This window comes from Cryptomeria japonica, chromosome 7 (genome assembly GCF_030272615.1).
Source record: "Cryptomeria japonica chromosome 7, Sugi_1.0, whole genome shotgun sequence".
In the NCBI taxonomy this organism is placed as follows: domain Eukaryota; kingdom Viridiplantae; phylum Streptophyta; class Pinopsida; order Cupressales; family Cupressaceae; genus Cryptomeria; species Cryptomeria japonica.
Genome location: NC_081411.1, coordinates 194,894,352 through 194,966,440, shown reverse-complemented (window position 1 = coordinate 194,966,440; position 72,089 = coordinate 194,894,352).

Sequence of the window (72,089 nt, the reverse complement as noted above, 5' to 3'; positions counted from 1 at the left end):
ATGTTGGATTTTGAATTTTTCACATAGTTCTTGGACATATTGATTCTTGAAAGGCCGTCCATTATCTGTGATGATTAAACTTGGAATACCATATCTGTAGATCAGATAATTGAGGATAAAAGAGGCAATTTGTTTCCCGGTCACTGTGGTCATGGGAACTGCTTCTATCCATTTGGTAAAGTATTCTGTTGCTGTTATAATGAACTTGTGTCCATTTGAAGATGAAGGATGAATTTTGCCTACTAAGTCTAGTCCCCACTGACAAAAGGGCCAGGATGTTGTAAATGGCTGCAGTTCCTGTGTTGGTGCATGTATGAGATTGCCATGGATCTGGCATTTAGGACATTTCTTGGCGAAATGATATGAGTCTTTCTCCATGGTAGGCCAGTAGTATCCCATTCGTAGAAGCTTTTTAGGAAGAGTAGTACCACTTGAATGTGTGCCACAAATACCTTCATGAAGCTCGTGTAAAGCAGAATCGAAATCATTACGATCAAGGCAACAAAGAAGAGTACCATCTAGACCTCGATGATATAAAGTGTCAGCGGTAAGGGTATAACGGGCAGCTTGTCAGATAAAGTTACGTTTTTGGTTATGGGATTGGTCAATTGGTAAGATATTATGCTTGAGGTAGTCGTATATTGGTCCATATAACAAAGAATCTGAACCAGTCAAGGCATAGATGACCTGGGATTCAGAGTGGTCATAGGCGGGGGAGAATAGTTGCTCTACTAGGAACTCGTAATGACTCGGTTGCTCTGGAATTTGTAGTAATGAAGTGATAGTAGCCATTGCATCGGCTGCTTTGTTGTTCAATCTTGATATTTGCTCGAAGGTGATGTGCACAAAATATTGTTTGAAGTCATCCACCATTCGCTTGTAGGGTAGTGGCTTGTCATCCTTTGTTTGATAGTCGTTGTTGATTTGATTGATGACTAGTTGTGAGTCACCATAGACTTTTAACTCTGTGACTTTCCATTCGACGACTGTTTTGATGCCTATGACCAGTGCCTCATATTCAGCCACATTATTTGTGCATGGAAACATAAACCTATGTAATTTTGGGATAGTGTGTCCTTCAAGAGTGATGAACAAAATGCCAGCACCGGAACCATGTTGTGTATAGGATCCGTCAAAGTATAGGGTCCATTTTTTAGTAGAAAGAGCCAGAACGTCCCTGTCTAGAAATTTGATCTCCATGATGTGTTTGCCTGGTAGGGGTGCTTCAGCCAACTGATCTGCAATTGCTTGTCCCTTGATGGCTCATCTTTTTGTGTATTGGATGTCAAATTCATTGAGAATCATGACCCATTTAGCCAATCGGCCTGTAAGAGCAGCCTTGCTGAGTAGATATTTGAGAGGATCAATTTTTGCTACTAGCTTGATGGTGTGTGCTAGCATATAATGTCAAAACTTCTGAGATGCGAAGACCACTATTAGGCAAGCCTTTTCAATGAATGTATAGTTGAGTTCATAGCGATTTAATGTCCGACTGATGTAATATATGGCTCTTTCCTTTCCTTGTTGATCTTCCTGTGCCAATAGTGCCCCCAACGATATATCTGTTGTTGAGATATATAAGATAAGAGGTTTTCTTGCCACTGGTGGTACTAGAACTGGTGGATTCATCAGGTACTGTTTGATTTGGTAAAAGGATTCTGCACACTTGGCCTCCCATTTGAATGGTACATTTTGTGTAGTAAATGGTTAAATGGTAGACTTTTATCTGCTAGCTGAGCGATGAATCGCCTGATGGATTGAAGTCGTCCTTGTAGAGATCTGAGTTGACTGATATTCTTTGGTGGTGGCATATCCATAATGGCTTGTACCTTTGCTGGATCTACTTCAATACCTTTAGCTGAGACAATGTAGCCTAGTAACTTGCCTAATGTAACCCCGAAGACACATTTCTTAGGGTTGAGCCTGACCTAGAATTTTGCCAATCGATCAAAAATCTTGTTAGGATGCCAAGATGTTCAGCTCTAGTGAAGGATTTAGCTAATAAATCATCCACATAGTCTTCCATAAATGTATGCATCATGGCATGGAATATTGTAGTCATTGCTCTTTGATAAGTGGCCCTTGCATTCTTTAAGCCAAAAGGCATAACATTCCAACAGTATGTTCCCTAAGGATAGGTGAACGCTGTTTTATCTTGATCTTCAGGAGCTATTTTGATTTGATTACAGCCTGAGAAACCGTCCATTAGTGAGAGCATTGCATGACCTGCTGTAAGATCTACAATTATGTCGATACTAGGCAGAGGAAAGTCGTCCTTTGGACAAGATTTGTTGACGTCTCTGAAGTCAGTGCATATTTTGATACTACCATATGGTTTTGATATTGGAACGATGTTGGAAATCCATTCTGCATAGTCAATGGGTCGGATGAATCCGACGTCTAATAATTTTTTTAGTTCAGTTTTGACCATGAGTGCCACCTGTGGATTCATCTTTCGTAGCTTTTGCTTGACTGGCTTAACTCCTGTAGAAATGGATAAGTGATGCATGATTAAGTGTGGATCCACTCTAGGCATATCAGCATAGGACCAAACAAAGTTAATTTGCTGTTCTTTAAAGAAGATGATGAATGCTGATCTTTCTGCCTCTGTTAGAGATTTTGTAAGGTGTATGTTTTTGGCTGCTTCCGTGGTACCAATGTTGATTGATTGAGTGGGCTCAATCAATATGGGTGATCGTTCATGAAAGTGCTCAGGAAGAGTGTCAAGTCTCCCATCGTTAGGTGCCTTAAAAAGGTTTTCACCCTCAGATGCATCCTTTATTTTTACTTTTTTGTTATCTAGAGCTGCCATTGACTGGTTTTCAGCATCAGATCCTTTATTTGGTTCATTTTTGCGACTGAGAGACTTGGCACTCCCTGGTTTGTAGACATCGTTATTTTGTTCACTGGTAGAGCCTGTTTCTGGATTTACGGTACATAGGTAATGGATAATAGATTCATCATTTGGAAAAATTGGTATATCATGGATTTCAGGTTCTTCCCAGTCAATGAGGTTAGGAAAGACAAGTGGTAAGGAATCATTAGGTGGATCAAGTTTGGCTACTGTGAGTGTGAGGACAAAGTTTTCATCGTGAGTGTTCTTGGTTTTAAAGAAGTCTCGGATTTCGTCGAGGTCTTCGATGGTATTATCTTCCACATAGACTTGTTCATAATGTTCTTGTTCGCTTTCCTCCGTGTCAGAGATATTCTGCGGTCCAAATTCAAGAGGTCTATCTTCTGTGTTATGTTCTTCTTGAGAGAGAGATATAGAATCAGTATCTTTAGGGATATCTGTAGTAGCATTAGAGCAGGTACCCCATTCATATTCATTGGAATCTGTCTCATAGGCATCATCCCAGATTCTATCTGTGCTGTAAACTGGTATGTTGTATGATGAAAACAAATCTTTGATGATAGATACCATTTTGATAGTTTTTGTTGATTTTATATTAGATCCGTCTTCTACTTTCTAGATTTGTTCATAGACTATGCTTCTTCGGGGAGGAATAACGGTATCTGGAGATGACATGATTTGTTCTTGAGATATTGGTGTCTGAATGTGAGCTATTGCTTCAGATAGGGCCTTCTTATGACTTAGAAGCTTGCTCTAATGCAACTTCTGATCTTGACGTTCCCGTGCCTTGCGGATTGTTTCTGCGGATTCAAAGAGTGCTTCTTGCCAGGATTCTTCTTTGTACTTCTTCTTTACCTTCCATTGAGGTTTTGTAGTTAGGTGTGGTGGCCGTTTCAATAGGAACGTGAGTTTAGAACCCAATCCTGCTTTGTTTCTACTAGGTTTTGAAGGAAGATCTATAGGTTCAGTGACTCCTTCTTTGCGTTTCCCAATAGGTCCTTTACCGCCATATCCCATTTGCTTCATGATTAAGTAGCCTTTTCCATACAGGTGTGTTGGTAGAACAATGTCCAGAGCGGCTGCTCTATGATCTTCTTCCTCATCTTTGTATAATCAGCTAAGAATGTCCTTGTCTTCTGATTCATGTGCTCGAGTACCCAATTGGATGAAGGTACCATCAAATTTGGTGATGGGCTGAGTGACCAGATGTGTTGATGTAGTTGGCAATCCATGAGATCTAGGTGATGTTGGCAATTTAGCCAAACATAAAGGCTCCAAAGAGTATTCTCCCATACCTTGGTCTTTAATTTGCATTTTCTATTTGAAGTCTCCCCATAAGGAGTTGGATTTTGCTGTGTGTGGATCTGATGTTGAAGATCGCTGCTTTTCTCTATTATGAGGAACCAAACTGTCTTGGGTTGCCCCCATTGCGTTGCAATGTTGAAATGGATTGTGATCAGTAGATATGGATATTTCTTGTCCATCATAAGGAAACTTGACACACTGGTGATACGTAGAAGGTACTGCTTGCATTTCATGTATCCAGGGTCGTCCTAACAAGATATTATAGGTTAGATCTATGTCTAAGACTTGACATATAGTATCCTTTTGTACTGGTCCTACTTGAATAGGTAATATCACTGTTCCTTTAGAGGACCTTTCCTCATCATCATATGCTTTTATGGTAATCTTCTTGCAAGGATCAATAGATTCTTCTGAGAAACCCAGTGCACAAATAAGCTTTAAAGTACATATATTAAGTCCGACTCCTCCATCTATTAGGACTCTTTATGCGGTGTTTGCAAACAATGACTTCGATATGGAGAGGAGTATTATGTGGATGACTCAAGGAAGTATTGTCATGTTCTGAGAAGGTGAGGTTATGAGGTCCTGTCATATGGGCGACCATGGCTTGAAATCTGTCTGTATCCAGATTTTGAGGTACATTTGTTTCCAATAGCGCTTGCTCCAATATGTCTTTGTGCCTTGGTGATAGTTTCAATAATTCCAGGATAGATATCTGAGCTGGAGTCTTGCGTAGTTGGCTAACCATGTCATATTGGATTTTTGGTGTGGTAGTTGTAGGTGCAGTATGTCCCTTCAAGACATTTCTGAGTTCGGGTTGTTACATTGATAGATTCATGATCATGCCGATCTTGAATGGTGATGACATTGACTTGATGATCTTCAACTGATATGTGGTTGATGGTGTTGTTGTAGATGTGATTAATACGAGCTCTGCGTGTATCATCCGAAGTTGATGCTCCATCTTTGTTGTAATTTGGGAGAGGATTTTTGAAGGCTCCGTGATCACCATTTGTTTTGAGACCATCCACCGTTAAGTCACCTCGATCAATCATGTCCTATACTATGTGTTTCAATCTCATGCACTCGTTTGTTCTATGACCCTTGTTGCAATGGAAATCACAATAGTGTGAATCATTCCACCAAGGTGGTTTGATTGGGGGTTCATAGTTGCTGATTGGAGGCAAAGAAAGAATCTTGTTTGCCAAAATTTCTCTGAATGCGGATTCTAATGATTGTCCCAGTGGTGTGAAGATACGCTTTTGGAAATTGTTCATGTTGTTGCGTGAATTGTTGTTAGGTCCTGGATTCATGTTTTTGTTTTGAGTATCATTGGTGTTGTTTGTGTTGAGTTGTCCTTGATTAGTGTTTTGCGCATATGTGTTAGCATTTGGACTAGCATTTTTAGGATTTTTCGTGTTTTGAGGATTTCTAGATAATGCAAGTACTGGTTGTTTAGATTTGAGCTCATGTGTTTCATTGTTACCTTCGTTTTTGTTTCGAGTCCAAAATCGAGATTTGTCAAGGTTGGTGTTGTTCTGGTTATTGTAGTTTGATGAGTTTGTTCCTTCCTTGTAAAATTTGAGTGTTCCCTTTTTGACATAGGCTTCCTCTACTTGAATGCCATTTTCAATCAATTTAGCGAAAGATGGTATGCATTGAAGTTTTAGTCTGTAACTCATTTCATTATTCAAGTTATCGATGAAGATTTCCATTTTCTCCTTTTCGGGAATATCTCGAGGATATCTGGAGACCATGCATTGCCAGCGTTGAAGGAATACCATGAATGTTTCGTTGTTCTTTTGTTTGGTGTTGCAAACATCTAGCATGGTTATGGCATGTTGGATGTTGTAGGAATAGTGGGTTATGAATTTATTAACCAACTCATCAAATGATCTCATAGGCAGTGTAATTTTGGATAACCATTCCATAGTTTTCCCTCCCAAGCTTCTGGGGAATAACCTCATCAAATAGGTGTCATCATGAGCAAATTCAAGGCTCAGTGTGCAAAATTCCCGAACATGATCTCGGGGATCACTTTTCCCATCATATTTATCAAATTTGGGAACGCCTGAGTTTGGAGGAAAAGGCACCATGTTCAATCTTCTGTCAAATGGATAAGGACAGATTTTGTTTAAAGAGTACTGTACGGTTGTCCTTTGTTGCATATCCTGTATTTGCCTTTGCAACATTTGCATTTGTTGAGTAAGGGTAGCTAAAGGTATATTGTCTTGTCGAGGGAAAAGTTCTTCCCTTGTATTTGTTCTCAGCTGAAAAGGTGTGGTAAATGGTATATTTTGCTCTGGTGTTTCTAGCTCAGGTATATGCATTTCTGGTATGCGTTGTTCTGGAATGTGTTGCTCAGGTATATGTTGTTCAAAATTACAGGTTTCTTCTTCTCTTTGTTGTTCTTGATATGCATATTGTCGAGATCCACTTTTAAAGATGTTTGGGTCTAAATCTTCGGGAAGTTTAACACCTTTACTTGTAAGCATGAGCAGATATTTTCCTTTGTCATTTTCCATGAGCTTTTCTACAAGCTTTTGGAATGAAGGGTTTTCTTGACATTCCCGAAGAAGTGCTTCAGTAATTTCAGGTTCTTCTACGGGTGGAACTTCAAAAGGATTTGATAATCTGCGATTCATACTTGATTCTGCGTGTGTCTCGCTTTGTTGGTTCTTTTGAGAGTGAGTAACAGGCATTTTAGTAGAAACTCTCAGTGATGAAAGGGACAAAAGCCTCGTTGATATGTTGTTCGGGGGTGGGTGGCTCTGGTCGAGATGCATTATAAGTGATACAATCGTCAGGCAAGAATGCTGAATTGATTCTTCCGCTGCGGTTTATGGTTTGATTAAAAGCAGACTTTTGACAGTATGCTCTTGTCTTCAAGGGTTCTTTGTCAAATTCGCTAGATTTGTTTTGGATATAACGTTTGACATGATGAAGGAATACCCGATGAGATTTGAAGAGTTGACGATTGATGTATAAACACTTATTTCTCTTGATGAATTTGGAAAAACTAGGTTGTTGTTTCTTTAACGCGATGTTACGATAAAGGTTCTTTCTTCTCAGAATAAGGGGATTAGTCATGCATGAGTGATCAATGATTTCCTTTGATTGGTTTGGATTCAGTTGATTCTTGTTTTTGAAAATTTCAAATCTTACTCTATCAAAGTGAAGGTTTAGATGCCCCTTCATGACAAAGCCTGTCAAATGATATGGATAGAAGCCTCCTGATCTGGAAATTTGATTTGACAATTTGAAAATTTTAACAAGTGGTGTTTGTGAGATAAAATCTGTAAGATGGTAAAGGATTCTGTTGATACTGATGATGAAGTTTCCGGATTATGATAGGAGAGACATCCTCTATCACGCGATTCGTTTAGGATTCTGACAACTTTTGTTTTGACACAAATTGAGCTTGAGAAATAGTTTTAATGGTTTGTTTGTCACTCTGGTTTGATGAAAAATGATGTTGTTGAAAAAAAGGCTTCTAAAAATATTTTTGAAAATTTTAAAATTTTCTTCGGTTTTGCTCTCTGTTTTCTATTTTGGATCACGTGCTAGAACAGAGTCTACATGCGCTACTGAATTTTCTCCATGCGCTAAAATAATAACCCCATGTGCTAGGTTGCCCCCAGACACGTGCTAAAGTTGTGACTATTTAAAAAATTGTTGTCTAACTGTTGAAAAACCTATGCGCTATCCTAGGTCTGTCACGCGCTAACTGTTGGACTTTATGCGCTAATTTTTGGTTTCCATGTGCTAAGCTGTTGCTTCCACGCGCTAGACTGTTGTTTTGATGCGCTAAAACGTTTCAACACTGATTTGTCTTGGAATAAAACGCTACTGTTTGCAACCGACGCGCTAACTTGAGGTTTGGATGCGCTAACAAAAGTACTCCACGCGCTAATATGTTGCTTTTATGTGCTAAACTGCCTTGATTTTTTTTTTGGTTTGGTATTTGTGAATTTTGAATTTTTGTTGCAAATTTTTCAAGTTTGATGGATGATTTCCTGAAGTAATAAATGTAAGTACGACACAAAAAGTACAACCATTTTGCCTAATCTAACAAAAAGTATATGTTCTGCGAGGATGTGTTCAAATCCCCAATGTTTTAACAGGTTTGGATACGAATAATACACTTCAGAAAGACTCTTTAGTCAAGGGTCATAAATAACATCATAGCTCACTAGTCTCGATACTCCATCAACTCAAACAGCCGTATCACCCCCTAGAGGGCGCCCATTTTTTTGCCTTTTGCCAGAAATTAACTCAAAGTGAATTGCTTCACAGTTGAGTAGTTATCTTGGGAGATATATGGTGAGTAATCTTGGGGGCGGATTCTTCCCCACCCTTGCACTATGATGTTATAAATGTCTGGTTACTGACTCGGTTCAAAGCTTCTATTTCTATTATTCATAATCAGGCTTCCTGTTCGGCCGTCAGTGATAAACTCCCTCAGGAGGCTTCCCAACCTTTAGAAAAAAGGCTTTATGTATCTCAAGGATACTGAGGGAAGGCTAATCGCTGCACGCAACAGTTGAAAAGGACTTTCGTCACTTTTCACATTTGATTATAGTGGGTTGGAATTCTTGGCGTCAAAGCCATTCCCCACTTAGGTCGTTCCCTTCACACCGGCCATAAATGGCTTTAAGAGTTGATTCCAACTCCTCGGGAAGGCAGGTCTGCTAAAGGTTGTAAATGCTTGAAGTACAGAAAGTTGTAAGAGTGATCTAGATTTTTGATCACCCAATTAAGGGGAGAGCATATTCCTTCCACTTTCGAGACAAAGCAATCAAGTTGGTTCTTTTTATCCTTTCAATTCAGTGATTTGCTAAAATCTATATGGAGATGTTGCTCCACGAAAACATGGTGTTCTTTTTAACCCTTCATAGCAAAGTGTGTATTTCCAAAACTTTTGAAAAATAAGCCTGGTTAACAAAGTAAATCGTGATTTTGGTCAACAAAATTAAAGTCGATAGGAGAAAGTTTTTCCCTCTTTGCTTTGTACAAAATGAAGATGAGGTTCTTTTACTTTGCAAAATGAAGTGAATCCTTTTAAACACCAAAGGATGGTGAGGTTCCTTTTAAAACTTTTGCCAAAGTAAAGATTGTTAGTTCTTTTTATAGCTTCCAAAATTAAGTGTTTTTCTCCTATAAAAGCAAGAAGATTTCGGATAGTAGTTCGTTTTATAGCCCAAAAGAAATAAGTGAGGTCAATTTTAAGAATAAAAGATGCTTTAAAATTTTAAACTAACTTAACTAAGTTAGAGAAAATCTTAACCATCTAAAAATTCTAAGATTACGCTCCTTTCTGCAACAAATTTGGTAAGCATCCTGCAAGCAAATCAGAAAAAAAAAATGTTAGCTGATTTGGTGGACTTCCACAAGTCTAAAATTTCATTTTCGGTTACAATTTTTTGTTTCTGTCTTCGACGCGCTACATAAGAGACTGTATGCACTACAATATACCCTTAATGCGCTAAAATTAATTCTCAACGTGCTACCCCATTGGTTGGATGTGCTACTCTGTGCGCCGAAGGCGCTACTCTAGTTTTCTCCCGCGCTGAGACCTACAGGAAAGCTAGTGATTTGATGCGCTAATGTATAAACTTCACGCGCTGGATTATGGACTGTACGCACTAAACAGTGGACCGGATGTGCTACACTGTTTACTGGATGTGCTAAACAGTGAACTTAACGCGCTAATTAATTTTTCCCGCGTGCCTGCAAAAGTGGTTAAATTTAAAAACCGATTTGATATATGGGGTCGGGCCCCACGATGGGCGCCAAAAATGTATGCGGGAAAAGTGGATTGATAAATCTCAATATGTGAAAATATTACAAAAACTTGTCCACACACACACACAGGACTTCTTGGTGCAAGCTATGGAGTAACGAAGTATTACTCAGCTTCCCAAGGTGGGTCCCATGGTTCTCTATCTCACAATGTCCCTCAAACCAATGTTTTTGCTCTCAGATCATCGAGCAAAACGGTTTAGGGATGGCAAATGCAAGAACGAGGGATGCTTTGATAGATTTTAGTATGAAAGGTGTGCTAAACTATGTATGATTCTAGAAATGCAATAAACTAGATGATAAGATGACAAGGTTAGTATAAATACTATCCTAACATGATATATTAGTCTATGATTGAGATAAAATGATAAAGAAAGTATTCTAAACATGCATATTTAGACTAATTTCTATTCTAAAGAGAGGCTAAATGATGAGCATAAAATGATATATGAGAGCTTAAATGTATTTGAGCATAAGTGTGATACTACAAATTTGGAGGATGATCTAAAATGGAGGAATGAGAGCTCTATTTATAGCAAAAATAGGGCAATGGATGGTCAGGATTGAAAGAGTTGATCAAGGGTTGAGTTTGAAAGTTGGGGATCCATGTTTGCAATTTGCACCAATGAAATGGTGACAAGTGTCAACATAGGGTTGGGTTGAGAGAGGAGGTTGGAGGCATTAAATTCCTGAGAAGACCTTATGGTTATCTAGAGATAAGGGTTAAGCTTAAGTTAGGCTTACCCATTGGATTAAGAGTTAATCCAAGGATAAACCCTTGTACAAATGATTAAGAGATAATCATGGTCAAAACATTAAAGACTTGATGAGACCCTTGGGTTGGATGAAGGTTAAGCTAGGCAAAAAGTCTCTAACCATGTAAGAGGGTTGAATTAACCATTAATGGTTTGGGAGACTTTGGAGATATTAAGTGGTTGAAGATTTGAAGCCTTTAATGGTTATCAAAGACTTTAAGGTTTTGAGAAGTGACCTCCCCTTGTTTAGGGATGTGACAAAGTTTAGAAGATGGGTTAGGCTAATTAGAAGCGATTAGAAGAGTCTAGAAGGGATTAGAAATAGGTTTTAGAATGCAAGTGGGAGATGTAGGAGAATGCAAGTGGATGGAGGGATAATAGGATTTAATTGAAATAAAGTTAATTTAATTCAATTTGGTTGCAATTTGGGGAAATTAAATAAGTTAGATTTATTCAATTTAGGATAACTATTTAATTAAAAGTGGATAAGGGGGATTTAATTGAATAAAATTATTTATTCATTAAACGGGTATAGTAAATTTAATTGAGTAATTTTCTTAATTAAATAGAGGAATGTGGATAATTTAATTAAATTGGATTTAATTAAATAGAGAAATGAACATAAAATATTCATTTAGGAATATGGTCATTTTTATACGTCTACAGATATAACTTGGTTTAATTTGTGATTTTTCAAGTTATTGATGTGTTGTTTTGATCGAACCATGATTTTATTTGCACTGTTTCAAGTTCATATGTGTGAAGCCTGATTTGTGTTACAAGTTGATATGGGTTGGAAACTTGAGTTGTTTTATAAGCTGATATCGGTTGGAAACTTGAGTTGTTTTACAAGCTGATATGGGTGGGAAACTTGATTTGTTTTACAAGTTTATGTGATGTGGAGACTTGAGTTGTTTTATAAGTTTTGGTATGTTTTTTGAAAACTTGAGTTGTGTTACAAGTTGATATGAAATGATATGATGTGGAACTTGATTAGATTTTGCAAATTGTTTCATGTTTTTGATGGGATTTTGATTTTGATATCTTTGTTTTGATGTGGAAACTGATATTGGACTTGTTTTGCTTTTTGATAGGAGCGATTGGGAGTGGTGCAGTCGCGAGAGTGGTTCCCTAGACCTTGGGCATTGATACCATGGTTGGGACAGGCTGACCTAGATGTGTTTGAGAGATGCGGCTTATCATCTTTGTTGGATATGCCTCGGTTCACTATGAACCGGGGTCTATTTACAACGCTCACCGAGAGGTGGCATAGTGATACGAACACCTTTCACTTTGCTACTGGTGAGATGACAGTTACTCCAGAGGACTATTATAGTATTTTGTAGATTCTTGTAGCAGGTGCTTTATTGTCGTATGAGCAGACTGAGGAGGGTGGGACTGAGGCACTGCGGTGCATTTTCCATGATGAGACAGTGTGTGGGTATGAGATCCCATGGCAAGAGTTCCTGGATTTGGACTATGCGCCTCTCCCATCAGTACTAGTAGGTTTCATCAGTGGATTCTTTTGTCCTGATCATAGGTCGAAGGGATTCTCTGTGGGTTGGGGATTGGTGCTCGAGGAGATGGTGACCCAGGGCCGCAGGTTTGCTTGGGGATCAGCCATGTTAGCTCACTTGTACAGGGACCTACATGAGGTTGTATATCTGGGTTACGACAGTTTGTCGGCTGGCATGACACTCTTACAGGTATGGTGCTGGGAGCACATTCCAACAACAAGGCCATTGGTGGATAGAGACAGGCCTACTGGGCGGGCATATGCATATGGTTATAGGGGTCTAGTTGTCCAGCGTAAGCTAGGCAAACTTGAGCATTGGAGGAGGGTTTTGGATGACATAGATACGGTCGTCTAGCAACTGTATACAGATTGTGAGGTCTAGGTTGAGGATGGGCTAGAGATGCCTTATGTTTTCATGAGCTGGTTTTTTATAGGGCGGACGCTCTTTGTGATTGAGAGATTCCAGGTGGGTAGGGTTTTGTGGCAGTATGGTCGGCAACAGGGTATACCATAGGGGACCTGCTTGTATGCGTGCCGGAGACAAGACATACCGAATTGGGGCCCTACTATTGATAGCGAAGTAGCTATAGAGGAGTTCTCCAGCTTAGCGGGTCAGATATGGGACTATGCTCCCGAGATACTAGACGCGGGGATGACACATGAGTTTGCTAGTTTGTTTGCAGCTCATGCTGTGACCAGGATATCAGATCCTGAGGAGATGCGGCCTGCCTTTGATGATGATGAGGAGGAGGTTGGGGGAGATGGTGATGATGGGGATGATGGAGGCAGAGGAGGATGACGGGGGAGAGGATATCGGGGGAGGAGAGGAGACAGGGGTAGAGATGGGGGAGGTCGGGTGGAGAGAGCAGTTCGATGAGCTGTGATGGACAGAGGGAGAGGAGGGTTGGCGATCAGAGTAAGGGAGGAGGGGAGAGTGGGAGAGGTGATGGAAGTGGTGGGAGGGATGGATGAGTGGAGGTGGCTAGCACAGTGGAGGAGGACTGATGAGTTATCGCCACCAGCACCTAGGACAGGGAAAGGGATAGGGGGTACCCCTTCACAGGAGCCCCTATGGGTCCAAGTCCCGACACATGTGGAGGATGCTCAGATCAGGACTCTGTAGTTGATAGTTCAACAGCTGCAGGCATAGCTATTGTTGCAGTAGCGTCAGATTACCCAGCTGACCCTAGAGTGTGATATGGAGATAGAGCGGTGCGGTCAAGCGGAGGAGCTGGTAGGGAGCATTCAAAGAGTGACAGCAGGTGGTCCGATGAGAGACATCATGAGAGAGCTGTCTTTGAGAGTGAGGGAGGCAGAGTATTATCGACGCCATTATGAGGATGTCGTGCCCAGGGAGCGCAGAGTGCAGAGCTTTACATAGGCGAGATCGAGTCGATCTCGAGAGACTGGGTAACAGTCAGAGAGTAGAGGCGTGATGGGGCCCTCGAGATAGGATCCTCCTGGAGATCCAGGAGCTAGGACATCAACTGTGAGACCATCCCCCTCAGGAGATAGTCATACTTGAGAGATGATGTCTCTACTGTATTTTTAGATCATTGTTTTGTTTGTACTGGGCACAAACATGACAAATTTTGTACATTTTGATCATTTTTGATATATATATAGAGATGACACCATTTTCTTTGATCATGTGATGTGTTATGGATGCATGTTCTATATGTTCTTTCTTTACTTTATGATGATGCAATGCTTAGATAGATCATATGATGCATGATGATGTATGATTTGATATGTTGTGAGATGTATCTTGAAAATGAGATGTATGATAATGATAATGATAATGATGTGAGATGTATCTTGAAAATGAGATGTATGATAATGACAATGATGTGAGATGTATCTTGAAAATGAGATGTATGATAATGATAATGATGTGAGATGTATCTTGAAAATGAGATGTATGATATGACATGCAACCAATTGAAAATGATATGCAACTATTTGTAAAATGATATGCAACTATTTGTTTTTGGAGCATCCTCATTTTGTATTTGTCATCCCGATATAACCATATGTTATTTGCTTTCGATATAGGTATCATCATTGAGCATTGATTTGTTTGGGATATGTTGAAAATTTATACAAGCATAATGGTATAAATTAACCATAATGACCTGAGAAAAATTTACATGATGTTTGATTTTGCAAGATAGCACAAGCGTCAAGGTATAATTGAACCAAGACGACCAGAGTGCGGATTGCGTATAAACATACATGATTAAACCATTTGTATGCGTAAAGTGGAATCATGTCTTCAATGATATTCAATGTATCACGTCTCGAGACAAGTATTTACACAGTACAAGTGATCGCCTCACAGACAGAAGACTAAGAAAATATTGAAGTTTTCCCATGATCTCTAGCTTTGAAGCGTTAGTGAGAAAATGTAGAAAATCCAATAATTTAAAAAGTTCAAATGCAAAAATAGTCAAGACTTTATGCGATAATGCAACATTTAGTACTCAAGAAAATCATCCATCTTAGGATTTTTTTGTGTTTCTTGTTTTAGTGATCCAATGTTTTGTTCTGTGATGAAGTAAGTTTTTGATTGTTGGATGTGGTGTTTCTGAGTTTTGCAAATAGTCTTGATGTCTTGAATGTGCCGCAAGTTTTGACGATTTATTGCCCGTAACTGAGTGTGCCCCTTGATGTGAATATGTACTATGATTACCAAGCCATGGTAAAATGTGGTGAGAGGATATATGGATAAACCGGGATAGTGACTACGCTAAGTATGTCCTGACTGGATATTTGCTAAATGTCGGGTGATGGCCGATAGTACTTTATTGCAGGGGGATAGAGCCACCCTCTCACAATAACGCCTGTGACCAGGTTTTCACCATTTGTTTTTATTGTACCTTTTTATTTGCTTTTTCTTGATTTTTGATTTTTTTTGGTTTTTTTGACTTTTCCATGCATTAGGCTACTTAAGTGTAGTATTTCTTCAGATGAATGCTATTAGTTGGTTTGTCGAGCACATCTCCTTCTGAAGTTGTAAGCTGATAAGCACCTGATCCATAGATTGATATGACGACATAGGGACCCAACCAGTTAGGTTCAAATTTCCCCTTCTTTTCTCGATCTTGCTGATTTCTTGGATTTTCTTTGAGGACTAGGTCACCAACTTTGAAGTTGTGAGGGATGACCTTGTGATTGTAGCTTTTGCACATGCATTGCTGATATGCTTTGAGATGAGTGTAAGCATGCTGACGTCTTTCATCTAATAGTTTCAGTTCTTGCAATCGGTTGACTCGATACTCTTCATCCGAAATTAAGCTTTTTAGAGAGACTTTGAGAGACGAAATTTCTACTTCCAGTGGTAAAATAGCTTCGGATCCATAGACCAATGAGAAAGGTGTGGCTCCTATAGGTGTATGGATGCTGGTTCTGTATGCCCAAAGTGCTAGATTGAGTTGTATATGCCAATATTTGCCTGCATCATTTACTGTTTTCTTGAGGATTTTCAGTATTGTTTTGTTGGATGCTTCTACTTGACCATTCCCTTGGGGGTAGTATAGCATAGAGAACTGATGTTGTATTTTGAATTGTTAACATAGTTCTCAAACATCTTGGTTTTTGAATGGTCGTCCATCATCGGTGATGATGGAACTTGGAATACCATATCTGCAGATTAGATAGTTCAGGATAAAAGACGCAATCTGTTTTCCTATTACTGTGGTCATGGGGACTGCTTCTATCCACTTGGTAAAGTATTCTGTTGCAGTTATAATGAACTTGTGTCCATTTGAAGATGAAGGATGAATTTTGCCGACCAAGTCTAGTCCCCACGGACAAAAGGGACAGGATGTTGTAAATGGCTGTAGTTCTTGTGCTGGTGCATGTATCAGATTGCCATGGATCTAGCACTTAGGACATTTCTTGGCGAAGTGGTAAGAATCTTTTTCCATTGTAGGCCAGTAGTATCCCATCCTTAGAAGCTTTTTAGCAAGAGTAGTCCCACTTGAATGTGTGCCACAAATACCTTCGTGAAGCTCATGTAAAGCGGAATCAGATTCATTTCGATCAAGGCAACAAAGAAGAGTACCATCTAGACCTCGATAGTACAAAGTATTAGCAGTAAGGGTATAATGGGCAGCTTGTCAGATAAAATTATGTTTTTGGTTATCGGATTGGTCAATGGGTAGGATGTTGTTCTTTAGATAATCATATATTGGTCCATACAATGGAGAATCTGAACCGGTTAAGGCATAGACAACATGGGATTCAGAGTGGTCATAGGCCGGGGAGAACAGTTGCTCTACTAGAAACTCATAACGACTCTGTTGCTCTGGAATTTGTAGTAATGAAGCGATAGTAGCCATGGCATCGGTTGCTTTGTTGTTCAACCTTGGTATTTGCTCGAAGGTGATGTGTACGAAATATTGTTTGAAGTCATCGACCATTCATTTGTAGGGTAGTATCTTGTCATCCTTTGTCTGATAGTCGTTGTTGTTTTGAATGACGACTAGTTGTGAATCTCCATAGACCATTAACTCTGTGATTTTCCATTCTACGACCATTTTGATGCCTATAACCAATGCCTCATATTCAGCCACATTATTCATGCATGGGAACATAAGCCGATATGATCTTGGTATGGTATGCCCTTCAGGAATGATGAATAGAATGCCAGCACTTGAACCATGTTGTGTGTAGGATCCGTCAAAGTATAGGGTCCATTGTGTGGTAGAAATAGTAAGAACGTCTCTGTCCGGAAATTCAATCTCCATAGTTTGTTTTCTTGGTAGTGGTGCTTTAGCTAGTTGATTTGCAATTGCTTGTCCTTTGATGGCTCTTCTTTCTGTGTATTGGATGTCAAATTCACTAAGAATCATGACCCATTTAGCCAACCGGCTAGTAAGAGCTGGCTTGCAGAGTAGATATTTGAGAGGATCATTTTTGCCCACTAGCTTAATTGTGTGTGCTAGCATATAATGTTGGAACTTTTGAGATGCGAAGACTACTGTTAGACAAGCCTTCTCAATGAATGTATATTTGAGTTCATAGCCATTCAATGTCCTGCTGATGTAGTATATGGCTCGTTCCTTTCCTTGTTGATCTTCTTGTGCCAACAGTGCCCCCAGTGATATATATGTTGTTGAAATATATAGAATAAGGGGCTTTCCTACTACCAGTGGTACTAGAACTGGTGGGTTCATCAGATATTGTTTGATTTGATAAAAAGATTCTGCACACTTGGCTTCCCATCTGAAAGGTACATTCTTATGGAGCAAATGATTGAATGGTAGACTTTTATCAGCTAGTTGAGCAATGAATCACTTGATTGATTGGAGTCATCCTTGTAGAGATCTGAGCTGACTGATATTCTTTGGTGGTGGCATCTCCATAATGGCTTGTACCTTTGCTAGATCCACTTCAATAACTTTAGCTGAGATGATGCAGCCTAGTAACTTTCCTGATGTAGCCCCGAAGACACACTTCTTAGGGTTGAGCCTGACTTGGAATTTCTCCAATCGATCAAAGATCTTTGTTAGGATGCTGAGGTGTTCTGCTCTAGTGAAGGATTTGGCTAGCAGATTGTCCACATAGTCTTCCATGAAGGTATGCATCATGTCATGAAAGATTGTTGTCATTCTCTTTGATAAGTAGCTCCTGCATTCTTTAAGCCAAAAGGCATAACATTCCAATAGTACGTTCCCCAAGGATAGGTAAATACTATTTTATCTTGATCCTCTGGGGCTATTTTTATTTGATTATAGCCTGAAAAACCATCCATTAGTGAGAGCACTACATGGCCTGTTGTGAGGTCTATAATTATGTCGATACTGGGCAGAGGAAAGTCATCCTTTGGATAGGCTTTGTTGACATCTCTGAAATCAGTGCAGATCCTGATACTGCCGTCTGGTTTTGATATTGGAACTATGTTGGAGATCCATTCTGCATAGTCGATGGGTCGGATGAATCCGACATCTAATAGTTTCTTCAGTTCAGCCTTGACCATGAGTGCCACCTGTGAATTCATCTTTCGTAGTTTTTACTTGACTGGCTTAACTCCTAGAGAGGTGGACAAGTGATGTATGATTAAGTGTGGATCAATTATGGGCATATCTGCATATGACCAAGCAAAGTTAATTTGCTTCTCTTTAAAAAAGATGAGAAAGACCGATCTTTCCTCGTCTGTCAGAGATTCTACTAGGTGTATGTTTTTGGCTCCTTCTGTAGTACCAATGTTGATTGATTGAGTGGGCTCAATCAATATGGGTGATCGCTCATGAAAATGTTCAGGAAGAGTGTCAAGTCTCCCATCCTTAGGTGCCTTAAAAAGGTTTTCACCCTCAGATTCGTCCTTTATTTTTACTTTTTTGTGATTTAGAGCTGCCATTGACTGGTTTTCAACATCAGATCCTTTATTTGGTTCATTTTTGCGTCTGAGAGACTTGACACTCCATGTTTTACAAACATCGTTACTTCGTTCATTGGTAGAGCTTGTTTTCGTGTTAACGGTACATAGGTAGTGGATAATAGATTCATCGTTTGGGAAAATTGGTATATCATGTATTTCGGGTTCGTCCCAGTCAATGAGGTCGGGAAAGATAAGCAGTAAGGAATCATTTGGTGGATCAAGTTCTGCTACTGTAAGTGTCAAGATAGAGGTTTCATCGTGATGGGTCTTGGTTTCAAAGAAGTCAAGGATTTCGTTGAGGTCTTTGATGGTATCGTCTTCTGTATAGACTTGTTCATAATGTTTCTGTTTGCTTTCCTTGGCATCATAGATATTCTACGGTCCAAGCTCAAGAGGTCTATCTTCTGCATTATGCTCTTCCTAAGAAAGGGATATGGTACCAGTATTGTCAATGATATCTCCAGTAGCGTTTGAGCAGCTACCCCATTCATATTCATTGGAATCAGTCTCTGAGGCATCATCCCAGATTCTATCAGTGCTGTAAACAGGTATGTTGTATAGTGAAAATAGATCTTTGATAATGGATACCGGTTTGATAGTCTTTGCTGATTCGGTGTCGGATCCTGCTTCTACTTTTTGTATTTGTTCATAGACTGTGCCTCCTTGGGGAGGAATAATGGTATCAGGAGATGATTCTATTGGTTTTTGAGATATTGGTGTTTGAATATGAGCTACTGCTGTAGATATGGCCTTCTTGTGACTGAGAAGCTTTTCCTTATGTTGCTTATGTTCTTGACATTCACGTGCTTTGCAGATTGTTTCTATTGACTCAAATAGTGCTTCCTACCAGGATTCTTCTTTGTACTTCTTCTTTGCTTTCCATTGAGGTTTTGGAGTTATGCATGGTGTCTTTCTTAATAGGAAAGTGAGTTTACAACCCAATCCTATTTTGTCTCTACTGGGCTGTGAAGGAAGATCTATGGGTTCAATAACTCCTTCTTTGCATTTTTCAATAGGTCGTTTACCATCATATCCCATTTGCTGCATGATCAAGTAGCCCTTTCCATATAGGTGTGTTGGTAGAACTATATCCAGAGCAACTACTTTATTATCTTCTTCCTCATCTTTGTATTACTAGCTAAGAATGTCCTTATCTTCTGATTCATGTGCTAGAGTGCCTAGTTGGATGAAGGTACCATCAAATTTGGTGATGGGCTGAGTTACCTGATGTGTTGATGGAGTGGGTAATCCATGAGATCTGAGTGATGTTGGTAATTTGGCCAAACACATAGGTTCCAAAGAGTATTCTCCCATACCTTGTTCTCTGATTTGCATTTTCTGCTTGAAATCTCCAGGTAATGATTCGGGCTTTGCCTTTTGTAGATCTAATGTTGAGGATTTCTGTTTTTATCTATTATGGGGAACCAAATCGTCCTGGGCTGCCCCCATTGCATTACAATGTTGAAATGGATTGTGATCAACAGATATAGAGACCTCTTGTCCATTATAGGGAAATTTGACACACTGGTGATATGTAGAAGACACTGCTTGCATTTCATGTATCCAGGGTCAACCTAATAAAATATTGTAGGTGAGGTCTATGTCTAAGACCTGACACATAGTATCCTTTTGCACTGGTCCAACTTGTATGGGTAACATCACGGTTCCTTTAGATGATCTTTCCTCATCATCATATGCCTTTATGGTAATCTTTTTATGTGGATCAATAGACTCCTCTGAGAAGCCTAATGCACGAATAAGTTTTAAGGTACATATATTAAGTCTAGCTCCTCCATCTATCAATACTCTTTTTACTTGGTGTTTATAAATGATGACTTCAATATGGAGGGGAGTGTTATGCGGATGACTTAAGGAAGTATTATCATGCTCTGAGAAGGTGAGATTATGAGGCCCTGTCATATGAGTGACCATGGCTTGAAATCTGTCCGCATCCAGATCTTGAGGTACATTGGTTTCCAATAGCGCTTGTTCCAATATGTCTTTGTGTTTTGGCGACAGTTTCAGCAATTCTAGTATAGATATTTGAGCAGGAGTTTTGCGTAGCTGGATGACTAAATCATATTGGATTTTTAGTGTAGTGGTTGTAGGCGATGTATGTCCCTTCAAGACATATTTCTGAGCTCTGGTTGTCACATTGACAAATTCATGATCATGTTGGTCTTGGATTGTGATGACATTCACATGATGGTTTTTAGCTGATATGTGATTGATGGTGTTATTGTGGATGTGGTTGATACGAGATCCATGTGTATCATTTGAGGTTGAAGCTTCATCTTTGTTGTAGTTTGGAAGAGGATTTTTAAAGGCTCTGTGGTCACCATTTGTTTTGAGACCATCTACCGTTAAATCACCTCGATCAATCATATCCTGAACAATGTTTTTCAATCTCATGCAAATCATTCGTTAGATGACCTTTGTTGCAATGAAACTCACAATAATGTGAGTCATTCCACCAAGGTGGTTTGATTTGGGGTTCATAGTTGCCAATTGCAGGCAAAGAGAGAATCTTGTTTGCCAGGAGCTCTCTAAATGCTGACTCTAGCGATTGTCCTAGTGGTGTGAAGGCACGTTTTTGGAATCTGTTGGTGCCGTCGCGTGAATTGTTATTAGGTCCTTGATTCATGGTTTTTTTTGAGTATTGTTGGTGTTGTTTGTGTTAGGTTGACCTTGATTGGTATTCGGTGCGTATGTGTTAGTGTCTGGGTTAGCACCTTTAGGATTCTTTGTAGCTTTAGGATTTCCTGATAATGCGAGCACTGGTTGCTTAGATTTTGGATCATGCGATTCATTATTGCCTTCATTTTTGTTTCGAGTCCAAAATCGAGACTTGTCTAAGTTGCTATTGTTTTGGTTATTGTAGTTTGATGAATTTGTTCCTTCTTTGAAGAATTTGAGCATTCCCTTTTTGACACATGCTTATTCTACTTGAATGCCATTTTTGATTAGTTTAGCGAATGATGGTATGCATTATAGTTTGAGTCTGTAACTCATTTCACCATTCAAGTTGTCGATAAAGATTTCCATTTTCTCCTTTTCAGGAATGTCTCGAAGATATTGTGAAACCATACGTCGCCAACATTGAAGGAATATCATGAATGTTTCATTGTTTTTCTGTTTGGTGTTGCAGACGTCTAGCATGGTTATAGCATGTTGAATGTTATAGGAATATTGTGTTATGAATTTGTTAACCAATTCATCAAACGATCTGACAGGTGGTGTAATTTTGGATAACCATTCCATTGTTTGTCCTCCCAAGCTTCTAGGGAATAACCTCATCAGATAGGTGTCATCATGAGCAAATTCGAGACTCATGGTACAAAATTCTCTGACATGATCATGGGGATCACTTTTTCCATCGTATTTGTCAAATTTAGGTATGTCTGGGTTTGGAGGAAAAGGGATCATGTGCAATCTTCTGTCAAAAGGATAAGGACAGATTTCATTTAATGAGTACCGCACCGTCGTCCCTTGTTGCATGTCTTGCATTTGTCTTTGTAACATTTGCATTTGTTGAGTAAGGGAAACCAAAGGTGTATTGTTTTGCCAAGGGAAGAGTTCTTCCCTCGTATTGATCCTGGGTTGAAACGGTGTATGGAATGATATGTTTTTCTCAGGGATGTTTTGTCTTGGTGTATGTTGTTCTGGTATGTTTTGCTCAGGGATATCTTGTTCAGGGTCGTGTGCTTCTCCTTCCCATTGTCATTCTTGATATTCATAATGTTGAGGTCTCATTCTAAACACATCTGCGTCAAGGTCTTCAGGGAGTTTGACTCCTTTGCTTGTGAGAATGAGTAAGTATTTTTCCTTGTCATTTTCCATGAGCCTTTCTACGAGCTTTTGGAATGAAGCACTTTCTTGGTATTCCTGAAGAAGCTCTTCAGAAATTTCAGTATCCTCTAGGTGTGGATTTTCAAAAGGATTTGATAACCTTCGATTCATAATGGATTCTGCTTGTGCCTCACTTTGTTTGTTTTGAGAGCGAGTAACAGGCATTTTAGTAGAAACTTTCTATGATGAAAGGGACAAAATCCTCTTCGTTATGTCACTCGTCGGGCAAGAATGCCGGATTGATCTTTCTTCCACGGTTTATGATTTGATTAAATGCGGATTTTTGACAATATGCCCTAGTCTTCAAAGGCTCTTTGTCAAATTCGTTAGATTTGTTTTGGATATAAAGTTTAATGCGATGTAGGAATATTTGATGAGATTTGAAGAGTTGACGATTGATGTATAAAAACTTGTTTCTTTTGATAAATTTGGAAAAACTTGGTTGTTGTTTCTTCAACGTGGTGTTACGATAAATATTATTTTTTCTTAGAATATGGGGATTAGTCATGCATAAGTGATCAATGGTTTCCTTTGATTTGTTTTGGATTCAGTTGATCTTGCTTTGAAAACTCAAGTTCTACTTTATCAAAGTGAAGGTTTAGATGCCCCTTCACGACAACGCGTGTCAAATGATATGGATAAAGTCTCCTGATATGGAAACTTGATTTGACAACCTGAGGTTTTAAACAAGTGTTTTTGAGATGAAATCCGTGAGATGATAAAGGCCCCCTTTGTTACTTGTGATGACGTTTCTGGATTTTGATAGGATAGATATGTTTTATCGTGCGATCAGTTTTGGATTTTTACAAGTTTGTTTGACACAAATTTTGCTCAAGAAATAGTTCTTAAAGCTCTGTTTTCGCTACTCTGTTTTGACGAAAATGATGCTAATGAAAAGAGGCTTCCAAAGATGTTTTCAAAATTTTCAAAATTCCTTACTATTTTGCCCTCTGTTTTTCAGGTTTTGGTCACACGCTAAAACAGAGACAAGATGCACTACCCAAATTACTTCATGCGCTAAACAAAAGACCACACATGCTAAGCTGCCCCCAACCACACGCTAAAATTTTTGACTGTTTAAAATTTGTTTTCTGTTTGGCTTGATAAGTTAGGCGCTAATATGGGTCTGCGACACGCTAATTGTTAAACCCTGCGCGCTAAAGTTTGACTTCTACGCGCTAAGATGATGCTTCAACGCGCTAGGCTTTTTTTCGGATGCGCTAACTGTTTAACACTGTTTTGAAATTTCGGATAAACGCCACTGCTTTAACTGGACGCGCTAATTTGATGTTCTGATGTGCTAACAAATGTACCTTACACGCTAAGAAGTTTCTCTCACGTGCTAGACTGCCCTGATATTTTCCTTTGGTTGGTTTTTGACAATTTTTAGATTTTGTTGTGAGTTTTTCAGTCTTGATGGATGATTTTCTGAAGTAGTAAATGCAAGTACAACACAAAAAAGACAACTATTTTGCTTAATCTAACAAAAAGTGTATGTTCTGCGAGGATGTGTTCAAATCCCCAATGTTTTAACAGGTTTGGATACAATTTATACACATCAAGAAGACTTTTTATTCAAAGGTCATAAATAACATCACAGCCCACTAGTCTCGATACTCCGTCAGCTCAAACAGCCGTGTCACCCCCTAGAGGGTGCCCATTTTTTTGCCTTTTGCCAAAAATTAACTCAAAGTGAATTGCTTCACAATTGAGTAGTTATCTTGGGAGATATATGGTGAGCGATCTTAGGGGCGGATTCTTCCCCACCCTTGCACTATGATATTATAAATGTCTGGTTACTGACTCAGCTCAAGGTTTCTATTTCTATGGTTCGTAATCAGGCTTCCTGTTCGGCCGTCAGTGATAAACTCCCTCATGAGGCTTCCCAACCTTTAGAACAAATGCTTTACATATCTCTAGGATATTGGGGGAAGGCTAATCGCTGCGCGCAACTGTTGAAAAGGACTTTCGTCACTTTCTACTTTTGATTATAGTGGGTTGGAATACTTGGCATCAAAGCTATTTCCCACTTAGGTCGTTCCCTTCACACCGACCATAAATGGCTTTAAGAGTTGATTCCAATTCCTTGGGAAGGCAGGCCTGCTAAAAGTTGTAAAATGTTTGAAGTACAGAAAGCTTAGGAGTGGTTTGGCTTTTTGATCACCCAATTAAGGGGAGAGCATATACCTTCCACTTTCGAGACAAGACAAACAATTTTTCTTTTTAGCTTTTAAGACAAATGATTTGCTAACTTCTATTTGGAGATGTTGCTCCAAAAAGCATGGTGTTTATTTTATTTCCCCAAATCAGTGATTATTTAATCTAGGAAAATAATCGAGTCAACAAAGCAAAACTTTGATTTTGGATAACAAAAGGAAACCGACAAAAGGGGAATAACTTCCCTCTTTTCATTGTAACAAAAACTTCTTAAGTGTGGTTCTTTCCTTTACAAAAATTTGAAATGAATCCTTTTATACACCAAAGGATGGTGAGGTTCTTTTTAAAGCTACTTGTGCAAGAAGGAAGGTTTGTATTGTTCCTTTTAAAGCCCAAAAATAAAATTTTTCTCTTAGGAAAGCAAGAAATTTTCTGATTTGTGGTTCTTTTTATAGCCCCAAAAAAGTGAGTTCAATTTTAAGAATAAAAGAAGTTCAAATTTTTAAACTAACTTAACTAAGTTAGTGAAAATTCTAACTATCTTAATAATCTTAAGACTAAGCTCCTATCTGCAACAAAATTGTTAGAATCCTGCAAAAGAACAAGCAAAAAACGTTAGATGACTGGTGGACTTCAACAAGTCTAAATTTTACCCTTGGTTATAGATTTTAATTTTTTGATTCCTGTCTGTCTATGATGCACTATAGAACAAAGTGTAGTGCTACAAAATAACAGTGATGTGCTAAAAAAACCCAGAGATGCGCTATACTATTTTCGGGATGTGCTACTCTATGTTTCAGAGGCGTTGCTCTATTTTTCTCCTGCGTCGAGACCTACAGGAAAAGGTTAGTATTATGATGCGCTAAGAAAATGCCTTCACGCACTAGGTGATGGACCCAACATGCTAAATAGTAAGCCAGATGCGCTAGGCTGTTGACCAAATGTGCTAGGGAATGTTTCCCACGTGCTGATTCTTGTTTCTCGTGAACCTGCAAAAGTGGTTAAATTTAAAAACCGATTTGATATATGGGGTGATGCCCCACAGTGGGCGCCAGAAATGTATGTGGGAAAAGCGGGTCGATAGAACTCAATATGTGAAAAATGGAGCTCTAGGGAGCCTTGCTCACACACCCACAAGACTTCTTGGTGCAAGCTATGGAGTCATAAAGTATGACTCAGCTTCCCAAGGATGGTTCCATGGTTCTCTATCTTGCACGGTCCCTCAAACCAATGTTTTTGCTCTCAGATCACTAAGCAAAATGGTTTAGGGATGACAAATGCAAGAACGAGGGATGCTTTTGTTGATTTTAAGATGAGATGCATCCTAAGCTATGCATGATGCTACAAATGCAATAAACTATTTATAAGATGACAAGGTTAGTAAACAAGACTACCCTAGCATACTATATTAGTTTATGATTTAAGCTAAATGATAAGGAACATACTCTAAATAGGCATATTTAGATTAATTCCTATTTAAAAGAGAGGCTAAATTGTGAGCATATATGAAATATGAAAGCTTGAATGGATTTGAGTATAAGTGTGATGCTAAAGACTTGGATGATCTAAAAAATGGAGGAATGAGAGCTTTATTTATAGCAAAAATAGGGCAATGGATGGCCAGGATTGAAAGATTTAATCAAGGGTTGAGTTTGAAAGTTGGGAATCCATGTTTGCAATTGGCACGAATGAAATGGTGACAATTGTCAACATAAGGTTGGTTGAGAGGAGATGTAAGAAGCATTAAATGCTTGAGAAGACCTCATGGTTACCCTAGGGGTTAAGGGTTAAGGTTAAACTAGGGTTATCCATTGGATAAAGCTTTTACCCAAAGGATAAATTCTTGTGCAAAGGTTTAAGGATAGCCATGGTCAAAGCAATAAATGCTTGATGAGACCCCTGGGTTACATGGAGGTTGAGTTTATGGAAATTCTTTAACAATGTAAGAGGGTTGAGTTAACCATTAATGGTTATGAAGACTTTTGGGACAAATTTGTAAGAGTCCTTCCAAATTTGGGGGTATTCAACAAGTTGGATAAAGGCTTTAATGCTTTTTGAAGACTTTACTCCAAATTTGAGAAGTGACCTCCTCAAATTTAGGGAAAAGGGATACTGGATGGGTTTGGGTTAATTAATCAGGATTAGAAGAATCTAGAAGAGGTTAGAAAGAGGGTTAGGATGCAAGTGGAAGGTGTAGGATTTTGCAAGTGGGTGAGGGAAAATAGGTTTTAATTGAATTTAATTCAATTTGGTTGCAATTAAATAAATTAGATTTATTGAATTTAGGATAACTATTTTAATTAAATTTGAATTTAATTAAAAAGTGGATAGGGGCTTTAATTGAATAAAATGATTTTATCCTATTAAATGGTATAGTGAATTTAATTGAGTAATTTACTTAATTAAATAGAGGAATGTGGGTAATTTAATTAAATAGAGAAATGAACATAAAATATTCATTTTAGGAATATGGTCATTTTTATACGTCTACACATAGATTAGAAAACATAACTACATACTTTACGCCTTGATCTCGTGCCGAAATGGATATGCAGGCAGTCTAGAGACAGAGAAGTCCCTAGTACTCAGGCGTTCGGGGATGGGTTCTAGGATTTGGTAAGAAGAAGGATTGCGAAGACTCCTAATTAAAAGAGAAGTGCAATAAAAGAAAAAGTAACTCAACGCATACTCGGAGGGAATCCTGTATGGATTCGCTTTACTTCCCAAGGCTTTAGGCCAAATTCTGAGGAGGAATTCAAGCTTGCAATATATTATTTTATTGCTCCTAAGGATGGTGACCTCGGTGCACACCTATTAAAGGAGTGTAGTTCTTAGTGAGTAACTCAGGACCCGGATGGTCTTGATGAGTCTAAGTCTTTGGCCAAATTACCTCCTATCCCAAGTTGGATAGATGCCCACCCCATTTGGGTAGATGCCTACCCCATATTGGATAGATGAAACCTCCTGTCTCGTATGGACAAATGCCTAACCCATATGGTTTGATGCTCATCCTGGATGGATGAATGCCTAATCCAATTAGATAGATGCCCAAAGTATACAATTGAATCAAACACAAATGATTAAATAAATAAATAAATAATGTTGAAAATTCTTGGGTTATGTAGAGTGGGTTATTACATGTGATAACTTAACTTAATCCAAAAAATCAACTGATTTTTTTTTTAATATATAAATATTGATTTCTTATTCTTACTTATTCTTAATTATGTATGATTCAATCACATACTTAGGTACATCTATCGAAATGAGATAGACATCCATCCAACTGGGACATGCATCTAACTATACGGGTTAGGCATCTATCCATAAAAGACTAGGCATCTAACCATATGGGTTAGGCATCTATCCATACGTGATAGGAGGTTTCATCTATCCAATCTGGGATAGGAATCTACCCAAACAGGGTAGGCATCTATTCATAAGAATAGGATATGCTCTGGCTAGAGACTTTAGACTCATCGGGACCATCTAGGTCCTGAGCCACTTTCTAAAGACTAAGCTCCCTTACTAGGAGTGCACCAAGGTCATCATCCTTAGGAGTAAAAAAATAATTACATAAACATTCTTGAGTTCTGCCTTAGAATTTGGTCTAAAGCCTCGGGAAGTCAAGCGAAACCATACGAGATTCCTTCTGAGTATGCATTGAATTAATTTTAACCTTTCGCTTAGTATTTGCACCATTTGATTAAAAGACCAAGGAGCTTCGAGAACCAACTACTCACCCATAACCAAATTCTAATTCCCATCCCCGAACATCTAAGTACAAGGGACAACTCCGTCCCTAGACTGCCTACATATCCGTTTCAGCACTGGATCAAGGCATAAAGTATGTAGTTCTGGTTTGTAACTATAGTTTAATGTAAACTATTTGGTGGGTACGTAACCCTTTCTAGAGTCGATGTCCCATACAATTTATTTGCAGTTGCTACCCACGATGGTAGCTCTATAGCAAAAAGGCTCAAGATGGCCTTTTGCTTGTGGCCTAAAACAACTAAGTCCTATTTCCTATTAAATATGTCACCCTTAATCCATTATCATCTGTTGAAATCATCAAGATAAAATAAATTTCCAAATTCATAACACACAACCAAACCCTAATGGGGTTTTCTAAGGTTTAACTGAGCAGATGTAAATTCATTTAAGATTTATCTTTTTAGATTATCGATCCAAGGGGGATTACCTGCCATTTGGATTTTAACTTCCAAATGACCCTTATTTCTCTTCGGAAATTTAGAGGGACGATGCCATAGACGCCGTTGTTGCAACTTTATTAGGCGTTAAGTGTTGTAATGCCCCACCAGAAACCCCAAAATCATACTCGCAGAGGAATTCCATACATCTTCACTGTCGATCATTCACGTTTAGCTGCATGAAAATATACTACAAACTGCGGTGATCACTATGTAGCTCAAACCGACGACCCAACAAAAAATGTCACCATCTAACCAACGCATGCACTGCAATTGCCAACTCCAAATAATTGACTGGATTGTTCAACTTGTGGTCCTTGAGTTTGCGAGACTCATAGGCAACCACACGTCCATCCCGCATAAGCACTACACCTATACCTTCTAAAGAGGCATCTGTGCATACCTTAAAATCTCTGGATGGGTTAGGGACTACCAAAATCAGAGCACTGACAAGGAGTTCCTTCAAGGTATGAAAAATTGACTCATTGCTCTGACCAAATAAACTTTTTTCCTTTCCTCTGAAGAGAAGTAATCGGGTAACCTATCCGGGAAAAACTCCGAACAAATCGACGGTAATATCTGGCCAAACCCATAAAGCTTCGAACCTTTGAAACATTGGTTGGTGCTGGCCAATCTACAATGTCTTGGATCTTAGAAGGATCCATAGATACACCTTCTCCCGAAACCACATGACCAAGATAGCTCACCTCTGACTGGAAGAAATCACACTTTGCCAAGTTGGCATAAAGCTGATTCTCCCTCAAGCACTGCAATACCTGTCGCAAGTGGCCCTCATGCTCTTCCATAGATCTAGAATAAATCAATATGTCATCCAAGAACACAAGGACAAAATGATCAAGGTAGGTGTCAAAAACCCCATTCATGAGGCTCATGAAAACCAAAGGCGCGTTCATCAACCAAAATGGCACCACTGTGAACTCATAGTAACCATAACGAGTACAGAACACCGTCCTAAGAATATCTACATCATGAATGCGCAACTGATGGTACCCAAATTTTAGATCAATATTAGAGAACACCTTGGCTCCCTTTACCTGATCAAAAAGATCATCTATACGAGGCAATGGATATTGATTTTGGATGGTTACCTTATTCAACTATCCATAATCAATGCATAATCGAAGAGAACCATCCTTCTTCTTCACGAAGATAATAGGCACACCCCAAGGAGAAACACTAGGACAAAAGAACCCCTTGGCCAACAATTCCTCCATCTGTAACTTCAACTCACTCAACTCCTGAGTAGTCATCCGATATGGGGCTCTCGAAATAGGTTCCGCACTAGGAACCAAGTCAATGTGAAAGTCTATGTCTCACTTCAGAGGCATACCAAGAATATCCAACGAAAACACATTAGCATACTCTCAAAGAATAGGGTGACCATCAAGAGTGATTTCTCGACTCTCTTCCTCATCTACATCCTCAAGAGCAACTATAAAAAGATGACACCCTTGACACATACACCGTTTAAGTTGCATAGCGGAAATCATACATAAGGATATCGATCTATGGACTCCTACGATCCCCACTTTCTTGCTATGGTCATCTAAACACTCTACTATCTTTTGACGACAGTCTACACGAGCACTGTGAGATGATAGCCAAGCCATCCCCAATACAACTTCATAGGACCCCAAAGGAATGACTCGAAGGTGAACTAAAGTAACAAAGGGTCCTAGGTCCAACTCACAATTGGGAATAAAGGCATCTACAAACACACGCACACCTGTGGCCAACTCTACTTGCCACCTATCCACCTGCTTAGTAGACGCGAGCCCGCACCGCTCCACAATGGATGAAGAAATGAAATAATCTAAAGCACCGGAGTCAAAAATTACAGAGATAGGGATACCACACAACATACCTGTAGCCTCAAACACTGTACCCTAATGCTCAGCCTGGCGGTCATCAACCACTACAAATACTCTATGGGATCTACCTGCATCCCCCACCGTCGGCTCTGATGCTGCTGGCCTTTAGCTACCCGTCTGGTGAGAACACTGAGGGCACTGAGCGACTATGTGACCAAACTGTCCATAGGAGAAGCAAGATCCCCTACCAGGTTATCTACCTCCAATCGGCCTATTGGACTGCTGGAAGCTTCCCCTACTAGGGGCTTGAGATGCATGAATTTTTTTTTTTTTAAATAATATTATTAATTCATATTTTGTATTAAGTATTTTTTTTTAAATGAAAAAAATAAAATAAAGTTTAAATAATATTATTAATACATATTTTGTATTAAGTAATATTTTAAGTCAATTAATGTTTATAATTAAATTTGTAGTTTATTAATTATTAATTGTTAATTATTATATATATATATATTTTATATATAATAGTTTTTATTAATTTATTAATAATTTAATAAAATGGTTTAAATTATTTTAGATCAAATGTTTCTTTAGAATAAATGAGCTTTTTAAATTGGGAATGCTTGTCCATTGTTCTCGTTACGTTTTTTTACTGTTGCAAAATTAAAGGAATTAAATGGATTATTATGATTAGTTAGATTTCTAGCCCTATCAGTGCAATGATGACTTGAGTTTCTCATAGTTTTTCATAGTGATGATTTGTTAATTTAAACGATGAAAATGCCAAGTATATATGTTGCTGTTCTTTTCAAAGATTGACTGTGTTGGATCTTAGTGAATTTAGCTTTTCTTGCAAGGGGGTTTAATTGGTTATTATCCCTCATTCTTGTTAGTTGTCTTGCTATGGCGCATTTCTATCTCTTGACCAAGTAATTTAGTATAACCTCGTTGTCTTAACAAGGTAGTGCTTGTTCCTTATGGTTAGCTAGGGGTTGGTATGTCTTTATCTTTGACCACTTGTTTTTGGATAGTGGTGTTATGGTTGTTTGTTTCACCATAGGGTCCTCGTAGAGTGACCATGTTTGTTAGTGTCCTATGAGAGAGTGGCTTTCGAGTGGGGGTCGCACCCGAAGTCATCGGTAGGATAGCCCCTTGAAAGTCAGTTAATAAGTGGTAACCTAATAATTGATTAGGGGGTGGGTAGTTGTAATATTAATTAAGATATTGTACCTCGCACATGGTTGAGTGCTCGCATAGGCTCAAGATGTAGTGGGAAGGCCTAGAATGGCAAATCGACCACCTTGTCTTCACGAAGGGTTGGTAGGGTCCACATGAGACTTAGATGGAGTCGGGGGTTTAGGAAAGGTTGCCAGGATAACCCAGGATGGGGGCTAGGACCTATGGAGGCCTACCTAGGGTAACCATCTTAAGCCATGCAATGAAACTCTCTCTTTAGGGTCACTAGTGTATTGTGAGTTCGAGTCACATGGAGTATTGTGGAGTCATTTTGCATTGTTGTCCTAGTATTGTTTATGATTTCTTGAGGGTCCTTTGCTATCTCCTAGCACAGTGGGGTGATTCTTTTTTAAGATCATATGGTCGGGTGGTAGTGCCACTTTCCATCAGATATTCTTGTTCGTACCTTCATGCAAGGATTGACTCTACAGGTGTTCCTATGGTTCGTGATTCATGCTCTATCTCATGTTGGAGATTATTATTTTGAGACCTATGTGGTCAATTGTATCAATAAATTTATGAAACCTTGTAATTGATTTAGATGTTAATTTTGAATGTAATATTGGAAGCCATGTATTTTTATGGTCAATGTAATCCTAAGTTTTGGATGTTATTTATCAACTTTCTATATGATATATGTAAATGCTTTATTTTAAAGGAAATTATATTGTTACTCTTTCAATATTTTAATGGTGTAATATGTTATTGTATATGATTAGTTATGTTCATGAGTAATGATGGTTAATTAAAATTAATCGTAATTGTGTAATTTAACTTTTAGTTTTAATCTTCATTGGTAACCCTTTAGGAATTCTGATGTAAGTCTTCTGCTTGTGTTATTATTGTGCAATGTAGTAATTTATGCAGTTAATATGTTTTATACTTTAATTTTATTTATTTATTTCACCCTTAGTTGCCTAGATGTGTGGTTATTCCTTTGGGGTTCCTGGTGGGGCATTACAAGTGTAGTAGTTCAACATGACGACATTACCCGTAAGTGTGACGCAAAGGCACCATAGATACCGAACGCCACTAAGGTTTTTGGTTTCAACTCCTCTTGTTTAGTTGTCTATCTAATAATCTAACTTGAATTCATGAAAACTTAAGCAAAGCAATATACTAATACAACTTTAAAAAGAAACTATTATATACAAGGAATTATTGCTCAAAATTAAAAATGAAAGGAACATAACAAATCAACTACTTTAGAATAGTATTTTCTTTGAAGGAAACTATGATACTTTTAAAGAACTCTTATGAAAATGATTTGATTTACTTGCTAGATATAATTGTTTTGGAACAAACCATTACACATTAAGTATGAATCCTAGTACTGATTTGCTTAAAAGAAAATTAAATGATTGAATAGCAAGACTTTGGAAAAGAATTTTAACACCTACTCGTTTGAAGTGAAAAGTATTTAATAATAAGCCCAACTAATTCTTCCATAAGAAGTAACATAAATTTGTTTCATCTACAAATAATAACACTACTTTAAATGTGAATCCTAATACTTGAAAGGTACTAAATTTCTTGAAATAAAATTTAAATTATTTGTTAGAGTAATATTTTATTAGCTAATAATTATTTATTTAATTATTAGTCTATTATACTCTATTCTTAAGCTAAACTTATGAATCTTATAATTCTTTAGGGTTTTCTCCTTTAGAGTTTTGAGTATCCTTTTATAAGGATTCTCTCTTTGTATTTTCATAACAACTGTAATTATTGAATTGCATTCTTGTTGCACAATCAATTTGACTCCTCTTTTTTGGATCTCTGAATTCTGGCCTCCATAGCTACTTTGCTTCTCTCTTTCCATGACAGGTTTGCGTGCAGGTGATCTTTGGGAGCTGTAGAGTTGATTTTACCTCAACTCCAATATTATTAAATAGTAATACTTTGGAAATGAATTTAATACTCACTTGTTGAAGGGAAGAAAAAATAAATTCAACAACAAGCTTCAAATTAACCACATTATTCTTAATTATTAATTGATTGAAAAAGAGATTAGAAAAGAGTCTAAACACTTGCTAGTTAACGAAAGTAAATAATAATAAGTCTCCTAATAAATAATTCTAATCAATAAGGGTTTTTTTCTTTTGGTTGTAACTTGGTCATACGGAGGCACTTTTTCAAAAACCTTATATTATTAGAAAACTCTTTTCGAGCTCTATCCATATCTGGAGGTTTGAACTTTTTCTTTCTCTTTTTTTGATGACATTTTTGCTGTCAAAGCCAAAGGTTCTTTTTTGCACTTCGAGAGACATAACTTGAGCATCCGAACTTCGTTTTTCAAAAACTTTATATCATTGGAAATCTTGTTTTGTGCACTTTCCATTCATATGAGTTTTCTTTCCAGATTCTGCTCCAGGTACATTTCATTTAGTTTTTTGCTTTTCAGCACTCTGGTGAATATCTTGGATGTTTCAGGTTTTGGGATCTCTTTCTTTGAGTAGGATGTCTCATATTTGGTTGTGTTCTTTCTATTTCTAGTCTTTTGTCTCTTCTGATCATTGTAGAGTTTTATTTATGCAAACACACTGAGATAAAGTGCCACCATGCATTGTATACTTGAGATCTTCCACATCTTGTGCCTTATTGTGCATGCACTACTTATAAAATGCCATGGGGGGGTTGATGTTTGCCTTTTGTTTTCCATCTACCTTTTTCAAGTGAGTGTTCTTTCCATGACATTAGCCTCATGATGTGTGTCAAAAGAGTGTTCCTTCCACGACACTATGTACTTTCTCTGCACCTTCAATTTTCTTGGTTCTTCATCATGTAGTTCTTGTTGGCCATTTTTTTTCAGTGTACCTGTCCCTCTCCCTTTTAAAAATTATGGGGAGGTTTGTCTTGTTGGTTCTAATGCTTCCTTGGTTCGATTGATCGGCTCTTCAGGTTTTGGTGTTTCATGCCATTTGTATCTTCGAGTTCAGTTGTTTGCCATCTGATTCAAGTAGTGTCATTTGAGGGAACTCATGCAGATTACAATCTTCTCTACCTGGTCATGTTCTATTTTAGTGGAGGTTCTTCAGATCAACATTTACTCTTTGATAGTATTTGTAGCTATTTCATGCTCCAATGGTGTTCTTCATTCTCTTCTTTTTGTTCCTATCTTCTGGAACACTCTTGTTTGGAGGCTTCTTAGTCCTTCACTTGAGCTTTCATCTCTTCTTGGAGAGGATTTTTGTTCCCATAGGGTTTTCTCCTTTTTCTCCACTTTACAGAGATTTTATTGTACTTGGGTACCTCATCAGGCCTAGTTGTCGGGATCCATTGTTGCTTTCCTGCATTTTTTACATGCTTTTTTAGTCCTTAGTTGTTTTTTAACTACTCTTTAAGTTCATCTTAAGGGGGGGGGGGGTGTTAGAGTAATATTTTATTAGCTAATAATTATTTATTTAATTATTAGTCTATTATACTCTATGCTTAAGCTAAACTTAGGAATCTTATAATTCTTTAGGGTTTTCTCCTTTAGGGTTTCGAGTATCCTTTTATAAGGATTCTCTCTTTGTATTTTCATAACAACTGTAATTATTGAATTGCGTTCTTGTTGCACAATCAATATGACTCCTTTTTTCTGGATCTCTGAATTTTGGCCTCCATAGCTATTTTGCTTCTCTCTTTCTGTGACAGGTTTGTGTGTAGGTGATCTTTGGGAGTTGTAGAGTTGATTTTACCTCAACTCCAATATTATTAAATAGTAATATTTTGGAAATAAATTTAATACTCACTTGTTGAAGGGAAGAAAAAAAAATTCAACAAGTAGCTTCAAATTAACCACATTATTCTTAATTATTAATTGTATGAAGAAGAGATTAGAAAAGAGTCTAAACACTTGCTAATTAATGAAAGTAAATAATAATAAGTCCCCTAATAAATAATTCTAATCAATAAACTTCTTTTTGCTTTTGAAATAATACCTTTGCAAGATTATAAAGTGATCACTAACTACTCCTTCCACTTGAAGTAACTTTAACTTTATCATTCGATACTTTCTACAAACAACACCTTTATCAATTTCAAATACTTAGAAGAGAGATAATGTTTTCTCCTTAAATTACACTCAATTAAAATTGTTATTTAATTTTCTAAGTGATCACAAAAATATGTTACTTGAACTCATTTGCTAAAACAATTTCGGTTTTTAATAAAGTCTCTTTGCATCCTAATTAACACTAATACCATATGAATATTTAACTATGCAATTTATCTCTAAATTTAACGTTAATTAAATTTATCCTTACTATTTACTTGTATTTTTAAGTGTAACTTTTCCTTTTTACTAGTCTAATGTTTCTTTTTAACTAGAAGGTAAATGTTTTTAACTATTAAAAGAATTGACTATTCTCAATGCCTTGTATACTCATATCTTGGAATCTAATAAAGAAACAAATAAAATAATCAACTTTTCGAATTGAGGCAAATATTTATCTAACATTAACTCATATTGCTTGAAATACCTAAAAGGGTTACTATGAATCTAAACACATTTACTTGTTGGGTAAATTCCTTTAACCTTTGATACTTGTACTAATTGAAATATACAAAAGGTAGTTTTGAAATCCATTAATTAAAGAACTTAAATATTTGAAATGTATTGAATGTCTTGAGGGAACCTACTAACTATTAGGATTTATTTATTTGATGAAAAGATCCAAAACTATAGAATAAGTGTATCATTGGCACAATAACATTTTCCTTTTCTTTGTTTTTCTTAAGTCAAACTAATTTGTTTAATAAAGAGATTTAACTTTTATATCTACATCCTAAGAATGATTAATTCAAGATGATAGATCTCCTAATGCTCAATTATCTATTGAAATTCTCAAGTGTTAATTGACCCTTTTGCCTTATACAATATTTATCTTTTCAAAACCCACGGGAGTCTTTTCCCATCATTGAGGAGATACTAACTCTTTAGAATTTAAAAAAAGTTCAAATTTGCAACTTAATTTTCCATATTAAAAATCCAATAAGGTATCCATTAATATGAGTTAGACCATTTTCGCTTAAATTTTCCTTTAATATTTTAATAATCTAATCCCTAAAACTAGAGATGATATTTTTAAATACATTTCCATTAATCTTAATAAGGTTAGATTATAAATAGGTTTCATTAATCCTTCTGAAATAGATCTTAATAAATAAAACCATTTTTCATTAAATAGACCCCAATAAATAAATCCATTTCTCACTAAATTCGATTCATTTTCAACTATTAAAATTTATAATTATAAACTAATCCTAAATGATTTTTTTAATCATGAAGTGTATAATTAAATTTCAAAGAACTATAAGCTTAATAATTTTAATAGTTCAAAATAACTTTCAATATTCTAAAACATTTTTAATTTTAAATTAAAATAAAAATAAAATAAAATTTGAACTACTTATTTTAATTATACAAACAAATTTCAATTACTTAAACAACTTAGAATATAAATAATTTTTTTAATTATTTGAATAACATATAAAATTTAATTACAAACTCTAAAGTATAATTCAATTTTAATAAAACAATTCTTAACTCAAAATATATCTATATTTTAAATAATTAGTAATAAACTCAAAATCTTTTAATAATATAATAAATTATATTTATTTAATCTGAAATAAATAAACTAAAATGTTAAAAAAAAAGTAAACTTAAATCTACAAACAAATTTAGAACATAAATTTAATCTGATTTTAAATAAATTTGATATATATATATATATATAAAGAAAGTTGATTGAAGAAAAGATAACAGATTAAACAATATTTGAATTTGTATATGCATATTTTGAAAGAAATCTATTAACCAATTTATTTCTTACATACAGAATAAAAAAGAAGATTTTTATTTTTATTTATTTTTGGATAGAAAAGCAATTTTGTCACATGCATTTGATTAAATCCATCAACAAAAATTGAAAAAGATTTCCTTGCAAAAATCTGAAATGGATAAAAATAGATTTCTTTTGAAAAAAAATACACAAAATTTCTTATGTACAAAATTTTGAAAGAGACGAGAAGAATATTTTCTTTGAAAAGAAAAAGAAAGCAATGAATATGCAAGAAGGGAACCTAGATTTGAATGAAGAACCTTGCTGACCTCCTTCAATTCCTCCTTGAAGCCTGGTAATGATATTCTCCAAAATCCTGCAACACATCTACAAAATTTCTCCTACAACTAACATGATATTGAAAATAAATTCATAAGAATTTCAAGACTACTTTATCATCCAAAAACAATGAACTCCCCTTTTTCGAAAATCTAGAACTCAATATATAGAAAAGAGAGTCATTTTCCCACTACAAAAGAAATTAATTGATTTCCATATTCTTTTCCCAAAAGAATTTCAAGCAAAATGATTAATTGTCATACTGGGGGTTACATGGAAAATTGAATTTGAAATTCTCTTCTAGAACCTTCTCATTTCCTCCTACAATATGTGCTAAATAACATATTGAGAAAATAAATAATTTCTAAATTAATTTCATACAAAAGTGATTGTTGTCATAGTGGGGGTTACATTTGACCATGCATTCAAAATTCAAATTTGAATTCTCCTCCATTTTATCAAAATGCATTTTGTAACTCCTTTGTCATAAAAATGCCATGAATAAAATTATTCTTATCATAGAATAATTTTGTAAATACCATGTCATATATTTTTTAAATATAATATTTATTAGTTAATATTTTGAATTTAAAATTTCTTTTCTAGAATCTTCTTATTTCTCCTACACCATGTGCTCAATTAGGATATTGAGAAAATAATTAATTTTTAAATAAATTATGACCTCATGTGTGTGTCGCCACTTAACTTCCTTTTTATTTAAAAAGTTCAACCTCATTTCTTTTCTATCTAACATTACCCATAAAATTAATATTATAATAATAGTAGTAGTAATAATAATAATAATAATAGCTAGTCATATCAAGGTCCAAAAAGAGGGTTATGACACTTGATATGCCTCCTTTCAGATGTCAACATATTATCATGTTGATATTTTAAGGAAGATAGAGACCCACATCAAGGATAAAACACCTTCAACACCAAGGAGATATCCTCAACAAATATGCATGCGTTCCAGGCTAGAAAGAAGACCCTTATAAAGAATACAAAATTTCAAGTAGGAAAGAGATAATTGTAAAGGGAATATCTTGCAACAAGTATAAAGAAATCCTTATCAAGTATAAATAACTATCAAAGGGGGAGGAAGAGATATTTTCCTAAAGATATCTACCTCCGAAAAGAGAGGGGATCTTTAATAAATATGACATCTTCAATATTAATTAAGGAGATGGAGATCAAGAATATAAGACCTATTAAAATATATCATTAATGTCAAAAGGATGTTGTCTCTGAGAGAAATTTTTGGACAAATGTTTCTTAGTAGAGTATCAGACATATTGCTTACTCCCATGACAGCCAAAAGTTTATAGAAAGTATGTTACTATCTTTTCATGTCAAAGTATTTTGAGTTGTGATAGTACCATTGATTGATATGACTATGAAATTGGTTAAGATATTATTGTAATATCACCATGCTACCATTCAATTTAATGGAAGTGTTCTAGAAAGTTGATTGTTGTTACCTAGATGGTAAGCTTGTTCTGGTAACTTGTAGCAGTTTGCATTTGCTAATGCTTAGAGCTGGTCTCCTATGGTTTAAATGGAGGGTATGCATACACATGTTTTATTATTATCCAAAGTCTCCATAATTATGTAATTAAATAAATATTTAATTTATTTAATTATTTTATCCCAAGTCTTCTATTAATTAAATAAATCTTTATTTATTTAAGTAATTCATTTATCCTCTTCTAAGTCTTTCCTCATTTAGATAAATATTTTTATTTATTTAAATTATCCTTTTCCTAAATTAAATAAATATTTTATTTATTTAATTGGTCCCACTTCTTCTATTTTTACCTAAATAAATCTTTATTTATTTAATTAATTCATTAGCTTTTTCCTTCAATGACACATGTCGCTTATCTCTTAATCCACTCCTACCTACCCCCTTCATTATTTATTATTTCTTCTACCTACCCTTTAAGCCTAGCTGACCATTTATTCTCTTCACCTTTTAATCCTATCCCTCCATTTTCTAAAGTGTCTTCTATATAAGAGGATACTTCCTTCTTTATCAACCCTAATCAGTTAATCAACGCTTATGCAATCAAGCCTTCTTGCGATCAAGCTACTTCAACCTCAATCGATTCTTTGTTGAGATCTTGTGCACACATAAAATATAAGAGAAAATATATCAAACAAGATCAATGGAGATAGGAGACATTGGAGATTGAAATCCTAGTTGGCACGTGAATGGTAATATTGCCTATTTTGTGGATTTGCATGTTCTTAGGTATCTTCATTGCTATTGGTGAATGTTTCATTGTAGGACTTAGATTGTTTGTGGTTGGATCTTTATGGTTTTACAATAGTTTTCATTATCATTTTTTACTGTATACATTTTGGCACACCTGGTGGGACCCTTGTCCCTTTTATTTCTAACATTTTGTTTGCAGATCTAGCTTTTTTGTGAAGTTGGAGGTTGGATTTGCGACAATTCTGATGTATTACGCATCTATGACTAGTTTTTCTGCATCTGCATTCTGATTGTGTCTATGATCCTTGTTTTTGCATCTGTGTATTTCTATCGGTTTTGCAGGTTTTAGATCTTGAAGTAGCGTTTGTGCATCATATTTTCGTTTCTATGAGTTTAAATCGCATCTGGGCTGGATTTTTTTGCATTTCTACATTTTCTTTTTGTTGTAAGTGCAGATTTTTTGGAAATCACGTCAGTGACTCATAATTCCATGTTTTTGCCCAAAAAGTGTGTCTGCGTTCCTTTTTTTTGTGTATGTGTTTAGATCTTGTTTCGCAGGTTCCAGATGTCTAAAATCGCATCTACATCTCACATCTTCACGTCTGTGTTCGGAAATTATGTTTGCGTTTGGTATAACCACATTTTTGTTTCCCACTTTTGGTATCTTTTTCATTTTTTAGGGTTTTTCTAATTTGGTTTTGGCATAGCCCCTTGCATTGAACTAACGAAGTAGTGCAACTATTTTGAAGAAAAAGAAAATATTGTATTGTCGAAGGCCCCCTTTCACATTTGGACTTGGATTTTAAAAACTTACCTAACTAGTGTGTTTGCAGGTGGGGGTATTCTATCAAAACTACTAATCATTTGTTGTAGGGGTAATCTAGGTGTGTGTCTTTGGATTTTTAGTCTAATTAGGGTTACACATTTTTTTCATTTGGGGTTAAAGAACTTGTTTGAAGTGTTTGGTGCGCTTTGCACATTTTATGTTTATAACCCTAGAGTTGATAACAAAAGTATCCTCTCCCCTTGCCTTCCATTGGACCTTGGGTGTAAGAGAAATTGTTATCATCTTCTATTTAGGTAGGAGGGCCTGTCTCCCAAGTAGCCCATAAGGCCAAGTGAGAGAGTATGAACCAAGTGGTACTTCTTCTGCCCGCTATATAAATTAATACATTAGGCAAAAGCCACGACGACTTGGTGATGTGTATCTACACCGACGGTTCTCCCTAGTATCCAAAATTGTGTTGGATGCATTAAAAATCCTCTTTGGGGATTAGGAGTGGGTTCTTAAATGAGTCGCTGCCGCATGGGTAGACACAAAGGACTGTAAAAGTTGCCCCACTAAACACCTTTTGTTGTAGAGGCCAAAAATCTTTACATTTGATGGTCCAAGGAGTTTGGATCATACCCGTAGATACCGCTCATGTACCCTTTCATGTTGAGACATGAATCCCTCATTTGATCTTTGATCTTTTGAGGTAAGAGAATCTAGTATGCACGAGAAGTGAGTGCCGTGGTGGGGAAGCTAGTACTACCAAAATCTCTAGCTGTCTGCTTGTTTGAGGTATTTCTATGTCGCGGGGGGCCCCCATTCAATGGTTTCTCTTTCTATCCTAGGTTATGCATGTTTTCAAGTGTCTTCAATTTGTGCTATACCAGTGGAAATATTTTGAACATACACAAAAATATTTTGGACAAACACACCTTTAAACATTGTGTATTAATTGTTTGTTGTGTTTTCTTACCACAAAAGTATTCAACATTAAGATTTGGTCACATTCAACAATTTACCATTTGGACAAAATTAAACATTTTATCAAAAACCACATCTGTGATAGTTTAAATCGCGTCTGGGTTGGAAAACCACATCTATGCAGGGCAAAATCACGTTTTTGTTAGAAAGCAAAGTATTATCAATGCAACAGTAAAAATGTGTCTTTGTTCCTTTAAATCGCGTATGGGTTGGGAAACCGTGTCTACACAGGGCAATATCACATTTTAATTTGAAATCAACACATTATCAGTTCAACAATCAAAACTACATCTGTTTCATAAAATTGCATTTGAGATCATAAATCACGTCTGTGCAGAACAATACCAAGTCTGTGTTTCAGAACAAATTTTGCATAAGTTGGAAAAGACAAGACGTGCTTAGGTTTTTGAGATTTGAAGAGCTACTAAGAATTTTCATATAAGGCTTCATCATTTTTAGTCAACCAGTCTTGGTCACATATTTGTCCATTATTCGTCTTCATTTGCAATCCCTCATACACATTTTCCAAACTAGAGTCAAAAGTTTGCTTTGTTTTCCTTATCATATCTTGCAAACTCATTACAACACATCACTAAGTGGTTCTCATATCAGATCCATCATCTTAGGGTCCCATTTGGTCATCTTTAGTCAAGGTCAACATACCTCATCAAGAGATCTATCATCTCTTTGGAAGCCACACCTTTCTTTAGATCACACCTATCTTGGACTTATATTTTTGGACATTGCAAGACAACCCTAAATTTTCTCCATCTCATATCCTTTCTTGGTCTTCCATATTCTTCATATTTCTTTTCATCTTTCATTTTAGCCAAGGTCAAGTTCATGGTTGAAACCCGTTCCCAAAGGTCTAGAAGAGAAGTTGAATAAGCTCTAAGATCTCTCAACATGAGTACCTATAAGTTTGATGGAGACGACTTTATAATCCATTTGACATTCGCAGTAATATGGAAGACAATGATAATGAGACCAACAATGAGAACAACAATGCATCTATCACCACCACAGACATTGAAGAGAATATCTTAGATCTAAGATTCAATAGATTGTTTGAAGAGATCATGAGAATAGATAGACAATACTTCCTTCAAGTCATGGCACAAAGTGGAATAAGGCTACCTAACAATTTTGATATGTCACAAATATTAGAAGAGGCTCCTAATCAAATGGTTCAAACAAATGCAAATCCTAGAGGACATACTGGTGGTAATAGGAGAGAATGTTTCATGCATGAGTCACCTTCATGCTTATTTCAAAAACCATAAGTTCCCAATACCCATACTCATACCAATTTTTCTAGGAGCTCTCATGAACAACCTCACAGTCGTCCTTTCCCATGGAGAAGAAATGCTAATACACATAATACCCAAGATTATACCAATGCATACAATTATACTCAAGTGAACATTCAAAATCATGACACGAGGAGAGCTTGTGTCAGATTTGGGGGCAATATCGAAGATCACTCTTATGATACCTCCTATCCTCATGATCATGACATGTATCGACCTAGACCTAGTGCTCCTCATTACAATACCATACCAAGTGGTCCATATGTAAGTTGTTGTACACACATAAAATGGTTATGAGCAATTAAATAAATATTTTATATATATTTAATAATTATTCTTCTATTAAATAGTTAATTTGAAAAGGTTAATTTATTTAATTCCTTTCATATTCTTCTATTAATTAATTTAATTAATTTTTTTTATTAATTAATTCATTTAGCTTTTCTTCTGATCAATTAATTAAATATCTAATGTTTAATTATTCTTCTATCCACTATCTTATAGTCTTCTCAATTAAATAATTTCTTAATTATTTAATCTTCCTTTTCCAACTCACCCTCATCTCCACATCACTTCTTCTTTGCCAACTCATCAATCACATGGCTAAAGATATTAATATACATCATTATCTTCAACTTCCAATTTATTCTTCAAATAATGTGTACGTACACACATTTCTCAACTTCCCTATATTTTCTCCAACCTTCCTGCATCTTTGGAGGAAGTTGAGTCCACTTCTCCTCTTATCCCTAAATCTTCTCCAACTATCCTATATTCTCTTAGTATTCATTCTTAGTCAAGGTGAGATGAATAACACTTGGCTTCTCCTTCCATTTTTTCCTCGATCCTGTAGGTGTAGGAGGAACATCTTCCACCTTTCTCTCTCACATCTCAACCTCTTTCTCATAGCCATTCAAATTGCAAAGATTTAATCATGACCATTGATCTCTGCCACCTACTATGCACTAAAAAATCTATAAATAGAAGTCTCCTAAGCCATTTTTGAATATAATAGCTAATCTTACAGTCATTCTAGGATTCTTTATCTTTGCATGCGTGACTTCATGTGCTTAGCATTTTTAGTTGTTTTTGAGCAATTTAGCATAAATCATTATCATAGTTTAGCTTTGCATATCATATCAATTATCAGTCCATTCCACACTTGCCATCTTGGAAGCTACTAGTGCTTGTCTGAGAGAAAAATCATCTGCAACCAAGAACAATGGGGTTAGGACACAATTAGATATAAATCATGAAGGTATAATCTTTTATTTGCTTTTTCATTTCATGTTGTTTCATTGGTTGAAACTTGAGTTATATTTGCATGATAGACTAATGAGTTTGCAGGTTTAATCTCTAAGGTGAAACTTAAGTGGATACATTTTTTTTGGCACCCACCGTGGGACTCAGGCCTCACACATATCCTTCTAATATCCTATCTTATTCTCGTAGAAATCAATTTAACGCATTTGTAAGCCAATTTCACATATATGTGCAATCTGGTAGCGCATTTACTTAATAGGACAACACTTTTACTACTTTTGTTAACACATATACTAAATAGGTTAGCGCGTTTATTGTTGAAATCATGCATTTAAGCAGTAGAATAGAACATTTATGATGCAGAATAGTGCATTTTTTCAATAGAATAGTGCTTTTATAGTTTAGAATCATGAATTTTCCTGTTTTCGTGCTTTTATTCTTTCAATCTGATTTTTTTTTGAAATTTTACAATCTTTCAGGTAACATACTTTTACAGGTTCAACCGTCCAAGACCAGATTTCGGAAAACTACTGACTTGTATGCATGCAAGGTTTATTTTGAGAAATTTTCCATGCATTTCCTCACATAGTTTAACTAGGAGTACTTTGGGAAGTAAAAAATCATATATGCTTCACCTAGTTTAACTAAGGGGTAAATGAATAACATGCAACTTGCATCGTGTGTTTTCTGTAAGGTAGTTGCACATAGGTAATCTAAAGGGTAAAATAACCATTGTCTACCATGCTAGTTTGAAAGTAGTAGGTGAGTATGCTCTCACCATAATACGGTGATCAGAAAACCAGACCTACTTTCATTTTTCATGTTTTACCTTTAGAGGGCCTGCCTTCCCAGGCTGCCTTGATGGGGCCAGTGAGAGGGGAACGACCCAAGTGGAAACGTGCTAATACCAAGTCCTTCTGATCCACTCTAAATAAATCGTGTCTATGATGAAAGTCATGGACAACATGTGCTGATTAGTTCATACCAACATAATGTTTCCCCATAAATCCTATGGAGCGTAACCTCTATAGGCTAGGAACCTTCTGTATTTATAGAATGTAGAGTGTCGCATGTATGGCCACATGACTGGAAGCCCTTACTAAAAACCATTTATATTAGCTACCAAAATCCTTCTAATTGTTGGCGCAGTAGATCGAACCTCTGAATCGGTTCACACACATACGGTTTTCAGTAGAGATATGAAGTTTGCCATGGGGAGTTTTCATGGAAACTGGTGCTTGGCTGCCTTGGGGAAGTGAGTGCCGAGGGTGGAGCCAGTGGGGTCAAGCACCTAAATATCCACTCTGAATAGCATAGCCTTAGGGGAAACCCTATGTGAGATTCAACAATTATTGTCTCGGCCTACCATAGGACTTGTTCTTGCTTGTTCACTTTGATTTCTAAACATTGTGTTTGCAAAATATTCTCAAAATGGTCAAAAACTTATAAAAAAAATCATCATCCTGAAATGAGTAAAAATCCGACAACTTGCTGGAAAACTAAAAATTTCATTTAACACAGTCAGAATCACGCTTTTGTAACATAGAACAATGCTTTTACAACACTAAACAACACATTTATTGCACAGAACAACGCTTTTGAGAAACATTACGATGCTTTTGACCTTTAGGATCACACATTTGCTCAACAAAATAACACTTTTACAACTAACATCACTTTTGCACCTTAGGGTAGCACTTTTATTGCACAGAGCAATGCTTTTATTCAACAGATCAATGTAGTTGCACTATTTTATAGTGCATATATACAATTAGGTTCCACATTTGTTTTAGCGCATCCAAAATAGAGAGAATTTCAACTTGTCACCATAAAATTTTGAAAACAGATCTAGATACCCATTTTCAAGAAGATCTCATTTCAACTGTCACAAAATTCATAGCTAGTCAAAAAAATAGGGTTTCTTCTAATAAAATCAGAGGAATATCATCTAGTGATCTAAGTTTCACACTTTCAACCAATATCAACATCAGATACTTTGTCTAGCTATCCAAGTTAGTCAAATCCATCTACTTTCCAATATTGAGGAACTTTATCATATCATTCTACGTAATTAGTCACATAAATAGGGGAATATAAAACCCTCTATTCGACTAGTAAGCTTGGGTATCAAAACAAGGTATTTTTTATCAAGTCAACCTAAATCAAAAAACATCAACTTTGATCACTCGTATGACCATACCTCGTCACTTGAAAAGAAGAAGCTTAGTCAAAGGAAATGAGCCCTAGCATAATCAAGACCATGCTATCCAATCTAATCCCATTCTATCAAGATCCCACCTATCAAGAATCTTATGATGATCCCCTAATATTTTGGTATTCCATCCATGATGATCCCCTTTCATCTCAAGAGCAAAGTCCCATTCAATATAAACCTCCTAAGAAAGATCATGATATCCCTTCCATCTCCACCAAGGATCTAATTCAAAATCAACAAAAAATCTCAAATGATCCTATTCCAAGTGAAGATCAAGGTATCCCTTCATCCATAAAATCCATTTTAGGTCCTTTTTATTCCAAATTGAAAGCCTTCCTTCCTTCTATCCATCTTAGGACCTCACATCCACCCATCCAAAATACGTCCATATCATTCCTATCCATCCATGATTCCCATTCCTTTTGGAAGAAATTTGGATGTCAAGAATAAAAATCCATAACTCTAAATATCCACATATATCCAAAGATCAACATGTTCAATCTAAAATACATGTCAAATCAAAGAAAAATCTTATCCAAAAGGCTACAAAAACCCTTTAATAAATAAGAAAAATCAAAATCAATGTGGATGCCCATAAAATCATTACAATCCAAAGATCAATCAAAATTGGAATCTAGACTTGTTGTTCCAAAAGCTTCCTTCAACCATCTATCTAAACATCTCCCACTTTCCAAACCTATTATTCCATCGTTTCCTCTATCTATTTTGGGTCCTTATGTCCCAAAATTCAATTTTCCTCCATCACTTCATCACCTCTCAAGTTGTGTACTAATGCTCATCTTGAAGACATTTCCATCTATCCTTGCACACATCTTTAAACATCCTATTTATTATCCAAAACCTATTTTCCATTCTTCCATCCCTTTTATTCAATCCTTTGCATAAATATTTCATCAGTGAGATAGGTGTTTGTGTCATTTTGTCACATGCTTTCCCATTCTCAAATCTCATGTTTAGTCCATTTCCTAGATATATATTTATGAAACACTTCAAAATCCGAGGTTGTTCCTCTTTAACATTTTCTTTTGGTTGGGATGCATACTCAATCCAGAAAAGAGCCACTTATCATATCTAGGTACCAACATCCTTTTGATTACTATATCTCATACACTTAATCAATTTCTCTAAATCATTATGATCTCTTAGTAAAAAATGTGGCTAGTGAAAAATCTAAAATCCCACTTCAGCACCATTGTAATTATCAGACCCATGTAAGTTTCATCACTTACAAGCTAAAGCAAGAAAAATAAAGAACAAAAAGAAATATCAAAAGATCAAAAGCATGAGCAAGAAAACAAATGTCAAGAAAAGAAAAAAATGCAATGAAATGCAATATCAAAATGCTTGGCTATGGGAACATGCAAGTAACTCCATTGAGGCTATGGACACCCAGCTGGAAATGAATCAATATTTGTGATATTACAATGATAACCTCATTAGAGCTATGGATGCTTGCTGGCAGGGATGCTCTATCCAGGATGCTTTTGAAGTCGTAGCTCATGTACCTAGCCATGTTGGATTCTGAAGATTATAATGATCATATGAGCCAGAATGAACTCACTTGCACACACATGGGTAATCAAAGACTAAGTAGATTGATCTGGTTTGGGATTCTTCTTCCCTTTTGAGTTTGCTTCCTAGTCGCTAGATATGTTTGGTTGTGTTTTCTGGAGGTTCTAAGTGTGGGTTGGGTCTTTATCTTTAAAATTTTTAGGGACACTTATTCAGGTGGTGCTAGATGATGTGACAATATTACATATTTCCTTTTTGCAAATGGAGACCTCTATGCTTGGGGGAAAAATATCATCCACTCTATTCTTCATACCATATCTCCCCTTATTCTTCCTCCAATACCCATTACTCTATCTAAATTCATCATTATCTATGATTTTGCTTCACCTTATCCATACAATCTATCCTATCTATTCATTTCTTCCATCATCCCTCACTATCTATGATCTTGTTTCTCCTATCTATATCCCATTTCTATCCATATCCTCTTTTCCTATTGGCATGTTGGCATAACTAATAGAGATGATGATATATCGATAAAGGATGATGATGATATATTGATGGAATGTTGGTGATGATATATTGATGAACTGTTGGTGATGATATAATTGTGATATGATGTTTTATGATCAGTTATTTGTATTTTAATTGATGGCAACCATGCTTGTTTATGTTTGGTCTATCATCTAAGTTATCTAAGTATTTCCTAACTGGTAATGAATTGAGTTGGATAGCAAAACTGCTAAGTTGCAGTCAATCGGTAAGCAGGAATAGAGAAGGAGATGGTTGCAGGAGAGATCCATGTTGAGTTAGGTGTTGCAGTTTGGAATGTATGCTTATGACAATATAATGAGTCTATGACTAGAACCGCATCATGTTTGGAGAACTAGAAGTCATGTTTGTAATTGACTATTGTATATTCAATATAGGGTTTGAGAACCGGTGACAAGATCTTTAACCGGTGATGTTTTATGGTTTGGCGGTGAATCTTTTCATGATCTTATCCTAGTGGTGACATGTCAGAATCTGTGTGAAGTGATAAGATGCTATTTGAGCATGATCAAGGAGTAAATTTCTTGGGAAACAACAAAGTGCTTAGAAGAATGTGATAAGGGTTTGACAACTTATCAGATCGATGTGCGGTGATGTGTTATGATCATTCAATGATTGTAATTGTCTTGAAATTTGTTGTAATGGTCTGAAATAATGATCTATAAAGATTTATAATGATTTGATATGATCTATGATGTAAATTCATTGTAAGTTAGGGTTATGTAACTGACCTAGTTGAAAAGTATTTAGGTCGAGTTTGAGAAGAGATTTTGTGTTAGTGATCAGAGAAGGAGAGTGTGCCAAACCATATTGAGATGTCTGCATGTGAGAAGAAGATTAGAGCTGAAATGGATCTGTACTAGCAAGAAAAGAGTGCTATGATTAGGTCATTTACCTGTTGTTCGCTAATAGTTACAACAGTATTGAAATCCCTTAACTGGGTAGGTCCTAACAGGCCTGATATTATGAATCCCTTCACCGGCTGGCTCATTAACTTGAGTTTAAATCCTTTAGAAAAGTTACTCCTAATAGGGTAGAGTTGCTAACAAGGATGAGGTTAAAATCCCTTCACTGGGTGACTCCTAACATGGTCTTCTCTTAATTGGGTATATTGTAAAGCTCCTAATTGGGCTAGGCCTTTAACAAGGCACATTCCAAAAGAGTGCAAATTTTGTTGGTACCAATTCCCACTGTGGTTTTTCCCATTTGGGTTTCCACATGAAAAATATCAGTATTCATATGGTGGTTGATTTGTTTATGTGTGGATTCGATATCATTACATTGCCTACATGTTGATGAACACATGAATGAGTAGTTTGGTAAATCTGCTTTAAGTGATTGATTGAGTAGTTACCAGTACTAGTTATGAACTATTTCTAAGAAGTATTTTTAGATTAGTAAAATATTTCAGTTTATTGTTATTACCGATTCACCCCCCCTCTCAGTAATAACCGGATCCTCACAATAATAGAGTCTTGAATTGGTAGGGAAGTTCTTCCATGGAATCTAATGTACTCATCTCTGGTGTTGACATAATTGCCTCTGTTTCCTTGTAGCCTCTCTGCAAAATTTCCAACTTAGGATTCAACTGGGTCTATAACTCCTGTAAAGAAGTTGTCCTTTTAACCTGCTCAACTTCATATACCTTCAACTTATGTTGTAAAGCTACTACAAATCTACCAAAATTGATCACTGAATCATTAACAGGATCAAAAGATTCACCTAACTTCTTCAACTCCTGCTGAGCTTCTCGTGTCTTCTTCTCTAAATTACCACAAAAAAATGAAAAATTTGCAATTATGGAAAGTATTTTACCTTTGGTTTTCAATGCTCCTTTAATTATATCCATGTTGATAGTGAGACCTGCTATGTCCTTATCAATATATTGCATCAATTTCTCAATTCTCTTCTTTTTATATTCATTCTCCACATTAAGCATTGCTACTTCCTCCAAAATCTTCATTTGTTCTCCTACTGATGTGACCAGTTGTTCCAGTTTGTCAATAAGTGTAGGAAGACTATAAATATCAGTCTTTGATAGTATACTGGAAAGTATATCAATTGCACTTTGAATAGTTTGAGCCTCTTTTCTTTGTGATTTCATAATTTTCTTTTGTGCCTTAGATTGCATAGTAGATGCAATCTCCATCAGCTCATTAGGACTTAACATATCCATGTTGATCAGTCCTTGAATGGATACAGTGTCATATTGTGCATCATCATCAATAATTTTCTTAGAAGTAAGTGACCGGGAGGTCACTTTCTATTTTGATTCTTCTTCCTTCTTCTCTTCTTCTTTATGCTTCTCTTCTATTTTTACCGGTGGCCCTTTTTGCTTTTCTTCAACTTTCTCTTATGTCTTCTCATCTGTCATTACCGATGGTGCAGTGGTTTGTACATTATCTGTTTGTTCATTCATCGGTTACTCTATCATCTCTGCAACTTTACCGGTTGGTGTAGCTTTCGGTAGCACTGTTTCTTCATCAGTGATAATGATTGTTTCTTTCTCTATTCCAACATCTGCCGATGTGTCATCAAACACAATTTCATCCAGTATGATATCATTAATGTTCAAATTGTCAGGGAGATATTCTCCCTATATTCTCTCTAGATCCTCTTCTTTAGGTACCAATCCTAAAAACTTCTTCAAAATCTTCTCAGTCTCAGCATGTACCGACTGAGATTCACCAACCAATAATCTTGTCAACCTTTTCTTTGTAAGAAATAATGGCCTTGCCTTAGAAATAATTTATTTAATATCCTTCATAGAGGTCTCCGGTTGCAAATGCATTAATACAAACTCAATTAATTCTTTGTCCCGCTTTATAACAATTTTCCATCTTGCTTCCAATTTATTGTACAAAGAATTAGGAATCAAGCCTTGCAACTGAATCAATGCTATGCTATACTTATTCATAAACCATAAAATAGTATCTTCAATTTTCTTTTTCTCATATTCACCAAAATTGTTATAATGTTTCTTTACATCAACCAAAATACCATACTTTCTTATTTTCTCTAGCATATTTTCAAGTGAAGTAATTTTACTTATCGGTTGCTTTACAAATTTCATAGTAGGCACTCCAACTAGTTTGGATTTCTTCCCACTGGCTCTCAACTCTTTCAATCCACCTTCAGATTCTGTATCTTCTTCCTCATCCTCAACAATAGTCTCAAGAGTTATTTGAGCTTGTTGTTTCTTCCTTTTTCTGTACACTTCTTTCACTTTTGGTGCTTGAGGCTTTTCTGCTTTAGGTTTTATTCTAATTTATATCTTAGGAGGAGGAGGGGGCTTCTCCTTCTCTACACTTGTCCTCCTTGTTTTTCTACTAGTTGAAGTACTAGAGGTTCCTTCGTGTTTAGCTTCAAACTTAGCTCTTGCTTCATTAATCATTTATTTTGTGAAGCCTTGTTCCACAATAAATTGTTCAACTTCTTTTTTAATTTTCTTAGCAATCACCGGTTTGGCCAACTTAGAATGCATTTTTAATGGTTTCTCTTTAAAGGTTCCAAACCTGGTTGCATTTGAATCTACCAGTTGTGCAAGGAGATGATCAACATACATAGTCAAAATATGAACTTCTACCTCGTATCCCATAGGCATAATCCATGAAGTTCTAGGATCTACTGCCTCCATATGACAAGTGTCAGTATCAACCATGAAATAGATAGAATCCTCATATTTCTTCACAACACTTTTTGGTATCCTCTCTCTTTCATGCATCCTCTTCTGAAAATCTTTAAATTAACCCCAAATGGTCTTATTCATTCCCAAGCATCCTGATACTGTTCTTGATTTGCAGGGATGCCGGTGTATCATCAGACCACTGTATTTCACCTACATCGGGAAATAAATTCTGAAAGTAGAAAAATAAACCAACAATGGGAAAGTTCATCCACTCTATTCTTCATACCATATCTCCCTTTATCCTTCCTCCAATATCCATTACCCTATCTAAATTCATCATTATCTACTATTTTGCTTCACCTTATCCATACCATCATGATCACAACTAAGGACAAAACACGATTTCGAAAAGCTCTTGACGTACCCCTTCATGTTCCATAAGAAGCTACCTCCATCTTTCACCCATTCATATTCACCTAAAAGTTCATTCATCCATTCATAATATTCCTTGTCTTGCTAGACATTGGGACAAACAAATACATCTTGCTTCTAATTCAAACAATTCTAAAAAATCACAAAATGTGCAAAAACTAAAAATTAAAAAAATTGACAAAATCAAATAAAAAATTAAAAATCAAAGCATGACAACATGGACCATCCATCAAATCAGATCAACAACAAGAAAAATCTCAAGGTCTACAATCAAACTGATCAACATGTCTAGTTAATCTATCCATCTATCAACATCAACATGTCTTATATAGGGAAAGGTACACTCGAAACGAGATAGATCGGTCTTACATGGGTACTCACTCTTTGGAACCAAACATTCCTATCAATCATCGAATAATCAAAACAATGACATAGATCAATGTGACTGCACAATTTTATCGTAGTTAGTCTTATCTTTATCAATTTGTGGCAGGACATGTTTGATCTCTCTAAAAATCAAGAAAAATACAAAAAAATCATAAAAATCAAAAAATGCAATAAATTTAGATGGTGAAAACGTGGTAAATAGGTGCTATCTAAAAGTGGGCTCTTCCATCTATGAGACCTCTTTGCGCATCTATCCATCCTATCTTATCCATCCATCCTCACGTATCCATCTTATCTTTATCATTCATTGCTTTGAACCATTAGCAAGAAATATGCAGCTTATCAAACAATTATCAATCTTTGATACACTTATCATAGTCATTGTCTTGGATTTTATCAGAATCAATTAATCTGTAGTTGTATCTCACCATGGTTTGGATCATTCTTGGTACATCCATCCTAAATTTTGTTTCTACTAGGGGCAAAATCCTAAATTCCTTTTGTTAAGGGCATCTTTAAAGCTTTGTAAAACCAAAAACACCTAGGGTTTTGAAACAAACGATAAACAAGGCATTTGTAACAACTGGATCGTGAAATTCAGAATACAAATATTCAACCAGCAAGTAATGAAGGATTATCAATGATGATTTCATCAAGATTATTATATCAATTAATGACCATGAGAACATATGTATGACTTACAAGATTCAATGTTTATATCTTGATTTTCTATAATTATGTGTCCTACACAACTCGATGATGTTTAAGACTAGAGTAGATATGATGGGGCATGGTTATTTTCTTTGTTTGCTATCTATGATTTATCTCTTATTGAGGTATGTACTTGTCTAAGGATATGATCAACAAAAGATCATGGAGGATGTTTTGAGTCATGATACTCGGGTCAACTTGATTCATTATATCAAGTTTCTTGTATAAACTTGCTATATCAAAATCCAAGTAAGAAACACCCAGGTTAGCTTGAATCATTATGTCAAGTTGCTTGTATTTTCTTACAACATTTAAAAGCTCAATGATGAAATCAAGCACTGTTACAAGAAAGCATGTGAGGAATGGAAGTATCATTTTAGTTAGATCATTTAGATTCATTTATCATTTGCATTATAAGAATTTCATTTGAGATTAACAGTCAAAATAAAGATTGAGTGTATTTGGATTAAAAATAAAATAAAATAATTGCATTGATCATGATAAATTGCATTTAATTAATTAGGTTCATTTCATCTTTTAAATCATTAGGTTTGCATGTTATCATAATCGTCATGTCATTCACTATTCATCATTTATTAGATGCATTCATTTCAATCGTATTAGGTTTGCATTCATCATTATCATCTTTTGCATCCGATTATCATTAGTTTCATTTTTCATTAATCCTATTATTATTCCATCATTATTTATATCTCATCTTTTAATCATTATAAGCATTTACAATTATATCCATAATCATCAAATCAAAAATCAAATACATTTCAAGTAAATCATTTCATCATCTTATCATCACATGCATATACATCAAGGAATAGAAATAAACATCCATTTGCATATATAATTCATTTTCATATAGGTCAAGTAAATCATTTCATATTTTAATCATTTTAATATAGGTCAAGTAAATTATTTCACATCATCATTATCATGTAGATCATATAAGTCTTAGATAGAATCAATATCATCATCATATCATCATAATATCATGGAATATAAAGGAAAGGAAACATCATCACACCATCATCCATGTAATTACTTCATATAGATCATAGTAGCATGCATGATCAATCATTAATCAAAGCATCATATAGAGTCCATGTCTGCATATCATCATAAATAATAAACAATCCAAATTTACAATGATATCAAATAAATAATCAATAACATACAATGTATCATGATATAAAATCAATGTCTCATATCAATACATCGAGATCCTTTTGCAACATGATATCAACAAAATGTCAGTTCTTGATCCAATCAATCACTTTGGTCAATCAATTAGCTATCCTATCCGCTCACTTGAGATTTCTATCAATCTCTTTGACCACATATTAGTGATGCTCATTCATCATGAGGTTACACATCTACTTTATCCAATATTGAGTTTACATAATTGATGCTCATCAATCATGAAGTCAATCAATCTCTATCCTATCAAATCATCACAACTTCGAGTTTATATTATTGACCTTCATCGATCATGAGGTCAATAAAACTCTATCAATCATAAAATCAAGTAGAATATCAAAGTAATCAAAGAGCGGACATTTTCATCAACTAAAGTTGCAGAAATTTAAATCAATTATCGTGAGATCAATCGCTCAATCAAAAATTTTCAACAATCATGATCAATTTCCCGAGGGGGCACACAATCAAGATTTTTATCTTCATTAGGTGCATTATCAAGACTTGATTTAATCTTTGAAACAATGTTGTCTCAACATCATTTCAAAGAGGGGCAAAATGTATACACATAAAATTGGCTATGAGCAATTAAATAAATATTTTATATTTATTTAATAATTCTTCTTCTATTAAATAGTTAATTTGAAAAGATTAATCTATTTAATTTGTTTCATATTCCTCTATTAATTAATTTAATTGAAACATTTTATTAATTAATTCATTTAGATTTTCTTCTAATCAATTAATTAAATATCTAAAGTTTAATTATTCTTCTATCCACTATCTTATCGTCTTCTCAATTAAATAATTTCTTAATTATTTAAGCTTACTTTTCCAACTCACCCTCATCTTCACATCACTTCTTCTTTTCCAACTCATCAATCATGTGGCTAAAGATATTAATATGTATCATTATCTTCAACTATCATTTATTCTTCAAATAATGTGTACGTACACACATTCCTCAAGTTCCCTATATTTTATCCAACCTTCCTGCATCTTTGGAGGAAGTTGAGTCCACTTCTCCTCTTATCCCTAAATCTTCTCCAATTATCCTATATTCTCTCAGTCTTCATTCTTAGTCAAGGTGAGATGAATAACACTTGGCTTCTCCTTCCATTTTTTCCTCCATCTTGTAGGTGTAGGGGGAACATCTTCCAGCTTTCTCTCTCACATCTCAACCTCTTTCTCATAGCTATTCAAATTACAAAGATTTAATCGTGACAGTTGATCTTTGCCACCTAAACTTATGCACTCAAAAATCTATAAATAAAGGTCTCCTAAGCCATTTTTGAATATAATAGTTAATCTTATAGTCATTCTAGGAGTCTTTATCTTTGCATCAGTGAGTTCATGTGCTTAGCATTTTTAGTTATTTTTGAACAATATAGCATAAATCATTATCATAGTTTAGCTTTGCATATCATATCAATTATCAGTCCATTCCACACTTACCATCTTAGAAGCTACAAGTGCTTGTTTGAGAGCAAAATCATCTGCAACCAAGAACAATGGGGTTAGGACACAATGAGATATAAATCATGAAGGTATAATATTTTATTTTCTATTTCATTTCATGTTGTTTCATTGGTTGAAGCTTGAGTTATATTTGCATGATAGACTAATGAGTTTGCAGGTTTAATCTTTGAGGTGAAACTTAAGTGGATACATACAGTTGTAACTATGTCCCTCCTCAATATGAACACATCTATGATCAATACCATCCATACATGCATTATATCCCTCCTCCTCCACTCGGTGGCTTGGGCATGGGACTAGATCAAAGAAAAAAGACACCACCCAAGAATGACTTGCAACAACAAATCGAGAATTTGCCTAAGCAAATGATAGACATGAATACACCAAAGAAACAATACACAATGAAAGAGATATGTCCTTATCCAATTGATAGAAGTAATCCAATACCTCCATTTCCTTCACATTTTGTGACACCAAAATTTGACAAACATAAAGGAAAAGGGGATCCTAAGGCACACATAAGAGATTTTTTTACAGCTTGGATTGAGGTAGCAGGAGAAGAAACATACTTGATGAGATTGTTCCCACAAAGATTAGGTGGACATGCTATGGAATGGTTCTCCAAACTCCCATCTATAATTAAGTCATGGAGTGATTTAGCAGAGGCTTTTATACAACACTTCTCATACAATATTGAAATAGACGTGTCAGCGACTACTTTGTGCAACACAAAATAGAAAAATGGGGAGTCTTTTGCTTCATTCTTACAACGATGGAGAGGTCTTGCTAGTCGATTCTCTTGTGATATCCCACAAAAACAACTGGTAGAAATGCTCACTCAAAATGTCAGCAAGGATATTGGATATGAACTAAGAAAAACTTGTTTATCTACTTTCAAAGAGGTCATTGAGAAAGGATTGGAAACAAAAAAAGTCCTTAGTGAACAAGGTGTCATAAATGATGCAGAGCCCCAAGGAACAAGGCTTCTTACACACAATTACACAATTAGACCCTCAAGCCAAGGTCTCAAAATTCATGGGTTCTTGACAATCTTGTCAACAACATACATGGACCCACCTACACTCCCCTTTTCTCTAATGGGACCCTCTGATCCAATAGCCACTCATTAAGCTGCAAATTCTCACATCAAGTCCTCCCTTGACACCAAATCCCTCTTTGGATCACCTATGACCAACTTGAGTTATAAAACATCCACCATTACAACGAAGGTGTGGAACCTATAAAACATCTTGTACAACCCTAGAGACACCTATTCCTTGTAGCCTGGGTTTTGGAATTTTAAGGTACAACTTTGAAATCATTCAAATGACACCTTAGACTCTTAATACCTTTAGATACATTCTTTGGTGATAAAAATCTTTTCCAAGACTCAAATCCTAACTCTTGCATTCACTGGGTCAAAACGTTGCTCTTATAGTAGTGTAGAGCCCTCCCTGATCAAGCTCTGGTTAACTTAGTTGACCATGGTTGACCTTATTTATAAATGCTATAATTCAATAGGATGGGCTATGTTAGATAGATTGATTGGTGAGAAAAGTAATTGAACCAAGTAACATAATCTTTTCACCTTTTGTGTACATTTTGATGTGTTATAGATTTGAAATCCTATATAATCCACTGATTGGATATCTTGATCGGACGTATGTCAGCTATATCTGAATTTGCAGGACTTTATTTTGATGTTAGAAATTATGATGCATGCCTTATGAATGGTTGGAATTTATGAGGATTATGATAATTGCTTTATATGGATTGCATTGTTTTATGGTAAATTGATTTGTATGATGTCAATTGTATCCAAAGTGATTGATTTGTATTATTATTTATGTGTTTAATATTATATGAGGCTATTTGGGAATTACTAATGTGTAATTGAGATGCACAGGAAAATTATCCATGTGACCACGGAAACATTATGGAGAATCTAGCCTAGACCTTTGTACGTTCGTAAAACTAGGGGTTGTCTATTTGGAGAGACAACACCCTGAATGTATCATATTTTATTTGTAAATGTAAATGTTTGCATGTGTGTTAAATTGTATTTATTAAATTGTTTAAAACCAACAAAATACAATTTCCATGTGTAAATTAAGTAATGTATTTTATTGTGTCACTTGACACATGTGCTAAATAGTGTTTTGATTTGACATGTCTCTTGGAGGGAAATTGTTTCAACCAAATCCTTTTTCAAATATTTGAGTGTGGTCCCAAATTTTCCTTGGGGAAAGAGTCTTTGGGGTGGTCTACTCAAGTTTGACTTGTAGGTTAACTTCAGTTGGGTTTCTAAGGGGTCAAATGGACTCCTAGGGTTAGTTTAGGGCTTTTCAGGTCCATAGGGTATACCTATGGGTTAGGGGTATTTTTAAGCATGTAACCACTCCCATATGACTGGTTTGACCCTTCAAAAATTGGTTTTCCCAAGATGAGCGAAAATCCAACTTGGAGGATTCTTCCTTGGTTAGATAACCTTCTTGGTATGTGTCATTCCTTTTCCCAATTCGATTTCCCTTTTTGAGGTGCCTTGGTTAGGGAGTGTGTAAGGCTTTGAGAAGACCAACCAGTGAGAGCTCTCACTCTATCCGAGAGGTTGGAAAGAGTGAGAGAAACCTTCTTAGGCAAGGGATTGAGACTTAGGAAATCAATCACCCACTCTCCATCTTTGGAGACTAGATCTTGTAGTTTTGAAACAAGTTTAGGATGGAATTTTTTTGGCTAAGTATGGAAGAAAAGATGTGTGGATTTGGGCTGCTCTTCTCAAGTGTGAGAGTATGCGAAACATTAAGTATGGATGAAACAACATGCAGTTGGAAAGGGCTTATGGAAAGATAGTATAGCGGTATTATAGTATCAAAGTTTTAATGAAAATTAGTTGGGAGTATAAAATGTTTTATGAGAACAATAATAAGGAGCCGAATTATGTGTTTAGCTAAGGGAGAACTTGGGAATTATGGGATTTTTAAGACATTGGTAATTATTGGACACCTTTATGTTATATCATAATTGGGTAACATGATATTATGATGATAAGGTGGCTTACTTGGATTGAAGAAATCGTAAGTTGTGATATGGAATTGGCTAGTAAGTAAATATAAATAAGTAATATAGAAAGAGATAACTTCTTTTTACCAAATCTTAATTAAAAGGGTGGGTGTTGGTCACATCTCGAGTGCACACCCCCTTGATTTCATAGTTTCATAAGTGAAGTAGGACAGAATAAGTCAACTCTCCGAGTTGTTAGAAATATGTCATGAAATGTGTGGGTAGGAATTTGTTGTCAGCCATTATTGAATTCTACTTGACAATTATTCCACCCCAAATGGTTCTTAACCATAAGTGTTGGTAATTTGGCAACATGCTCCTGCTTAATAAGGACAAGTGAATGTTAGAGGTGAAAATACAAGGAGCTAGCATAAGGTGCTAAGAGAACAAATGATGTACCTAGTAAAATTATATGATTATATTACACAAACCCTAAGTGTTTCTAAGTATACAAGTGATAATTTTGTACTGAATTATCAACCACGTGTGTAAGTAAGACATGAAAGTGTCGATGCATAAGTTACCATGTAATATTGAACCAAGGTTTAGCATATTAAGATAATTAATGGAAGTCCAAGAAGAATGGACAGAGAATGGTAGAGTTAGTGCAATCACCTATTAGATATAATTATGGATGATTAATAACCCAGAAATAGATAGCGGATTGTATCGGAAGGTGTTGCTTGTAATAGTAATCACGTAAAGGTTAAGATGGAACATGACCTATAAAATGATTGTGATCTCTTGTGTATAAGATCTTATTTCGTAAATAATAAAGGAATATAGATAATCTAATAACCTTATGAGTCTAATAATCACTTCCTAACACACTCAAGATGTGTGATCTTGGGTGATGTGTTGTGGTTACTCCCTATAGTATGATTAGTATGGTCATCCTGTTCGATTTTTGATTCGTCAGTGTTTTTGACTTTCTTTGAATAGTATATTGTCACCTAGGGGCTAGTACTTTTTTTTATATTTTTTTTAATGATGAAAGGACCACTAAATTTATGTTTCTTTATTGGAGCTATGGTACTTGCCATGTTGCCAGTTTTAATATCTTTCAATTGCCGACATTTTTTCTTCTTTTTATTGGACTTGGAAAGAGTAACTTTTATTTTTCTTTTAAAGAGACAAGTGGTCATTTTGATGGTTGATATAGCTAGCCCTAGTGATGTGATTTGTGTAATGTCTATCATGTTCATTGAACCACTGATAGTGTGTCAAGGGAGAATACAACAAGGAGTGAAATTAGGCACAAAGAATTAACAAAGAATATTATATCAAGATAAGATAAAGTAAGGAATACCCTCCTAAATAAAATTATTTGTGAGTAATCTAAGAGAGAAAATTCATAACAAAAAAAAAACATGTGATCTAGACCTAATGAATTGTGAAAGTGATGATAATTGCAGATTGGTAAATTTGGCATGTGTATGGAGATGATTGCGTGGATGATATCTAAAATAAGTATTAGTAATTTTCATCACTCCCTTAGAATGAGATTGTTATGTACCTTAATGTTTGGGATTGCAAATAATGTATTCTATGAAACTTAAACCTTGGTGTCTAGAAATATAAACATTGTAAGCCCTAGTGGTAGAAAACTACCCTATATAGGGGCAGATTTGAAGAACTTAAACTTGATTATCCCTTGTTGCCTTTTGATGTGGGAAGAAATCATGCACCTAGGATGGTTTAACAAATATTTTATTAACACCCTAATGAGGCGCCTTGATGTAGAATAAGTATATTCATTTTGGTTTAAGTGTGATGCCAATTTTCTTAAGTAACATGCATGGATGAGAATTGCATTGGGATAAACATATTTTAAAATGAATCCTAAACAAAGTATGACTCCTAGAAAATTTAATATGTGTAACTTTGATTATGGGAGTTGATGAGTGTTATTGATATGATTTGGATGGTGCATTAATGTAAATTGTTGAAAGATAAAATTTTGTAAACACCTACCTAAGATTGAAGGGAAGTGTAATCAACATACTAAGAATTTAACCTTATGAAGATAGTAAGCTAATTACAATAATAAGTTGGTTTTGGTATTGCATTTTTCTAGTAGGCAAGACAAGATTTAGAGTAACTTATTGAAATTCTGGGAAATGTTATGTCCCTATTTCGTATTCTACTCATGCGACTTCCAGGAGTAAGTCGAACTCTAGGGGAGGAGGATGTAGAGCCCTCCCTGATCAAGCTCTAGTTAACTTAGTTGACCATGGTTGACCTTATTTTATAAATGCTATAATTCAATAGGATGGGCTATGTTAGAGAGATAGATTGGTGAGAAAAGTAATTGAACCAAGTTACATAATCTTTTCACCTTGTGGTGTACATTTTGATGTGTTATAGATTTGAAATCATATATAATCCACTGATAGGATAATCTTAATTGGATGTATGTCAACTATATTTGAATTTGCAGGACTTTATTATGATGTTAGAAATTATGATGCATGCCTTATGTATGGTTGGAATTTATGAGGATTATGATAATTGCTTTATATGGATTGCATTGTTTTATGGTAAATTAATTTGTATGATGTCAATTGTATGCAAAGTGATTGATTTGTATTCTTATTTATGTGTTTAATATTATATGAGGCTATTTGGGAATTACTAATGTGTAATTGAGATGCGCAGGAAAATTATCCATGTGACCATGGAAACATTATGGAGAATCAAATCTAGACCTTTGTACGTTCGTAAAACCAGGGGTTGTCTATTTGGAGAGACAACACCTCATATGTATCATATTTTATTTATAAACGTAAATGTTTGTATGTGTGTTAAATTGTATTTATTAAATTGTTTAAAACCAACAAGAGATAATTTCCATGTGTAAATTAAGTAATGTATTTTATTGTGTCACTTGACACATGTGCTGAATAGTGTTTTGATTTGACATGTCTCTTGGAGGGAAATTGTTTCAACAAAAGCCTTTTTTAAATATTTGAGTGTGATCCCAAATTTGCCTTGGGTAAAGAGTCTTTGGGGTGGTCAACCCAGGTTTGACCCGTAGGTTAACTTCAGTTGGGTTTCTAAGGGGTCAAATGGACTCCTAGGGTTAGTTTAGAGACTTTTCCAAAGGTCCATAGGATATACCTATGGGTTAGGGGTATTTTTAAGCATGTAACCACTCCCATGTAACTTATTTGACCCTTCAAAAATTGGTTTTCCCAAGATGAGCGAAAATCCAACTTGGAGAATTCTTCCTTGGTTAGATAACCTTCTTAGTATGTGTCATTCCTTTTCCCCATTTCATTTCCCTTTTTGAGGTGCCTTGGTTAGGGAGTGTATAAGGCTTTGGGAAGACCAACTAGTGAGAGCTCTCACTGTATCCAAGAGGTTGGAAAGAGTGAGAGAAGCCTTCTTAGGCAAGGGATTGAGACTTAGGAAGTCAATCACCCACTCTCCATCTTTGGAGACTAGATCTTGTAGTTTTGAAACAAGTTTAGGATGAAAGTTTTTTTGCTAAGTATGGAAGAAAAGAAGTGTGGATTTGGGCTGCTCTTCTCCAAGCTATCCCTTGTAAACCCTTGGCAGATTCAAGGTAGATTCAATCTCTTTGTATGTTGAAACTTTGTTTTGAAAGATTGCTTGAATGTAGTTGTTTTCTTCCCTTGTGTTTTATTTGTGAAGATATATATGTGATCTTTCACTTATTTTTGGTTATGCATTTACTTGTGTTTTGGGAGTATCCAAGGCCATCTTACCCTTGGGAGGGTAGAGTGGTCTTGGGGGTGGAAGGTTGTTTGACAACCTTAGAGTGAGAGGCTCTCTTTAAGAGAGTGATCTCAAGAGTTTGTTTATGTGACTCTTGCTACATAGTTTTGTTTATGCATTTGCGGGTCATAAGGGGAGATATTTTGGCATGTGTGCCTTGGGGTTCATAAGGATATTGGGTCAAGTTGTACTTGTGATGTGTTCTTGGTTGCCATGAGATGGCTTGTGATCTACTATTTTGCAGTTTTTCCTCAAGGTACTTAGTCCACTTCCACCCATGTAAGAATCACATTATGTGATGATGTTTAATAATGGGATGGGAATATGTTTGTTGTAAGTTTTCCATGCTTGTTTGTGTATTGCTTGAGTGTAACCCGTCTAGGTCTTGGTTCTCCAAGCTTGGGGGTGGCTTCTAGTAAGTCTAGGTTGGGAGGTGAGCCTCCATGGTCACTGTAGACACCTAAAATTGTCCAGTCTAAATAAAATAATTTTATTTATTTAATTATCTAAGCCTAATTCTTCTATTAATTAAATAAATCATTATTTATTTAATTAATTCATTTATCCTCTTCTAGCCTTATTTCTCATTTAAATAAATACATCTATTTATTTAAATTATCCTTTTCCTAAATTAAATAAATATTCTTATTTATTTAATTATCCTACTTCTTCTATTAATTAAATAAATCTTTATTTATTTAATTAATTCATTAGCCTTTTCTACCTATGACACATGTCATTCATCTCTTAATTCATACACTACCTATCCCTTTCATTATTTTATTATTTCTTTTACCTACCCTCTAATCATAGCCGACCTCCTTTTACACCTCTCAATCTTATCCCTCCATTTCATATAGTGTCTTCTATATAAGGAGATGCTTCCTTCATTATAAAACCCTAATCATTCTATGTATTCTAATCAATCATTCTAACTACTTGATCAATTGACTACTTGGCATATGCGATCCTACTTGCAACCACATTCCGTTCTTTGTTGAGCTCTTGTGCACATAAAATCTGAGAGCAAATATATCAAGCAAGATCAATGGAGATAGGAAAAATGGAGATCCAAACCCTATTGGACATGTGATGGTATAATCTTTGTGATTTCATGTGATTTGCATTGTCTTAGGTAATCTTCATATGTTATGGTGGATCTTTGTTGATTGTTAGGCTAGGGTTTTGTGGTTGAATTCATTTAGCCTTTCAATATTGTTATTATTGTTATCCATTTTCACCATATACATTTTGGCACGCCCCGTAGGACATGGATTTTTCTTAGATCTATGTTTTTTGCAGATTTTTCTAACCCTATATTGCTATTTTGTAAAACAATTTGGAGAATAACCTTGTGCAGCTAGGGCTTTGGACACAAAATAAAGATCTTGGAGAGATTCGATCATATCTGATAAACAACTTGGAAATTTTGCACCAAATTGTTTTTGTAGGTTGAAGAAAGTATCAGAAGCTCTCAATCCATAATTCAGAATTTTTGAAGTACATTTTCATTTTCTATTAATATTTTATGATTTTTCATAAAAAATTAATTTTGAGAGCAAATGAGAGAATTTTTTGGATTTTCTTATATTTTTGGAAATCTCTCATAATTATATATAGGATCTATTCTTTGTGAATTTAATTTTGATGCAAAATATTTCCCTAAAAATTGGATCTTTAAAAATTAGGGTTTTTCTTTATTTTGATTAGATCTCACAAAAAGCTTTGAATTTTGACATAAAATTTTTTATGCAAGTCACGAAAAGTGTCAGAAAGATTTAGTAAAAATTTCAAATTTTTTGGATCGATTTTGTATTTTATATGAATTATTTATGATTTTTCATAAAAAATTAATTTTGAGAGTACATTAGCAAATTTTTTGGATTTTCTTAGATTTTTGGAAATCTCTCCAAATTATACATAGGATTTGTTGTTTGTGATTTTAAATTTGATGCAAAATTATTCCTCAAATCAGATCTTTGAAAATTAGGGTTTTGCATTATTTCACTCATATCTCACAAACTGCTTAGATTTGTTGTAGAAATTTTTTTGTGCAGGTTTGGAAGACCATCAAGACTCTCTATTAAAAATTTCAGATTTTTTGGATCGATTTTGTATTTTATATCAATTTTTTATGATTTTTCATAAAAAATTAATTTTTGGAGCAAATTAGCAAATGTTTTGGATTTTCTTACATTTCTGGAAATCTCTTGAAATTTTACAAGCGGTATTTTTTAATGATGAATCGGATCTTTGAACTGGTCAACAAAACGCATTGTTGAAGGCCCCTATTTCACAAAGTCTTTTGGATCTAAAATTTACCTAACTTGTGTGCTTGTAGGAAGGGGTGATCATTTGAAACAATCCAAACTACTAATAAATCTTTGTTGTAGGTCCTTGGCAAGGGTTTTTGGATTTTTATTGTGTGCCTTGTTTTCATAGACTAGCAAACACTTCAATTGGTGCACTAAAATTGAATCATTGTCTTTTGTGTCTTGAGCAATAGGCTCTTTTTGTTTAATCTTTAGAAGGCCTGTCTTCTCGTGTGGTCATTAGGACTACTAGTGAGAAGAGAATGACCCAAGTGGTAGTGAGGAAAACCCACCTCTTCCAAACCACTATAAACAAATGTATTCATGGTGAAAACTATGGATAACGTGTGCTGATTAGTTCATACCGACACTCTGTCTCCCCATAAAACTGTTTGATCAAATTTATTTGATCATTTGTAGGGTGTAACCCCTACCGACTATACCAGAGCATCCTATAACTATGATTCAACTATCAATCACATATCGATGGACAATTACGTCTCTACTATTATCATCAAGGACAAAGCGTCCGAGAATTCTACTTAGAGACCTAAGATTGTACTAAAAGGTATTGGATCTTCTTCCGAACCTACATCTGAATGTCATGTTACAACTCACCGCAGTAAATTCACTTTGCAAGGTGCTCCAACTAAAAACACCGCTTCTTCATCAACCAAACCTGAGTATGACCTTGTAGAATAGTTAGGGAAGACACCCACACTCATTTCAATCCTTGAGCTATTACGTATATCTCCCGCACATAAAGCTATTCTTGACAAAATCTTGAGAGATACTGCTATTCCTACTGATCTGAACATGGACCAGTTTCAAGCCATGGTGGGATACCTTTCCGTTCCACACTCCCTTACTTTCACAGAAGCCGATGACACCTCTGTAAATCAACCACATAATGCACCATTACACATTGAAGCCTTCATACACAAACATAGAATCAAACGAGTCCTGATAGATGGAGGAGTAGGTCTAAACATTTGTACATTGAGCACTATTAAACAATTGGGATATTCTGACAAAGCTGTGAATTCTACAAACAAAATTACTATTAAAGCATATGATGATGAAGAGCATTCATCCAAAGGCACAGTCACCTTACCTCTTAGAGTTGGGCCAGTTACAAAGGATGTGGTTTGTCAAGTACTTGATCTTGATCTCACATACAACATATTGCTAGGACGTCCTTGGATTCATGAGATGAGCGCAGTCCCATCTACATATCATCAATGTATCAAGTTTCCACACAATGGAGTTGAAGTGACCGTCAAAGCGGATCCAAATCCATTCATATATTGCAACAATCTGCAACCTTAATCAGAAATAACAATCCCAGTCAATCGAGAAGCTATTCCTTCATCAGCATATGTGGATCCAAAATCCTTGAAACCTTCGACATCAAAGCAAGCAGAGCTCAAAGAAAAGTTAAAGATTAAGGACATGGGATGTGGTGAGTATATTTTTCATGTTCATCAACTCCCACTATCTCCTAAGACATTCAATCAACAAGAACAACCTACAAATAATTTTCAATGCCAAAGAATTGGGTGTGAACCACTTAGTGTTGTGGCTGCTAAGTCTGAATGCAAATCTCCTCTAGCGGTGCAAGCAACTCTTGATATCAATAGTCCTAAGAGTGGTTCCAACAAAGAATCTATTGAGCATATCACCAACCCTCTTGAGAACTCACATAGCTTTACCATTTCATCCACTCATTCCATTTCCACTCCACTTCCAGACTTGGATCAACAAGAATTACAAAAGCCCTTACTCATTGGGGATCAAAAATCAAACTTTGAAAGGAAAAATCTAAAAGTCAAAACTAAAGAAAAGTCCTTTAGTCCAAATCAAAATCAAAAGCTATTAGACTCTGCAAAAATCAAAGTCAAGGATAAAAATCCTATAAACCAAAAAGAACAAGAGTTGATCTCCCCTAATATCAAAATAACTGGGGGCAAAAGTTCTAAAATTTTAAATCAAAAAGCATACTTGTTGATCCTAAGTCTCCATCATGCTGTCCTACTTTCACTTCTTTTCATAATCATAAGCCTTCATCACTCATCTACTTGTTCCACACGTCCTTTCCCTTCTGGTGATACATCATGGACCTTTAATGGAGCTTCCTTGAAGGACTTTGTTATCAGGGATACCCAAACTTCTTCAGGTGACACGCATACGGGCCTGTGTAGTCCACACACTAGTAATTCTATCTTAGTTCCTTCATCGAGGAAGACATTCAATCAAGCTACACATCATTTAGTCAAGGAACAATGCAACTACAATCACAAGGTAAAACCTCACACATTTGATGTAGGTGACTTGGTTCTTAGAGAAAATCCCAAAAATCAGCAAGACAGAGAGAAGAAGGGCAAGTTCGAACCAAATTGGCTTGGTCCTTACGTCATTATAGTAGCATATGGATCTGGGGCATATCAACTCTCAACTATAGAAGGTGAACCTTTGGAGGATCCTATCAACAGCATGCACCTTCGCAGGTTCTACACATAGCTCTTTGGAATATCCTAATTCAAAAAAAAAAAATCAAAAATAAATTTTAATATACAAAAAAATCAAAAATTTCAAAAATACAAAAAAAAAAATTTATAAAACAAAAAAATCGTTACTTGGTGAAAACCTGGCAAACAGGCGCCTTGTGACACAAAAAACATGGAAAAATCAAAAAAAGTAAAGAGAAATAATTTCGTCCAACGGTGAAAAGCACTTCGGTGGCGCCCTGGGCAAGTACCATGGTGAAAACTGGGTCACCAGCACCATGCGTAGAGACATTGCTCCTCCCTCCTTCAGGATTCTCTTTCATCATTTCACTTTGCACACACTCACAATCTATTCGTTCATAATAAACTTACCTATTCCCATCATGGCTTGTTATTGATCTACCCAAGATTGGTTAGCCATTCATAATAAACCTCCCTTTTCACCTCCCTTTCCATCCATAATAAATTAGATCCTATCTGTGGCTAAGGCAAATCCTACGTCTAGTGATGGGGGTGGAACTGAGAACATCACATGTTTTTGAGGAGTACAGTTTCTTCCAGCTTCCTTCAGTCTATCCACGCACAATCTGCAATAAAGCAACATTTGCATCACAGATCCACAATAAAGTTTCATCTTCTCCGCAATAAAGTATCAGTTTCATGGATTCAGCCAGTTTCAGATGAGACACAGCAAAAACAATGGGCTTCAACAAATCAAATCTTTCAACAGACTCAGACAACATTATGGTTCAGTGCTATCTATCCTTTCTGTGAAAGTAAACATTGTGACCACAATCAAATAAGAATTATACAGGTGACAAGAGACACTAAACTTGAGGACTACAGTGGGTGTTGGTGTCGAGTCTTGGTTTTCTTTTGATTTTATATTTCTGGTGACATGTCTTTTAGCTTTTCCAGGATGTCTTTGACTAGAGATTCTATCTCCAGGATGTCTTTGACTAGAAAGGCGAGGATGGGGTATCGTCACCTATTTGTATTTTCTATATGTGGATTGTCTCTTAGTAATGCTATGACTTGTCCAAGGATATGAGGACACTGTGAGTCTAGTGTGAACTGGGGCATTCCTTGTTTGCAACTGTCTTATCTCCATGCAAACAGGTACAATGACTTTCTGGGTCGAACATATGCCTCGATTATCATAACCTACTTGCCATAATAAAGCTCAATGATGATAACTCACAAGAAGCTCTTTCACTTTCATATCTTCTGTCTTCCATCCCCCTTTCTTGATTGACTTCCATCGTCCTTCTCGAGTCCGTGTAGCCTACTATCACATGACTGAGTATAATGACACACCAAAAACATTTGCATTTCATGTAGCTGCACCTACATTACCACATATAAGCATTTCATACATACATATAGATATCACAACTGCATCACATCCTGCACACAACACCTATTAGCACAATTTACATTTGCATTATCATACATTCACATTTGCATCATGCATACACATATAAAACATAAACGAACAAAAAAAATAAAAATTGCATTGCATCATATACATATTTGCATCCATATCATAAGCATCACATAAGAACATCTCATCACATAGGTACACATGCATATAGCTGCCGCAAAGATGAATCATCTCATATATATATATATAAAGTGTCATGATACAATGATGTCAAAATCATATGGCTACAATCACCCACAGGTGTCTACATCATTATACAAAATGGTACAAAACTGATACAGAGGAACTCACTGATCACTCCTGCCAACACTATTGGTAGTGCTAATCCTATCCATGTCATGGTATCCCATGCCACGTGTCCCACCCTCATCTCCAATCTTGGATCCTAGAACACTCATCTAAGGGCATCCCTATCTCCATCTCGATCGTACGGAATCAGCTCCCCATCAATCGGTATCCGCATAATCCTATATACATCCTCCAGGGTGACTGTCATCTCACCCATCGGCAGATGAAATGTGCACGTCTCAGAGTGCCATCTCTCAGCCAGCGCAGTCAGCAAACCCATGTTTGCCCAAAACTCAGGCACATACAACACATGTCTCAAACCCATCTCCTTGATGGTAGCTCTGTCCTCGAGTGACAACTCAGGTCGCAACCTCTGCATCGACGAAAATCTCTCCCATGACTCCAGCATCGACAAATACTCCTGTAGTCAAACAACTCAATCATGTCAGTTATAGTGGCATTCACTATTTATCACAAAATGCTACTCGCTATCTAAATGCATATGGCTACCTACTCTAGTGACACTCACTGTTCATCACAAAGTGTTGCTTTTCTCCTAGTAGTACTCACTGTTCATGATAAAGTGTTGCTTTTCTCCTAGTAATACTCACTGTTCATCACAAAGTACTATGTGTGTGACACTCACTGTTCATCACAAAGTGTTGCTCACATTTGCACTCCCTGTTCATCACAAAGTGCTGCTCATATTTCAGTACTCCCTGTTCATCACAAAGTACTATATCTTGGTGCTCACTGTTCATCACAAAGTGCCTTGATCTATCCTAGTCTTCCTAGAGGACCTGCTTGAGTGTATCCTCTCAGCAGCTTATCCAATCGACAGCGTATGTTCATCATAGAACTGTCGATTTGACCTAGAAGATGCAAATTCATACTTTTCAAATGCAAACGTGCTTACATGACATAAACGTGCTCAAAGACTGCATAGACGCGCCTGAAAAATACAGACGCGCCTTCTTGACACAGACATGCCTATGCTTTGCACAGACACACCTGGGAGACACAGACATGCCTTCTTGGCACAAACGCGCTTGTCCATCATAGACATGATCGCAATTGACGCAGACACGGGTCCAGACATAGACACGCCTGAAAAACACAGACGCGCCTAGCGAACACCGACGCGCCTGGCACCAACGCAAACGCGCTTGGACGTTTTTTGACACTTTTTGGACCCTAGTCTAAGCGCATTTATTACCCTATTCGACATGCATTAATGACAAAATTAAATGCGTCAAAGTATGAGGAGGTTTGGTGGTACTTACCGGCTGTCTTGCCTCAGCTGGCCTCTGAAATCGGTGAACGCGGTCGAATCTGTGAGTGAAAGTCATCGCTGCTGATTGCTCCTGCTCTATTCTCGCTCTGCAATATGCTCTTGTGGATGTGTAGATGACAATGAGGATGTATTTTCCCCCGTGGTCTATCTTATAGCCTACCCTAGCCCTCGCTTTCATTTCCCGAGTCAGTCTTCGTTATCCCGTGACTTTGTCACTTTATCTGGTCAATCCATTCTATCTTGTCTTTCTTATCGAGAGATTGTCTACAATCTTTTCAGACATTTTCATCCAATCTCTCGAGGGGGCATATCATTCCCATTCTGGGGCAACTCTGTATCAGTTCATCTTATCTTCTTTGAAACAACACGACAAGCCGCATTGTCTCAAAGAGGGGCAAAATATAGACACCTAAAATTGTCCAGTCTAATTAAATAAATATTTTATTTATTTAATTATCTAAGCCTAATTCTTCTATTAATTAAATAAATCTTTATTTATTTAATTAATTCATTTATCCTCTTCTAGCCTTATTTCTCATTTAAATAAATACATCTATTTATTTAAATTATCCTTTTCCTAAATTAAATAAATATTCTTATTTATTTAATTATCCTACTTCTTCTATTAATTAAATAAATCTTTATTTATTTAATTAATTCATTAGCCTTTTCTACCTATGACACATGTCATTCATCTCTTAATTCATACACTACCTACCCCTTTCATTATTTTATAAT